General features: G+C 44.7%; 1 protein-coding gene across 1 annotated transcript; it reads right to left on the bottom strand.

The window, feature by feature from the left end:
• Positions 1 to 37,768: 37,768 nt before the first annotated feature.
• btbd3b (BTB (POZ) domain containing 3b) lies at positions 37,769 to 63,421 on the bottom strand. The gene is made up of 6 exons (XM_014157563.2): positions 62,280 to 63,421; positions 55,408 to 55,498; positions 45,199 to 45,317; positions 42,002 to 42,203; positions 40,889 to 41,083; positions 37,769 to 40,421 (listed from the first exon to the last, which is right to left on the bottom strand). The coding sequence occupies exons 1-6, from the start codon at positions 62,624 to 62,626 to the stop codon at positions 39,786 to 39,788; spliced, it is 1,590 nt and encodes a 529-aa protein (XP_014013038.1). The 5' UTR covers positions 62,627 to 63,421; the 3' UTR covers positions 37,769 to 39,785.
• Positions 63,422 to 71,168: the final 7,747 nt, after the last annotated feature.

Raw genomic sequence — 71,168 nt, 5'->3', positions numbered from 1 at the left:
AGGTGAATCTAAACCAGTTAGTGGACAGTAACTAGTCCCAGTAAGGTGAATGTGTAGTGGTTAGTGGACAGTAACCAGTCCCAGTAAGGTGAATCTGTAGGTGTTAGTGGACAGTAACCAGTCCCAGTAAGGTGAATCTAAAACAGTTAGTGGACAGTAACCAGTCCCAGTAAGGTGAATCTGTAGTGGTTAGTGGACAGTAACCAGTCCCAGTAAGGTGAATCTGTAGTGGTCGGTGGACAGCAACCAGTCCCAGATAGGTGAATCTGTAGTGGTTAGTGGACAGTAACCAGTCCAAGTAAGGTCAATCTGTAGTGGTTAGTGGACAGCAACCAGTCCCAGATGGGTGAATCTGTAGTGGTTAGTGGACAGTAACCAGTCCCAGTAAGGTGAATCTGTAGCAGTTACAGGACAGTAACCAGTCCCAGTAAGGTGAATCTAAACCAGTTAGTGGACAGTAACCAGTCCCAGTAAGGTGAATCTGTAGTGGTTAGTGGACAGTAACCAGTCCCAGTAAGGTGAATCTAAACCAGTTAGTGGACAGTAACCAGTCCCAGTAAGGTGAATCTGTAGTGGTTAGTGGACAGTAACCAGTCCCAGTAAGGTGAATCTAAACCAGTTAGTGGACAGTAACCAGTCCCAGTAAGGTGAATGTGTAGTGGTTAGTGGACAGTAACCAGTCCCAGTAAGGTGAATCTGTAGTGGTTAGTGGACAGTAACCAGTCCCAGTAAGGTACATGTAAAACAGTTAGTGGACAGTAACCAGTCCCAGTAAGGTGAATCTGTAGTGGTTAGTGGACAGTAACCAGTCCCAGTAAGGTGAATCTGTATGGTCAGTGGACAGCAACCAGTCCCAGATAGGTGAATCTGTAGTGGTTAGTGGACAGTAACCAGTCCAAGTAAGGTCAATCTGTAGTGGTTAGTGGACAGCAACCAGTCCCAGATAGGTGAATCTGTAGGGGTTAGTGGACAGTAACCAGTCCCAGTAAGGTGAATCTGTAGTGGTCAGTGGACAGCAACCAGTCCCAGATAGGTGAATCTGTAGTGGTTAGTGGACAGTAACCAGTCCAAGTAAGGTCAATCTGTAGTGGTTAGTGGACAGCAACCAGTCCCAGATGGGTGAATCTGTAGTGGTTAGTGGACAGTAACCAGTCCCAGTAAGGTGAATCTGTAGCAGTTACAGGACAGTAACCAGTCCCAGTAAGGTGAATCTAAACATGTTTGTGGACAGTAACCAGTCCCAGTAAGGTGAATCTGTAGTGGTTAGTGGACAGTAACCAGTCCCAGTAAGGTGAATCTAAACCAGTTAGTGGACAGTAACCAGTCCCAGTAAGGTGAATCTGTAGTGGTTAGTGGACAGTAACCAGTCCCAGTAAGGTGAATCTAAACCAGTTAGTGGACAGTAACCAGTCCCAGTAAGGTGAATCTGTAGTGGTTAGTGGACAGTAACCAGTCCCAGTAAGGTGAATCTAAACCAGTTAGTGGACAGTAACCAGTCCCAGTAAGGTGAATGTGTAGTGGTTAGTGGACAGTAACCAGTCCCAGTAAGGTGAATCTGTAGTGGTTAGTGGACAGTAACCAGTCCCAGTAAGGTGAATCTGTAGTGGTTAGTGGACAGTAACCAGTCCCAGATAGGTGAATCTGTAGTGGTTAGTGGACAGTAACCAGTCCCAGTAAGGTGAATCTGTAGCTGTTACAGGACAGTAACCAGTCCAAGTAAGGTGAATCTAAACCAGTTAGTGGACAGTAACCAGTCCCAGTAAGGTGAATCTGTAGTGGTTAGTGGACAGTAACCAGTCCCAGTAAGGTGAATCTAAACCAGTTAGTGGACAGTAACCAGTCCCAGTAAGGTGAATCTGTAGTGGTTAGTGGACAGTAACCAGTCCCAGTAAGGTGAATCTAAACCAGTTAGTGGACAGTAACTAGTCCCAGTAAGGTGAATGTGTAGTGGTTAGTGGACAGTAACCAGTCCCAGTAAGGTGAATCTGTAGGTGTTAGTGGACAGTAACCAGTCCCAGTAAGGTGAATCTAAAACAGTTAGTGGACAGTAACCAGTCCCAGTAAGGTGAATCTGTAGTGGTTAGTGGACAGTAACCAGTCCCAGTAAGGTGAATCTGTAGTGGTCAGTGGACAGCAACCAGTCCCAGATAGGTGAATCTGTAGTGGTTAGTGGACAGTAACCAGTCCAAGTAAGGTCAATCTGTAGTGGTTAGTGGACAGCAACCAGTCCCAGATGGGTGAATCTGTAGTGGTTAGTGGACAGTAACCAGTCCCAGTAAGGTGAATCTGTAGCTGTTACAGGACAGTAACCAGTCCCAGTAAGGTGAATCTAAACCAGTTAGTGGACAGTAACCAGTCCCAGTAAGGTGAATCTGTAGTGGTTAGTGGACAGTAACCAGTCCCAGTAAGGTGAATCTAAACCAGTTAGTGGACAGTAACCAGTCCCAGTAAGGTGAATCTGTAGTGGTTAGTGGACAGTAACCAGTCCCAGTAAGGTGAATCTAAACCAGTTAGTGGACAGTAACCAGTCCCAGTAAGGTGAATGTGTAGTGGTTAGTGGACAGTAACCAGTCCCAGTAAGGTGAATCTGTAGTGGTTAGTGGACAGTAACCAGTCCCAGTAAGGTACATGTAAAACAGTTAGTGGACAGTAACCAGTCCCAGTAAGGTGAATCTGTAGTGGTTAGTGGACAGTAACCAGTCCCAGTAAGGTGAATCTGTATGGTCAGTGGACAGCAACCAGTCCCAGATAGGTGAATCTGTAGTGGTTAGTGGACAGTAACCAGTCCAAGTAAGGTCAATCTGTAGTGGTTAGTGGACAGCAACCAGTCCCAGATAGGTGAATCTGTAGGGGTTAGTGGACAGTAACCAGTCCAAGTAAGGTCAATCTGTAGTGGTTAGTGGACAGCAACCAGTCCCAGATAGGTGAATCTGTAGGGGTTAGTGGACAGTAACCAGTCCCAGTAAGGTGAATCTGTAGTGGTCAGTGGACAGCAACCAGTCCCAGATAGGTGAATCTGTAGTGGTTAGTGGACAGTAACCAGTCCAAGTAAGGTCAATCTGTAGTGGTTAGTGGACAGCAACCAGTCCCAGATGGGTGAATCTGTAGTGGTTAGTGGACAGTAACCAGTCCCAGTAAGGTGAATCTGTAGCAGTTACAGGACAGTAACCAGTCCCAGTAAGGTGAATCTAAACATGTTTGTGGACAGTAACCAGTCCCAGTAAGGTGAATCTGTAGTGGTTAGTGGACAGTAACCAGTCCCAGTAAGGTGAATCTAAACCAGTTAGTGGACAGTAACCAGTCCCAGTAAGGTGAATCTGTAGTGGTTAGTGGACAGTAACCAGTCCCAGTAAGGTGAATCTAAACCAGTTAGTGGACAGTAACCAGTCCCAGTAAGGTGAATCTGTAGTGGTTAGTGGACAGTAACCAGTCCCAGTAAGGTGAATATAAACCAGTTAGTGGACAGTAACCAGTCCCAGTAAGGTGAATCTGTAGTGGTTAGTGGACAGTAACCAGTCCCAGTAAGGTGAATCTGTAGGTGTTAGTGGACAGTAACCAGTCCCAGTAAGGTGAATCTGTAGTGGTTAGTGGACAGTAACCAGTCCCAGTTAGGTGAATCTGTAGTGGTTAGTGGACAGTAACCAGTCCCAGTAAGGTGAATCTGTAGCTGGTCAGTGGACAGTAACCAGTCCCAGTAAGGTGAATCTAAACCAGTTAGTGGACAGTAACCAGTCCCAGTAAGGTGAATCTGTAGTGGTTAGTGGACAGTAACCAGTCCCAGTAAGGTGAATCTAAACCAGTTAGTGGACAGTAACCAGTCCCAGTAAGGTGAATCTGTAGTGGTTAGTGGACAGTAACCAGTCCCAGTAAGGTGAATCTAAACCAGTTGGTGGACAGTAACCAGTCCCAGTAAGGTGAATGTGTAGTGGTTAGTGGACAGTAACCAGTCCCAGTAAGGTGAATCTGTAGGTGTTAGTGGACAGTAACCAGTCCCAGTAAGGTGAATCTAAAACAGTTAGTGGACAGTAACCAGTCCCAGTAAGGTGAATCTGTAGTGGTTAGTGGACAGTAACCAGTCCCAGTAAGGTGAATCTGTAGTGGTCAGTGGACAGCAACCAGTCCCAGATAGGTGAATCTGTAGTGGTTAGTGGACAGTAACCAGTCCAAGTAAGGTCAATCTGTAGTGGTTAGTGGACAGCAACCAGTCCCAGATGGGTGAATCTGTAGTGGTTAGTGGACAGTAACCAGTCCCAGTAAGGTGAATCTGTAGCTGTTACAGGACAGTAACCAGTCCCAGTAAGGTGAATCTAAACCAGTTAGTGGACAGTAACCAGTCCCAGTAAGGTGAATCTGTAGTGGTTAGTGGACAGTAACCAGTCCCAGTAAGGTGAATCTAAACCAGTTAGTGGACAGTAACCAGTCCCAGTAAGGTGAATCTGTAGTGGTTAGTGGACAGTAACCAGTCCCAGTAAGGTGAATCTAAACCAGTTAGTGGACAGTAACCAGTCCCAGTAAGGTGAATGTGTAGTGGTTAGTGGACAGTAACCAGTCCCAGTAAGGTGAATCTGTAGTGGTTAGTGGACAGTAACCTTCCCAGTAAGGTACATGTAAAACAGTTAGTGGACAGTAACCAGTCCCAGTAAGGTGAATCTGTAGTGGTTAGTGGACAGTAACCAGTCCCAGTAAGGTGAATCTGTATGGTCAGTGGACAGCAACCAGTCCCAGATAGGTGAATCTGTAGTGGTTAGTGGACAGTAACCAGTCCAAGTAAGGTCAATCTGTAGTGGTTAGTGGACAGCAACCAGTCCCAGATAGGTGAATCTGTAGGGGTTAGTGGACAGTAACCAGTCCCAGTAAGGTGAATCTGTAGTGGTCAGTGGACAGCAACCAGTCCCAGATAGGTGAATCTGTAGTGGTTAGTGGACAGTAACCAGTCCCAGTAAGGTCAATCTGTAGTGGTTAGTGGACAGCAACCAGTCCCAGATGGGTGAATCTGTAGTGGTTAGTGGACAGTAACCAGTCCCAGTAAGGTGAATCTGTAGCAGTTACAGGACAGTAACCAGTCCCAGTAAGGTGAATCTAAACATGTTTGTGGACAGTAACCAGTCCCAGTAAGGTGAATCTGTAGTGGTTAATGGACAGTAACCAGTCCCAGTAAGGTGAATCTAAACCAGTTAGTGGACAGTAACCAGTCCCAGTAAGGTGAATCTGTAGTGGTTAGTGGACAGTAACCAGTCCCAGTAAGGTGAATCTAAACCAGTTAGTGGACAGTAACCAGTCCCAGTAAGGTGAATGTGTAGTGGTTAGTGGACAGTAACCAGTCCCAGTAAGGTGAATCTGTAGTGGTTAGTGGACAGTAACCAGTCCCAGTAAGGTGAATCTGTATGGTCAGTGGACAGCAACCAGTCCCAGATAGGTGAATCTGTAGTGGTTAGTGGACAGTAACCAGTCCAAGTAAGGTCAATCTGTAGTGGTTAGTGGACAGCAACCAGTCCCAGATAGGTGAATCTGTAGGGGTTAGTGGACAGTAACCAGTCCCAGTAAGGTGAATCTGTAGCTGTTACAGGACAGTAACCAGTCCCAGTAAGGTGAATCTAAACCAGTTAGTGGACAGTAACCAGTCCCAGTAAGGTGAATCTGTAGTGGTTAGTGGACAGTAACCAGTCACAGATAGGTGAATCTGTAGTGGTTAGTGGACAGTAACCAGTCCCAGTAAGGTAAATCCAAACCAGTTAGTGGACAGTAACCAGTCCCAGTAAGGTGAATCTAAACATGTTTGTGGACAGTAACCAGTCCCAGTAAGGTGAATCTGTAGTGGTTAGTGTACAGTAACCAGTCCCAGTAAGGTGAATCTAAACCAGTTAGTGGACAGTAACCAGTCCCAGTAAGGTGAATCTGTAGTGGTTATTGGACAGTAACCAGTCCCAGTAAGGTGAATCTGTACTGGTTAGTGGACAGTAACCAGTCCCAGTAAGGTGAATCTGTAGTGGTTAGTGGACAGTAACCAGTCCCAGTAAGGTGAATCTGTAGTGGTTAGTGGACAGTAACCAGTCCCAGTAAGGTGAATCTGTAGTGGTTAGTGGACAGTAACCAGTCCCAGTAAGGTGAATCTGTAGTGGTTAGTGGACAGTAACCAGTCCCAGATAGGTGAATCTGTAGTGGTTAGTGGACAGTAACCAGTCCCAGTAAGGTGAATCTGTAGTGGTTAGTGGACAGTAACCAGTCCCAGTAAGGTGAATCCAAACCAGTTAGTGGCCAGTAACCAGTCCCAGTAAGGTGAATCTGTAGTGGTTAGTGGACAGTAACCAGTCCCAGTAAGGTGAATCTAAACCAGTTAGTGGACAGTAACCAGTCCTAGTAAGGTGAATCTGTAGTGGTTAGTGGACAGTAACCAGTCCAGTAAGGTGAATCTAAACCAGTTAGTGGACAGTAACCAGTCCCAGTAAGGTGAATCTGTAGTGGTTAGTGGACAGTAACCAGTCCCAGTAAGGTGAATCTGAACCAGTTAGTGGACAGTAACCAGTCCCAGTAAGGTGAATCTGTAGTGGTTAGTGGACAGTAACCAGTCCCAGTAAGGTGAATCTGTAGTGGTTAGTGGACAGTAACCAGTCCCAGATAGGTGAATCTGTAGTGGTTAGTGGACAGTAACCAGTCCCAGTAAGGTGAATCTGTAGCTGTTACAGGACAGTATCCAGTCCCAGTAAGGTGAATCTAAACCAGTTAGTGGACAGTAACCAGTCCCAGTAAGGTGAATCTGTAGTGGTTAGTGGACAGTAACCAGTCCCAGTAAGGTGAATCTAAACCAGTTAGTGGACAGTAACCAGTCCCAGTAAGGTGAATCTATAGTGGTTAGTGGACAGTAACCAGTCCCAGTAAGGTGAATCTAAACCAGTTAGTGGACAGTAACCAGTCCCAGTAAGGTGAATGTGTAGTGGTTAGTGGACAGTAACCAGTCCCAGTAAGGTGAATCTGTAGGTGTTAGTGGACAGTAACCAGTCCCAGTAAGGTGAATCTAAAACAGTTAGTGGACAGTAACCAGTCCCAGTAAGGTGAATCTGTAGTGGTTAGTGGACAGTAACCAGTCCCAGTAAGGTGAATCTGTAGTGGTCAGTGGACAGCAACCAGTCCCAGATAGGTGAATCTGTAGTGGTTAGTGGACAGTAACCAGTCCAAGTAAGGTCAATCTGTAGTGGTTAGTGGACAGCAACCAGTCCCAGATGGGTGAATCTGTAGTGGTTAGTGGACAGTAACCAGTCCCAGTAAGGTGAATCTGTAGCTGTTACAGGACAGTAACCAGTCCCAGTAAGGTGAATCTAAACCAGTTAGTGGACAGTAACCAGTCCCAGTAAGGTGAATCTGTAGTGGTTAGTGGACAGTAACCAGTCACAGATAGGTGAATCTGTAGTGGTTAGTGGACAGTAACCAGTCCCAGTAAGGTGAATCTGTAGTGGTTAGTGGACAGTAACCAGTCCCAGTAAGGTGAATCTGTACTGGTTAGTGGACAGTAACCAGTCCCAGTAAGGTGAATCTGTAGTGGTTAGTGGACAGTAACCAGTCCCAGTAAGGTGAATCTAAACCAGTTAGTGGACAGTAACCAGTCCCAGTAAGGTGAATCTGTAGTGGTTAGTGGACAGTAACCAGTCCCAGTAAGGTGAATCTAAACCAGTTAGTGGACAGTAACCAGTCCCAGTAAGGTGAATCTGTAGTGGTTAGTGGACAGTAACCAGTCCCAGTAAGGTGAATCTGTAGTGGTTAGTGGACAGTAACCAGTCCCAGATAGGTGAATCTGTAGTGGTTAGTGGACAGTAACCAGTCCCAGTAAGGTGAATCTGTAGCTGTTACAGGACAGTAATCCAGTCCCAGTAAGGTGAATCTAATCCAGTTAGTGGACAGTAACCAGTCCCAGTAAGGTGAATCTGTAGTGGTTAGTGGACAGTAACCAGTCCCAGTAAGGTGAATCTAAACCAGTTAGTGGACAGTAACCAGTCCCAGTAAGGTGAATCTATAGTGGTTAGTGGACAGTAACCAGTCCCAGTAAGGTGAATCTAAACCAGTTAGTGGACAGTAACCAGTCCCAGTAAGGTGAATGTGTAGTGGTTAGTGGACAGTAACCAGTCCCAGTAAGGTGAATCTGTAGGTGTTAGTGGACAGTAACCAGTCCCAGTAAGGTGAATCTGTAGTGGTTAGTGGACAGTAACCAGTCCCAGTAAGGTGAATCTAAACCAGTTAGTGGACAGTAACCAGTCCCAGTAAGGTGAATCTGTAGTGGTTAGTGGACAGTAACCAGTCCCAGTAAGGTGAATCTAAACCAGTTAGTGGACAGTAACCAGTCCCAGTAAGGTGAATGTGTAGTGGTTAGTGGACAGTAACCAGTCCCAGTAAGGTGAATCTGTAGTGGTTAGTGGACAGTAACCAGTCCCAGTAAGGTGAATCTGTATGGTCAGTGGACAGCAACCAGTCCCAGATAGGTGAATCTGTAGTGGTTAGTGGACAGTAACCAGTCCAAGTAAGGTCAATCTGTAGTGGTTAGTGGACAGCAACCAGTCCCAGATAGGTGAATCTGTAGGGGTTAGTGGACAGTAACCAGTCCCAGTAAGGTGAATCTGTAGCTGTTACAGGACAGTAACCAGTCCCAGTAAGGTGAATCTAAACCAGTTAGTGGACAGTAACCAGTCCCAGTAAGGTGAATCTGTAGTGGTTAGTGGACAGTAACCAGTCACAGATAGGTGAATCTGTAGTGGTTAGTGGACAGTAACCAGTCCCAGTAAGGTAAATCCAAACCAGTTAGTGGACAGTAACCAGTCCCAGTAAGGTGAATCTAAACATGTTTGTGGACAGTAACCAGTCCCAGTAAGGTGAATCTGTAGTGGTTAGTGTACAGTAACCAGTCCCAGTAAGGTGAATCTAAACCAGTTAGTGGACAGTAACCAGTCCCAGTAAGGTGAATCTGTAGTGGTTATTGGACAGTAACCAGTCCCAGTAAGGTGAATCTGTACTGGTTAGTGGACAGTAACCAGTCCCAGTAAGGTGAATCTGTAGTGGTTAGTGGACAGTAACCAGTCCCAGTAAGGTGAATCTGTAGTGGTTAGTGGACAGTAACCAGTCCCAGTAAGGTGAATCTGTAGTGGTTAGTGGACAGTAACCAGTCCCAGTAAGGTGAATCTGTAGTGGTTAGTGGACAGTAACCAGTCCCAGATAGGTGAATCTGTAGTGGTTAGTGGACAGTAACCAGTCCCAGTAAGGTGAATCTGTAGTGGTTAGTGGACAGTAACCAGTCCCAGTAAGGTGAATCCAAACCAGTTAGTGGCCAGTAACCAGTCCCAGTAAGGTGAATCTGTAGTGGTTAGTGGACAGTAACCAGTCCCAGTAAGGTGAATCTAAACCAGTTAGTGGACAGTAACCAGTCCCAGTAAGGTGAATCTGTAGTGGTTAGTGGACAGTAACCAGTCCCAGTAAGGTGAATCTAAACCAGTTAGTGGACAGTAACCAGTCCCAGTAAGGTGAATCTGTAGTGGTTAGTGGACAGTAACCAGTCCCAGTAAGGTGAATCTGAACCAGTTAGTGGACAGTAACCAGTCCCAGTAAGGTGAATCTGTAGTGGTTAGTGGACAGTAACCAGTCCCAGTAAGGTGAATCTGTAGTGGTTAGTGGACAGTAACCAGTCCCAGTAAGGTGAATCTGTAGTGGTTAGTGGACAGTAACCAGTCCCAGTAAGGTGAATCTGTAGCTGTTACAGGACAGTATCCAGTCCCAGTAAGGTGAATCTAAACCAGTTAGTGGACAGTAACCAGTCCCAGTAAGGTGAATCTGTAGTGGTTAGTGGACAGTAACCAGTCCCAGTAAGGTGAATCTAAACCAGTTAGTGGACAGTAACCAGTCCCAGTAAGGTGAATCTATAGTGGTTAGTGGACAGTAACCAGTCCCAGTAAGGTGAATCTGTAGTGGTTAGTGGACAGTAACCAGTCCCAGATAGGTGAATCTGTAGTGGTTAGTGGACAGTAACCAGTCCCAGTAAGGTGAATCTGTAGCTGTTACAGGACAGTATCCAGTCCCAGTAAGGTGAATCTAAACCAGTTAGTGGACAGTAACCAGTCCCAGTAAGGTGAATCTGTAGTGGTTAGTGGACAGTAACCAGTCCCAGTAAGGTGAATCTAAACCAGTTAGTGGACAGTAACCAGTCCCAGTAAGGTGAATCTATAGTGGTTAGTGGACAGTAACCAGTCCCAGTAAGGTGAATCTAAACCAGTTAGTGGACAGTAACCAGTCCCAGTAAGGTGAATGTGTAGTGGTTAGTGGACAGTAACCAGTCCCAGTAAGGTGAATCTGTAGGTGTTAGTGGACAGTAACCAGTCCCAGTAAGGTGAATCTAAAACAGTTAGTGGACAGTAACCAGTCCCAGTAAGGTGAATCTGTAGTGGTTAGTGGACAGTAACCAGTCCCAGTAAGGTGAATCTGTAGTGGTCAGTGGACAGCAACCAGTCCCAGATAGGTGAATCTGTAGTGGTTAGTGGACAGTAACCAGTCCAAGTAAGGTCAATCTGTAGTGGTTAGTGGACAGCAACCAGTCCCAGATGGGTGAATCTGTAGTGGTTAGTGGACAGTAACCAGTCCCAGTAAGGTGAATCTGTAGCTGTTACAGGACAGTAACCAGTCCCAGTAAGGTGAATCTAAACCAGTTAGTGGACTGTAACCAGTCCCAGTAAGGTGAATCTGTAGTGGTTAGTGGACAGTAACCAGTCACAGATAGGTGAATCTGTAGTGGTTAGTGGACAGTAACCAGTCCCAGTAAGGTGAATCTGTAGTGGTTAGTGGACAGTAACCAGTCCCAGTAAGGTGAATCTGTACTGGTTAGTGGACAGTAACCAGTCCCAGTAAGGTGAATCTGTAGTGGTTAGTGGACAGTAACCAGTCCCAGTAAGGTGAATCTAAACCAGTTAGTGGACAGTAACCAGTCCCAGTAAGGTGAATCTGTAGTGGTTAGTGGACAGTAACCAGTCCCAGTAAGGTGAATCTAAACCAGTTAGTGGACAGTAACCAGTCCCAGTAAGGTGAATCTGTAGTGGTTAGTGGACAGTAACCAGTCCCAGTAAGGTGAATCTGTAGTGGTTAGTGGACAGTAACCAGTCCCAGATAGGTGAATCTGTAGTGGTTAGTGGACAGTAACCAGTCCCAGTAAGGTGAATCTGTAGCTGTTACAGGACAGTATCCAGTCCCAGTAAGGTGAATCTAAACCAGTTAGTGGACAGTAACCAGTCCCAGTAAGGTGAATCTGTAGTGGTTAGTGGACAGTAACCAGTCCCAGTAAGGTGAATCTAAACCAGTTAGTGGACAGTAACCAGTCCCAGTAAGGTGAATCTGTAGTGGTTAGTGGACAGTAACCAGTCCCAGTAAGGTGAATCTAAACCAGTTAGTGGACAGTAACCAGTCCCAGTAAGGTGAATGTGTAGTGGTTAGTGGACAGTAACCAGTCCCAGTAAGGTGAATCTGTAGGTGTTAGTGGACAGTAACCAGTCCAAGTAAGGTCAATCTGTAGTGGTTAGTGGACAGCAACCAGTCCCAGTAAGGTGAATCTAAACCAGTTAGTGGACAGTAACCAGTCCCAGTAAGGTGAATCTGTAGTGGTTAGTGGACAGTAACCAGTCCCAGTAAGGTGAATCTAAACCAGTTAGTGGACAGTAACCAGTCCCAGTAAGGTGAATGTGTAGTGGTTAGTGGACAGTAACCAGTCCCAGTAAGGTGAATCTGTAGTGGTTAGTGGACAGTAACCAGTCCCAGTAAGGTGAATCTGTAGTGGTCAGTGGACAGCAACCAGTCCCAGATAGGTGAATCTGTAGTGGTTAGTGGACAGTAACCAGTCCAAGTAAGGTCAATCTGTAGTGGTTAGTGGACAGCAACCAGTCCCAGATAGGTGAATCTGTAGGGGTTAGTGGACAGTAACCAGTCCCAGTAAGGTGAATCTGTAGCTGTTACAGGACAGTAACCAGTCCCAGTAAGGTGAATCTAAACCAGTTAGTGGACAGTAACCAGTCCCAGTAAGGTGAATCTGTAGTGGTTAGTGGACAGTAACCAGTCACAGATAGGTGAATCTGTAGTGGTTAGTGGACAGTAACCAGTCCCAGTAAGGTAAATCCAAACCAGTTAGTGGACAGTAACCAGTCCCAGTAAGGTGAATCTAAACATGTTACAGGACAGTAACCAGTCCCAGTAAGGTGAATCTGTAGTGGTTAGTGTACAGTAACCAGTCCCAGTAAGGTGAATCTAAACCAGTTTGTGGACAGTAACCAGTCCCAGTAAGGTGAATCTGTAGTGGTTATTGGACAGTAACCAGTCCCAGTAAGGTGAATCTGAACCGGTTAGTGGACAGTAACCAGTCCCAGTAAGGTGAATCTGTAGTGGTTAGTGGACAGTAACCAGTCCCAGTAAGGTGAATCTGTAGCGGTTAGTGGACAGTAACCAGTCCCAGTAAGGTGAATCTGTAGTGGTTAGTGGACAGTAACCAGTCCCAGTAAGGTGAATCTGTAGTGGTTAGTGGACAGTAACCAGTCCCAGATAGGTGAATCTGTAGTGGTTAGTGGACAGTAACCAGTCCCAGTAAGGTGAATCTGTAGTGGTTAGTGGACAGTAACCAGTCCCAGTAAGGTGAATCCAAACCAGTTAGTGGCCAGTAACCAGTCCCAGTAAGGTGAATCTGTAGTGGTTAGTGGACAGTAACCAGTCCCAGTAAGGTGAATCTAAACCAGTTAGTGGACAGTAACCAGTCCCAGTAAGGTGAATCTGTAGTGGTTAGTGGACAGTAACCAGTCCCAGTAAGGTGAATCTAAACCAGTTAGTGGACAGTAACCAGTCCCAGTAAGGTGAATCTGTAGTGGTTAGTGGACAGTAACCAGTCCCAGTAAGGTGAATCTGAACCAGTTAGTGGACAGTAACCAGTCCCAGTAAGGTGAATCTGTAGTGGTTAGTGGACAGTAACCAGTCCCAGTAAGGTGAATCTGTAGTGGTTAGTGGACAGTAACCAGTCCCAGATAGGTGAATCTGTAGTGGTTAGTGGACAGTAACCAGTCCCAGTAAGGTGAATCTGTAGCTGTTACAGGACAGTAACCAGTCCCAGTAAGGTGAATCTAAACCAGTTAGTGGACAGTAACCAGTCCCAGTAAGGTGAATCTGTAGTGGTTAGTGGACAGTAACCAGTCCCAGTAAGGTGAATCTAAACCAGTTAGTGGACAGTAACCAGTCCCAGTAAGGTGAATCTGTAGTGGTTAGTGGACAGTAACCAGTCCCAGTAAGGTGAATCTAAACCAGTTAGTGGACAGTAACCAGTCCCAGTAAGGTGAATGTGTAGTGGTTAGTGGACAGTAACCAGTCCCAGTAAGGTGAATCTGTAGGTGTTAGTGGACAGTAACCAGTCCCAGTAAGGTGAATCTAAAACAGTTAGTGGACAGTAACCAGTCCCAGTAAGGTGAATCTGTAGTGGTTAGTGGACAGTAACCAGTCCCAGTAAGGTGAATCTGTAGTGGTCAGTGGACAGCAACCAGTCCCAGATAGGTGAATCTGTAGTGGTTAGTGGACAGTAACCAGTCCAAGTAAGGTCAATCTGTAGTGGTTAGTGGACAGCAACCAGTCCCAGATGGGTGAATCTGTAGTGGTTAGTGGACAGTAACCAGTCCCAGTAAGGTGAATCTGTAGCTGTTAGCAGGACAGTAACCGGTCCCAGTAAGGTGAATCTAAACCAGTTAGTGGACAGTAACCAGTCCCAGTAAGGTGAATCTGTAGTGGTTAGTGGACAGTAACCAGTCACAGATAGGTGAATCTGTAGTGGTTAGTGGACAGTAACCAGTCCCAGTAAGGTGAATCTGTAGTGGTTAGTGGACAGTAACCAGTCCCAGTAAGGTGAATCTGTACTGGTTAGTGGACAGTAACCAGTCCCAGTAAGGTGAATCTGTAGTGGTTAGTGGACAGTAACCAGTCCCAGTAAGGTGAATCTAAACCAGTTAGTGGACAGTAACCAGTCCCAGTAAGGTGAATCTGTAGTGGTTAGTGGACAGTAACCAGTCCCAGTAAGGTGAATCTAAACCAGTTAGTGGACAGTAACCAGTCCCAGTAAGGTGAATCTGTACTGGTTAGTGGACAGTAACCAGTCCCAGTAAGGTGAATCTGTAGTGGTTAGTGGACAGTAACCAGTCCCAGATAGGTGAATCTGTAGTGGTTAGTGGACAGTAACCAGTCCCAGTAAGGTGAATCTGTAGGTGTTAGTGGACAGTAACCAGTCCAAGTAAGGTCAATCTGTAGTGGTTAGTGGACAGCAACCAGTCCCAGATGGGTGAATCTGTAGTGGTTAGTGGACAGTAACCAGTCCCAGTAAGGTGAATCTGTAGCAGTTACAGGACAGTAACCAGTCCCAGTAAGGTGAATCTAAACATGTTTGTGGACAGTAACCAGTCCCAGTAAGGTGAATCTGTAGTGGTTAGTGGACAGTAACCAGTCCCAGTAAGGTGAATCTAAACCAGTTAGTGGACAGTAACCAGTCCCAGTAAGGTGAATCTGTAGTGGTTAGTGGACAGTAACCAGTCCCAGTAAGGTGAATCTAAACCAGTTAGTGGACAGTAACCAGTCCCAGTAAGGTGAATCTGTAGTGGTTAGTGGACAGTAACCAGTCCCAGTAAGGTGAATCTAAACCAGTTAGTGGACAGTAACCAGTCCCAGTAAGGTGAATGTGTAGTGGTTAGTGGACAGTAACCAGTCCCAGTAAGGTGAATCTGTAGTGGTTAGTGGACAGTAACCAGTCCCAGTAAGGTGAATCTGTATGGTCAGTGGACAGCAACCAGTCCCAGATAGGTGAATCTGTAGTGGTTAGTGGACAGTAACCAGTCCCAGTAAGGTCAATCTGTAGTGGTTAGTGGACAGCAACCAGTCCCAGTTAGGTGAATCTGTAGTGGTTAGTGGACAGTAACCAGTCCCAGTAAGGTGAATCTGTAGCTGTTACAGGACAGTAACCAGTCCCAGTAAGGTGAATCTAAACCAGTTAGTGGACAGTAACCAGTCCCAGTAAGGTGAATCTGTAGTGGTTAGTGGACAGTAACCAGTCACAGATAGGTGAATCTGTAGTGGTTAGTGGACAGTAACCAGTCCCAGTAAGGTAAATCCAAACCAGTTAGTGGACAGTAACCAGTCCCAGTAAGGTGAATCTAAACTAGTTTGTGGACAGTAACCAGTCCCAGTAAGGTGAATCTGTAGTGGTTAGTGGACAGTAACCAGTCCCAGTAAGGTGAATCTAAACCAGTTTGTGGACAGTAACCAGTCCCAGTAAGGTGAATCTGTAGTGGTTAGTGGACAGTAACCAGTCCCAGTAAGGTGAATCTGTAGCGGTTAGTGGACAGTAACCAGTCCCAGTAAGGTGAATCTGTAGTGGTTAGTGGACAGTAACCAGTCCCAGTAAGGTGAATCTGTAGTGGTTAGTGGACAGTAACCAGTCCCAGTAAGGTGAATCTGTAGTGGTTAGTGGACAGTAACCAGTCCCAGTAAGGTGAATCTGTAGTGGTTAGTGGACAGTAACCAGTCCCAGATAGGTGAATCTGTAGTGGTTAGTGGACAGTAACCAGTCCCAGTAAGGTGAATCTGTAGTGGTTAGTGGACAGTAACCAGTCCCAGTAAGGTGAATCCAAACCAGTTAGTGGCCAGTAACCAGTCCCAGTAAGGTGAATCTGTAGTGGTTAGTGGACAGTAACCAGTCCCAGTAAGGTGAATCTAAACCGGTTAGTGGACAGTAACCAGTCCCAGTAAGGTGAATCTGTAGTGGTTAGTGGACAGTAACCAGTCCCAGTAAGGTGAATCTAAACCAGTTAGTGGACAGTAACCAGTCCCAGTAAGGTGAATCTGTAGTGGTTAGTGGACAGTAACCAGTCCCAGTAAGGTGAATCTGAACCAGTTAGTGGACAGTAACCAGTCCCAGTAAGGTGAATCTGTAGTGGTTAGTGGACAGTAACCAGTCCCAGTAAGGTGAATCTGTAGTGGTTAGTGGACAGTAACCAGTCCCAGTTAGGTGAATCTGTAGTGGTTAGTGGACAGTAACCAGTCCCAGTAAGGTGAATCTGTAGTTGTTAGCAGGACAGTAACCAGTCCCAGTAAGGTGAATCTAAACCAGTTAGTGGACAGTAACCAGTCCCAGTAAGGTGAATCTGTAGTGGTTAGTGGACAGTAACCAGTCCCAGTAAGGTGAATCTAAACCAGTTAGTGGACAGTAACCAGTCCCAGTAAGGTGAATCTGTAGTGGTTAGTGGACAGTAACCAGTCCCAGTAAGGTGAATCTAAACCAGTTAGTGGACAGTAACCAGTCCCAGTAAGGTGAATGTGTAGTGGTTAGTGGACAGTAACCAGTCCCAGTAAGGTGAATCTGTAGGTGTTAGTGGACAGTAACCAGTCCCAGTAAGGTGAATCTAAAACAGTTAGTGGACAGTAACCAGTCCCAGTAAGGTGAATCTGTAGTGGTTAGTGGACAGTAACCAGTCCCAGTAAGGTGAATCTGTAGTGGTCAGTGGACAGCAACCAGTCCCAGATAGGTGAATCTGTAGTGGTTAGTGGACAGTAACCAGTCCAAGTAAGGTCAATCTGTAGTGGTTAGTGGACAGCAACCAGTCCCAGATGGGTGAATCTGTAGTGGTTAGTGGACAGTAACCAGTCCCAGTAAGGTGAATCTGTAGCTGTTACAGGACAGTAACCAGTCCCAGTAAGGTGAATCTAAACCAGTTAGTGGACAGTAACCAGTCCCAGTAAGGTGAATCTGTAGTGGTTAGTGGACAGTAACCAGTCACAGATAGGTGAATCTGTAGTGGTTAGTGGACAGTAACCAGTCCCAGTAAGGTGAATCTGTAGTGGTTAGTGGACAGTAACCAGTCCCAGTAAGGTGAATCTGTACTGGTTAGTGGACAGTAACCAGTCCCAGTAAGGTGAATCTGTAGTGGTTAGTGGACAGTAACCAGTCCCAGTAAGGTGAATCTAAACCAGTTAGTGGACAGTAACCAGTCCCAGTAAGGTGAATCTGTAGTGGTTAGTGGACAGTAACCAGTCCCAGTAAGGTGAATCTAAACCAGTTAGTGGACAGTAACCAGTCCCAGTAAGGTGAATCTGTAGTGGTTAGTGGACAGTAACCAGTCCCAGTAAGGTGAATCTGTAGTGGTTAGTGGACAGTAACCAGTCCCAGTTAGGTGAATCTGTAGTGGTTAGTGGACAGTAACCAGTCCCAGTAAGGTGAATCTGTAGCTGTTAGTGGACAGTAACCAGTCCCAGTAAGGTGAATCTAAACCAGTTAGTGGACAGTAACCAGTCCCAGTAAGGTGAATCTGTAGTGGTTAGTGGACAGTAACCAGTCCCAGTAAGGTGAATCTAAACCAGTTAGTGGACAGTAACCAGTCCCAGTAAGGTGAATCTGTAGTGGTTAGTGGACAGTAACCAGTCCCAGTAAGGTGAATCTAAACCAGTTAGTGGACAGTAACCAGTCCCAGTAAGGTGAATCTGTAGTGGTTAGTGGACAGTAACCAGTCCCAGTAAGGTGAATCTGTAGGTGTTAGTGGACAGTAACCAGTCCCAGTAAGGTGAATCTAAAACAGTTAGTGGACAGTAACCAGTCCCAGTAAGGTGAATCTGTAGTGGTTAGTGGACAGTAACCAGTCCCAGTAAGGTGAATCTGTAGTGGTTGGTGGACAGCAACCAGTCCCAGATAGGTGAATCTGTAGTGGTTAGTGGACAGTAACCAGTCCCAGTAAGGTCAATCTGTAGTGGTTAGTGGACAGCAACCAGTCCCAGTTAGGTGAATCTGTAGTGGTTAGTGGACAGTAACCAGTCCCAGTAAGGTGAATCTGTAGCTGTTAGTGGACAGTAACCAGTCCCAGTAAGGTGAATCTAAACATGTTTGTGGACAGTAACCAGTCCCAGTAAGGTGAATCTGTAGTGGTTAGTGGACAGTAACCAGTCCCAGTAAGGTGAATCTGTAGTGGTTAGTGGACAGTAACCAGTCCCAGTAAGGTGAATCTGTAGCGGTTAGTGGACAGTAACCAGTCCCAGTAAGGTGAATCTGTAGTGGTTAGTGGACAGTAACCAGTCCCAGTAAGGTGAATCTGTACTGGTTAGTGGACAGTAACCAGTCCCAGTAAGGTGAATCTGTAGTGGTTAGTGGACAGTAACCAGTCCCAGTAAGGTGAATCTGTAGTGGTTAGTGGACAGTAACCAGTCCCAGTAAGGTGAATCTGTAGTGGTTAGTGGACAGTAACCAGTCCCAGTAAGGTGAATCTGTAGTGGTTAGTGGACAGTAACCAGTCCCAGTAAGGTGAATCTGTAGTGGTTAGTGGACAGTAACCAGTCCCAGTAAGGTGAATCTGTAGTGGTTAGTGGACAGTAACCAGTCCCAGTAAGGTGAATCTAAACCAGTTAGTGGACAGTAACCAGTCCCAGTAAGGTGAATCTGTAGTGGTTAGTGGACAGTAACCAGTCCCAGTAAGGTGAATCTAAACCAGTTAGTGGACAGTAACCAGTCCCAGTAAGGTGAATCTGTAGTGGTTAGTGGACAGTAACCAGTCCCAGTAAGGTGAATCTAAACCAGTTAGTGGACAGTAACCAGTCCCAGTAAGGTGAATCTGTAGTGGTTAGTGGACAGTAACCAGTCCCAGTAAGGTGAATCTAAACCAGTTAGTGGACAGTAACCAGTCCCAGTAAGGTGAATGTGTAGTGGTTAGTGGACAGTAACCAGTCCCAGTAAGGTGAATCTGTAGGTGTTAGTGGACAGTAACCAGTCCCAGTAAGGTGAATCTAAAACAGTTAGTGGACAGTAACCAGTCCCAGTAAGGTGAATCTGTAGTGGTTAGTGGACAGTAACCAGTCCCAGTAAGGTGAATCTGTAGTGGTCAGTGGACAGCAACCAGTCCCAGATAGGTGAATCTGTAGTGGTTAGTGGACAGTAACCAGTCCAAGTAAGGTCAATCTGTAGTGGTTAGTGGACAGCAACCAGTCCCAGATGGGTGAATCTGTAGTGGTTAGTGGACAGTAACCAGTCCCAGTAAGGTGAATCTGTAGCTGTTACAGGACAGTAACCAGTCCCAGTAAGGTGAATCTAAACCAGTTAGTGGACAGTAACCAGTCCCAGTAAGGTGAATCTGTAGTGGTTAGTGGACAGTAACCAGTCACAGATAGGTGAATCTGTAGTGGTTAGTGGACAGTAACCAGTCCCAGTAAGGTGAATCTGTAGTGGTTAGTGGACAGTAACCAGTCCCAGTAAGGTGAATCTGTACTGGTTAGTGGACAGTAACCAGTCCCAGTAAGGTGAATCTGTAGTGGTTAGTGGACAGTAACCAGTCCCAGTAAGGTGAATCTGTAGTGGTTAGTGGACAGTAACCAGTCCCAGTAAGGTGAATCTGTAGTAGTTAGTGGACAGTAACCAGTCCCAGTAAGGTGAATCTGTAGTGGTTAGTGGACAGTAACCAGTCCCAGATAGGTGAATCTGTAGTGGTTAGTGGACAGTAACCAGTCCCAGTAAGGTGAATCTAAACCAGTTAGTGGACAGTAACCAGTCCCAGTAAGGTGAATCTGTAGTGGTTAGTGGACAGTAACCAGTCCCAGTAAGGTGAATCCAAACCAGTTAGTGGACAGTAACCAGTCCCAGTAAGGTGAATCTAAACTAGTTAGTGGACAGTAACCAGTCCCAGTAAGGTGAATCTGTATTGCTTAGTGGACAGTAACCAGTCCCAGTAAGGTGAATCTAAACATGTTTGTGGACAGTAACCAGTCCCAGTAAGGTGAATCTGTAGTGGTTAGTGGACAGTAACCAGTCCCAGTAAGGTGAATCTAAACCAGTTAGTGGACAGTAACCAGTCCCAGTAAGGTGAATCTGTAGTGGTTAGTGGACAGTAACCAGTCCCAGTAAGGTGAATCTAAACCAGTTAGTGGACAGTAACCAGTCCCAGTAAGGTGAATCTGTAGTGGTTAGTGGACAGTAACCAGTCCCAGTAAGGTGAATCTAAACCAGTTAGTGGACAGTAACCAGTCCCAGTAAGGTGAATCTGTAGTGGTTAGTGGACAGTAACCAGTCCCAGATAGGTGAATCTGTAGTGGTTAGTGGACAGTAACCAGTCCCAGTAAGGTGAATCTGTAGTGGTTAGTGGACAGTAACCAGTCCCAGTAAGGTGAATCCAAACCAGTTAGTGGACAGTAACCAGTCCCAGTAAGGTGAATCTGTAGTGGTTAGTGGACAGTAACCAGTCCCAGTAAGGTGAATCTAAACCAGTTAGTGGACAGTAACCAGTCCCAGTAAGGTGAATCTGTAGTGGTTAGTGGACAGTAACCAGTCCCAGTAAGGTGAATCTAAACCAGTTAGTGGACAGTAACCAGTCCCAGTAAGGTGAATCTGTAGTGGTTAGTGGACAGTAACCAGTCCCAGTAAGGTGAATCTGTAGTGGTCAGTGGACAGCAACCAGTCCCAGATAGGTGAATCTGTAGTGGTTAGTGGACAGTAACCAGTCCAAGTAAGGTCAATCTGTAGTGGTTAGTGGACAGCAACCAGTCCCAGATGGGTGAATCTGTAGTGGTTAGTGGACAGTAACCAGTCCCAGTAAGGTGAATCTGTAGCTGTTACAGGACAGTAACCAGTCCCAGTAAGGTGAATCTAAACCAGTTAGTGGACAGTAACCAGTCCCAGTAAGGTGAATCTGTAGTGGTTAGTGGACAGTAACCAGTCACAGATAGGTGAATCTGTAGTGGTTAGTGGACAGTAACCAGTCCCAGTAAGGTGAATCTGTAGTGGTTAGTGGACAGTAACCAGTCCCAGTAAGGTGAATCTGTACTGGTTAGTGGACAGTAACCAGTCCCAGTAAGGTGAATCTGTAGTGGTTAGTGGACAGTAACCAGTCCCAGTAAGGTGAATCTGTAGTGGTTAGTGGACAGTAACCAGTCCCAGTAAGGTGAATCTGTAGTGGTTAGTGGACAGTAACCAGTCCCAGTAAGGTGAATCTGTAGTGGTTAGTGGACAGTAACCAGTCCCAGTTAGGTGAATCTGTAGTGGTTAGTGGACAGTAACCAGTCCCAGTAAGGTGAATCTAAACCAGTTAGTGGACAGTAACCAGTCCCAGTAAGGTGAATCTGTAGTTGTTAGTGGACAGTAACCAGTCCCAGTAAGGTGAATCCAAACCAGTTAGTGGACAGTAACCAGTCCCAGTAAGGTGAATCTAAACTAGTTAGTGGACAGTAACCAGTCCCAGTAAGGTGAATCTGTATTGCTTAGTGGACAGTAACCAGTCCCAGTAAGGTGAATCTAAACATGTTTGTGGACAGTAACCAGTCCCAGTAAGGTGAATCTGTAGTGGTTAGTGGACAGTAACCAGTCCCAGTAAGGTGAATCTAAACCAGTTAGTGGACAGTAACCAGTCCCAGTAAGGTGAATCTGTAGTGGTTAGTGGACAGTAACCAGTCCCAGTAAGGTGAATCTAAACCAGTTAGTGGACAGTAACCAGTCCCAGTAAGGTGAATCTGTAGTGGTTAGTGGACAGTAACCAGTCCCAGTAAGGTGAATCTAAACCAGTTAGTGGACAGTAACCAGTCCCAGTAAGGTGAATCTGTAGTGGTTAGTGGACAGTAACCAGTCCCAGTAAGGTGAATCTGTAGTGGTTAGTGGACAGTAACCAGTCCCAGTAAGGTGAATCTAAACCAGTTAGTGGACAGTAACCAGTCCCAGTAAGGTGAATCTGTAGTGGTTAGTGGACAGTAACCAGTCCCAGTAAGGTGAATCTAATCCAGTTAGTGGACAGTAACCAGTCCCAGTAAGGTGAATCTGTAGTGGTTAGTGGACAGTAACCAGTCCCAGTAAGGTGAATCTAAACCAGTTAGTGGACAGTAACCAGTCCCAGTAAGGTGAATGTGTAGTGGTTAGTGGACAGTAACCAGTCCCAGTAAGGTGAATCTGTAGGTGTTAGTGGACAGTAACCAGTCCCAGTAAGGTGAATCTAAAACAGTTAGTGGACAGTAACCAGTCCCAGTAAGGTGAATCTGTAGTGGTTAGTGGACAGTAACCAGTCCCAGTAAGGTGAATCTGTAGTGATCAGTGGACAGCAACCAGTCCCAGATAGGTGAATCTGTAGTGGTTAGTGGACAGTAACCAGTCCAAGTAAGGTGAATCTGTAGTGGTTAGTGGACAGTAACCAGTCCCAGTAAGGTGAATCTGTAGTGGTTAGTGGACAGTAACCAGTCCCAGATAGGTGAATCTGTAGTGGTTAGTGGACAGTAACCAGTCCCAGTAAGGTGAATCTGTAGCTGTTACAGGACAGTAACCAGTCCCAGTAAGGTGAATCTAAACCAGTTAGTGGACAGTAACCAGTCCCAGTAAGGTGAATCTGTAGTGGTTAGTGGACAGTAACCAGTCCCAGTAAGGTGAATCTGTAGTGGTTAGTGGACAGTAACCAGTCCCAGATAGGTGAATCTGTAGTGGTTAGTGGACAGTAACCAGTCCCAGTAAGGTGAATCTGTAGCTGTTACAGGACAGTAACCAGTCCCAGTAAGGTGAATCTAAACCAGTTAGTGGACAGTAACCAGTCCCAGTAAGGTGAATCTGTAGTGGTTAGTGGACAGTAACCAGTCCCAGTAAGGTGAATCTAAACCAGTTAGTGGACAGTAACCAGTCCCAGTAAGGTGAATCTATAGTGGTTAGTGGACAGTAACCAGTCCCAGTAAGGTGAATCTAAACCAGTTAGTGGACAGTAACCAGTCCCAGTAAGGTGAATGTGTAGTGGTTAGTGGACAGTAACCAGTCCCAGTAAGGTGAATCTGTAGGTGTTAGTGGACAGTAACCAGTCCCAGTAAGGTGAATCTAAACATGTTTGTGGACAGTAACCAGTCCCAGTAAGGTGAATCTGTAGTGGTTAGTGGACAGTAACCAGTCCCAGTAAGGTGAATCTAAACCAGTTAGTGGACAGTAACCAGTCCCAGTAAGGTGAATCTGTAGTGGTTAGTGGACAGTAACCAGTCCCAGTAAGGTGAATCTAAACCAGTTAGTGGACAGTAACCAGTCCCAGTAAGGTGAATCTGTAGTGGTTAGTGGACAGTAACCAGTCCCAGTAAGGTGAATCTAAACCAGTTAGTGGACAGTAACCAGTCCCAGTAAGGTGAATGTGTAGTGGTTAGTGGACAGTAACCAGTCCCAGTAAGGTGAATCTGTAGTGGTTAGTGGACAGTAACCAGTCCCATTAAGGTGAATCTAATCCAGTTAGTGGACAGTAACCAGTCCCAGTAAGGTGAATCTGTAGTGGTTAGTGGACAGTAACCAGTCCCAGTAAGGTGAATCTAAACCAGTTAGTGGACAGTAACCAGTCCCAGTAAGGTGAATGTGTAGTGGTTAGTGGACAGTAACCAGTCCCAGTAAGGTGAATCTGTAGGTGTTAGTGGACAGTAACCAGTCCCAGTAAGGTGAATCTAAAACAGTTAGTGGACAGTAACCAGTCCCAGTAAGGTGAATCTGTAGTGGTTAGTGGACAGTAACCAGTCCCAGTAAGGTGAATCTGTAGTGATCAGTGGACAGCAACCAGTCCCAGATAGGTGAATCTGTAGTGGTTAGTGGACAGTAACCAGTCCAAGTAAGGTCAATCTGTAGTGGTTAGTGGACAGCAACCAGTCCCAGATAGGTGAATCTGTAGGGGTTAGTGGACAGTAACCAGTCCCAGTAAGGTGAATCTGTAGCTGTTACAGGACAGTAACCAGTCCCAGTAAGGTGAATCTAAACCAGTTAGTGGACAGTAACCAGTCCCAGTAAGGTGAATCTGTAGTGGTTAGTGGACAGTAACCAGTCACAGATAGGTGAATCTGTAGTGGTTAGTGGACAGTAACCAGTCCCAGTAAGGTAAATCCAAACCAGTTAGTGGACAGTAACCAGTCCCAGTAAGGTGAATCTAAACTAGTTTGTGGACAGTAACCAGTCCCAGTAAGGTGAATCTGTATTGCTTAGTGGACAGTAACCAGTCCCAGTAAGGTGAATCTAAACATGTTTGTGGACAGTAACCAGTCCCAGTAAGGTGAATCTGTAGTGGTTAGTGTACAGTAACCAGTCCCAGTAAGGTGAATCTAAACCAGTTAGTGGACAGTAACCAGTCCCAGTAAGGTGAATCTGTAGTGGTTATTGGACAGTAACCAGTCCCAGTAAGGTGAATCTGTACTGGTTAGTGGACAGTAACCAGTCCCAGTAAGGTGAATCTGTAGTGGTTAGTGGACAGTAACCAGTCCCAGTAAGGTGAATCTGTAGTGGTTAGTGGACAGTAACCAGTCCCAGTAAGGTGAATCTGTAGTGGTTAGTGGACAGTAACCAGTCCCAGTAAGGTGAATCTGTAGCGGTTAGTGGACAGTAACCAGTCCCAGATAGGTGAATCTGTAGTGGTTAGTGGACAGTAACCAGTCCCAGTAAGGTGAATCTGTAGTGGTTAGTGGACAGTAACCAGTCCCAGTAAGGTGAATCCAAACCAGTTAGTGGCCAGTAACCAGTCCCAGTAAGGTGAATCTGTAGTGGTTAGTGGACAGTAACCAGTCCCAGTAAGGTGAATCTAAACCAGTTAGTGGACAGTAACCAGTCCTAGTAAGGTGAATCTGTAGTGGTTAGTGGACAGTAACCAGTCCAGTAAGGTGAATCTAAACCAGTTAGTGGACAGTAACCAGTCCCAGTAAGGTGAATCTGTAGTGGTTAGTGGACAGTAACCAGTCCCAGTAAGGTGAATCTAAACCAGTTAGTGGACAGTAACCAGTCCCAGTAAGGTGAATCTGTAGTGGTTAGTGGACAGTAACCAGTCCCAGTAAGGTGAATCTGTAGTGGTTAGTGGACAGTAACCAGTCCCAGATAGGTGAATCTGTAGTGGTTAGTGGACGGTAACCAGTCCCAGTAAGGTGAATCTGTAGCTGTTACAGGACAGTAACCAGTCCCAGTAAGGTGAATCTAAACCAGTTAGTGGACAGTAACCAGTCCCAGTAAGGTGAATCTGTAGTGGTTAGTGGACAGTAACCAGTCCCAGTAAGGTGAATCTAAACCAGTTAGTGGACAGTAACCAGTCCCAGTAAGGTGAATCTGTAGTGGTTAGTGGACAGTAACCAGTCCCAGTAAGGTGAATCTGTAGTGGTTAGTGGACAGTAACCAGTCCCAGATAGGTGAATCTGTAGTGGTTAGTGGACAGTAACCAGTCCCAGTAAGGTGAATCTGTAGCTGTTACAGGACAGTAACCAGTCCCAGTAAGGTGAATCTAAACCAGTTAGTGGACAGTAACCAGTCCCAGTAAGGTGAATCTGTAGTGGTTAGTGGACAGTAACCAGTCCCAGTAAGGTGAATCTAAACCAGTTAGTGGACAGTAACCAGTCCCAGTAAGGTGAATCTGTAGTGGTTAGTGGACAGTAACCAGTCCCAGTAAGGTGAATCTAAACCAGTTAGTGGACAGTAACCAGTCCCAGTAAGGTGAATGTGTAGTGGTTAGTGGACAGTAACCAGTCCCAGTAAGGTGAATCTGTAGGTGTTAGTGGACAGTAACCAGTCCCAGTAAGGTGAATCTAAAACAGTTAGTGGACAGTAACCAGTCCCAGTAAGGTGAATCTGTAGTGGTTAGTGGACAGTAACCAGTCCCAGTAAGGTGAATCTGTAGTGGTCAGTGGACAGCAACCAGTCCCAGATAGGTGAATCTGTAGTGGTTAGTGGACAGTAACCAGTCCAAGTAAGGTCAATCTGTAGTGGTTAGTGGACAGCAACCAGTCCCAGATGGGTGAATTTGTAGTGGTTAGTGGACAGTAACCAGTCCCAGTAAGGTGAATCTGTAGCTGTTACAGGACAGTAACCAGTCCCAGTAAGGTGAATCTAAACCAGTTAGTGGACAGTAACCAGTCCCAGTAAGGTGAATCTGTAGTGGTTAGTGGACAGTAACCAGTCACAGATAGGTGAATCTGTAGTGGTTAGTGGACAGTAACCAGTCCCAGTAAGGTGAATCTGTAGTGGTTAGTGGACAGTAACCAGTCCCAGTAAGGTGAATCTGTACTGGTTAGTGGACAGTAACCAGTCCCAGTAAGGTGAATCTGTAGTGGTTAGTGGACAGTAACCAGTCCCAGTAAGGTGAATCTGTAGTGGTTAGTGGACAGTAACCAGTCCCAGTAAGGTGAATCTGTAGTGGTTAGTGGACAGTAACCAGTCCCAGTAAGGTGAATCTGTAGTGGTTAGTGGACAGTAACCAGTCCCAGATAGGTGAATCTGTAGTGGTTAGTGGACAGTAACCAGTCCCAGTAAGGTGAATCCAAACCAGTTAGTGGACAGTAACCAGTCCCAGTAAGGTGAATCTAAACTAGTTAGTGGACAGTAACCAGTCCCAGTAAGGTGAATCTGTATTGCTTAGTGGACAGTAACCAGTCCCAGTAAGGTGAATCTAAACATGTTTGTGGACAGTAACCAGTCCCAGTAAGGTGAATCTGTAGTGGTTAGTGGACAGTAACCAGTCCCAGTAAGGTGAATCTAAACCAGTTAGTGGACAGTAACCAGTCCCAGTAAGGTGAATCTGTAGTGGTTAGTGGACAGTAACCAGTCCCAGTAAGGTGAATCTAAACCAGTTAGTGGACAGTAACCAGTCCCAGTAAGGTGAATCTGTAGTGGTTAGTGGACAGTAACCAGTCCCAGTAAGGTGAATCTAAACCAGTTAGTGGACAGTAACCAGTCCCAGTAAGGTGAATGTGTAGTGGTTAGTGGACAGTAACCAGTCCCAGTAAGGTGAATCTGTAGTGGTTAGTGGACAGTAACCAGTCCCAGTAAGGTGAATCTAAACCAGTTAGTGGACAGTAACCAGTCCCAGTAAGGTGAATCTGTAGTGGTTAGTGGACAGTAACCAGTCCCAGTAAGGTGAATCTAATCCAGTTAGTGGACAGTAACCAGTCCCAGTAAGGTGAATCTGTAGTGGTTAGTGGACAGTAACCAGTCCCAGTAAGGTGAATCTAAACCAGTTAGTGGACAGTAACCAGTCCCAGTAAGGTGAATGTGTAGTGGTTAGTGGACAGTAACCAGTCCCAGTAAGGTGAATCTGTAGGTGTTAGTGGACAGTAACCAGTCCCAGTAAGGTGAATCTAAAACAGTTAGTGGACAGTAACCAGTCCCAGTAAGGTAAATCTGTAGTGGTTAGTGGACAGTAACCAGTCCCAGTAAGGTGAATCTGTAGTGATCAGTGGACAGCAACCAGTCCCAGATAGGTGAATCTGTAGTGGTTAGTGGACAGTAACCAGTCCAAGTAAGGTCAATCTGTAGTGGTTAGTGGACAGCAACCAGTCCCAGATAGGTGAATCCAAACCAGTTAGTGGACAGTAACCAGTCCCAGTAAGGTGAATCTAAACCAGTTAGTGGACAGTAACCAGTCCCAGTAAGGTGAATCTGTGGTGGTTAGTGGACAGTAACCAGTCCCAGTAAGGTGAATCTAAACATGTTTGTGGACAGTAACCAGTCCCAGTAAGGTGAATCTGTAGTGGTTAGTGGACAGTAACCAGTCCCAGTAATGTGAATCTAAACCAGTTAGTGGACAGTAACCAGTCCCAGTAAGGTGAATCTGTAGTGGTTAGTGGACTGTAACCAGTCCCAGTAAGGTGAATCTAAACCAGTTAGTGGACAGTAACCAGTCCCAGTAAGGTGGATCTGTAGTGGTTAGTGGACAGTAATCAGTCCCAGTAAGGTGAATCTAAACCAGTTAGTGGACAGTAACCAGTCCCAGTAAGGTGAATCTATAGTGGTTAGTGGACAGTAACCAGTCACAGATAGGTGAATCTGTAGTGGTTAGTAGACAGTAACCAGTCCCAGTAAGGTGAATCCAAACCCGGTAGTGGACAGTAACCAGTCCCAGTAAGGTGAATCTAAACTAGTTAGTGGACAGTAACCAGTCCCAGTAAGGTTAATCTGTAGTGCCTAGTGGACAGTAACCAGTCCCAGTAAGGTGAATCTAAACATGTTTGTGGACAGTAACCAGTCCCAGTAAGGTGAATCTGTAGTGGTTAGTGGACAGTAACCAGTCCCAGTAAGGTGAATCTAAACCAGTTAGTGGACAGTAACCAGTCCCAGTAAGGTGAATCTGTAGTGGTTAGTGGACAGTAACCAGTCCCAGTAAGGTGAATCTAAACCAGTTAGTGGACAGTAACCAGTCCCAGTAAGGTGAATCTGTAGTGGTTAGTGGACAGTAACCAGTCCCAGTAAGGTGAATCTGTAGTGGTTAGTGGACAGTAACCAGTCCCAGTAAGGTGAATCTGTAGTGGTTAGTGGACAGTAACCAGTCCCAGTAAGGTGAATCCAAACCACTTAGTGGACAGTAACCAGTCCCAGTAAGGTGAATCTGTAGTGGTTAGTGGACAGTAACCAGTCCCAGTAAGGTGAATCTGTAGTGGTTAGTGGACAGTAACCAGTCCCAGTAAGGTGAATCTAAACCAGTTAGTGGACAGTAACCAGTCCCAGTAAGGTGAATCTGTAGTGGTTAGTGGACAGTAACCAGTCCCAGTAAGGTGAATCTGTAGTGGTTAGTGGACAGTAACCAGTCCCAGTAAGGTGAATCTGTAGTGGTTAGTGGACAGTAACCAGTCCCAGTAAGGTGAATCTGTAGTGGTTAGTGGACAGTAACCAGTCCCAGTAAGGTGAATCTGTAGTGGTTAGTGGACAGTAACCAGTCCCAGTAAGGTGAATCTGTAGTGGTTAGTGGACAGTAACCAGTCCCAGTAAGGTGAATCTGTAGTGGTTAGTGGACAGTAACCAGTCCCAGTAAGGTGAATCTGTAGTGGTTAGTGGACAGTAACTAGTCCCAGTAAGGTGAATCTAAACCAGTTAGTGGACAGTTACCAGTCCCAGTAAGGTGAATCTGTAGTGGTTGGTGGACAGTAACCAGTCCCAGTAAGGTGAATCTAAACCAGTTAGTGGACAGTAACCAGTCCCAGTAAGGTGAATCTGTAGTGGTTAGTGGACAGTAACTAGTCCCAGGAAGGTGAATCTAAACCAGTTAGTGGACAGGAACCAGTCCCAGTAAGGTGAATCTGTAGTGGTTAGTGGACAGTAACCAGTCCCAGATAGGTGAATCTGTAGTGGTTAGTGGACAGTAACCAGTCCCAGTAAGGTGAATCCAAACCAGTTAGTGGACAGTAACCAGTCCCAGTAAGGTGAATCTGTAGTGGTTAGTGGACAGTAACCAGTCCCAGTAAGGTGAATCTAAACCAGTTAGTGGACAGTAACCAGTCCCAGTAAGGTGAATCTGTAGTGGTTAGTGGACAGTAACTAGTCCCAGGAAGGTGAATCTAAACCAGTTAGTGGACAGTAACCAGTCCCAGTAAGGTGAATCTGTAGTGGTTAGTGGACAGTAATCAGTCCCAGTAAGGTGAATCTAAACCAGTTAGTGGACAGTAACCAGTCCCAGTAAGGTGAATCTATAGTGGTTAGTGGACAGTAACCAGTCACAGATAGGTGAATCTGTAGTGGTTAGTAGACAGTAACCAGTCCCAGTAAGGTGAATCTGTAGTGGTTAGTGGACAGTAACCAGTCCCAGTAAGGTGAATCTGTAGTGGTTAGTGGACAGTAACCAGTCCCAGTAAGGTGAATCCAAACCACTTAGTGGACAGTAACCAGTCCCAGTAAGGTGAATCTGTAGTGGTTAGTGGACAGTAACCAGTCCCAGTAAGGTGAATCTGTAGTGGTTAGTGGACAGTAACCAGTCCCAGTAAGGTGAATCTAAACCAGTTAGTGGACAGTAACCAGTCCCAGTAAGGTGAATCTGTAGTGGTTAGTGGACAGTAACCAGTCCCAGTAAGGTGAATCTGTAGTGGTTAGTGGACAGTAACCAGTCCCAGTAAGGTGAATCTGTAGTGGTTAGTGGACAGTAACCAGTCCCAGTAAGGTGAATCTGTAGTGGTTAGTGGACAGTAACCAGTCCTAGTAAGGTGAATCTGTAGTGGTTAGTGGACAGTAACCAGTCCCAGTAAGGTGAATCTGTAGTGGTTAGTGGACAGTAACCAGTCCCAGTAAGGTGAATCTGTAGTGGTTAGTGGACAGTAACCAGTCCCAGTAAGGTGAATCTGTAGTGGTTAGTGGACAGTAACCAGTCTCAGTAAGGTGAATCTAAACCAGTTAGTGGACAGTTACCAGTCCCAGTAAGGTGAATCTGTAGTGGTTGGTGGACAGTAACCAGTCCCAGTAAGGTGAATCTAAACCAGTTAGTGGACAGTAACCAGTCCCAGTAAGGTGAATCTGTAGTGGTTAGTGGACAGTAACTAGTCCCAGGAAGGTGAATCTAAACCAGTTAGTGGACAGGAACCAGTCCCAGTAAGGTGAATCTGTAGTGGTTAGTGGACAGTAACCAGTCCCAGATAGGTGAATCTGTAGTGGTTAGTGGACAGTAACCAGTCCCAGTAAGGTGAATCCAAACCAGTTAGTGGACAGTAACCAGTCCCAGTAAGGTGAATCTGTAGTGGTTAGTGGACAGTAACCAGTCCCAGTAAGGTGAATCTAAACCAGTTAGTGGACAGTAACCAGTCCCAGTAAGGTGAATCTGTAGTGGTTAGTGGACAGTAACTAGTCCCAGGAAGGTGAATCTAAACCAGTTAGTGGACAGTAACCAGTCCCAGTAAGGTGAATCTGTAGTGGTTAGTGGACAGTAACCAGTCCCAGATAGGTGAATCTGTAGTGGTTAGTGGACAGTAACCAGTCCCAGTAAGGTGAATCCAAACCAGTTAGTGGACAGTAACCAGTCCCAGATAGGTGAATCTGTAGTGGTTAGTGGACAGTAACCAGTCCCAGTAAGGTGAATCCAAACCAGTTAGTGGACAGTAACCAGTCCCAGTAAGGTGAATCTGTAGTGGTTAGTGGACAGTAATCAGTCCCAGTAAGGTGAATCTAAACCAGTTAGTGGACAGTAACCAGTCCCAGTAAGGTGAATCTATAGTGGTTAGTGGACAGTAACCAGTCACAGATAGGTGAATCTGTAGTGGTTAGTAGACAGTAACCAGTCCCAGTAAGGTGAATCCAAACCAGTTAGTGGACAGTAACCAGTCCCAGTAAGGTGAATCTAAACTAGTTAGTGGACAGTAACCAGTCCCAGTAAGGTTAATCTGTAGTGCTTAGTGGACAGTAACCAGTCCCAGTAAGGTGAATCTAAACATGTTTGTGGACAGTAACCAGTCCCAGTAAGGTGAATCTGTAGTGGTTAGTGGACAGTAACCAGTCCCAGTAAGGTGAATCTAAACCAGTTAGTGGACAGTAACCAGTCCCAGTAAGGTGAATCTGTAGTGGTTAGTGGACAGTAACCAGTCCCAGTAAGGTGAATCTAAACCAGTTAGTGGACAGTAACCAGTCCCAGTAAGGTGAATCTGTAGTGGTTAGTGGACAGTAACCAGTCCCAGTAAGGTGAATCTGTAGTGGTTAGTGGACAGTAACCAGTCCCAGTAAGGTGAATCTGTAGTGGTTAGTGGACAGTAACCAGTCCCAGTAAGGTGAATCCAAACCAGTTAGTGGACAGTAACCAGTCCCAGTAAGGTGAATCTGTAGTGGTTAGTGGACAGTAACCAGTCCCAGTAAGGTGAATCTGTAGTGGTTAGTGGACAGTAACCAGTCCCAGTAAGGTGAATCTAAACCAGTTAGTGGACAGTAACCAGTCCCAGTAAGGTGAATCTGTAGTGGTTAGTGGACAGTAACCAGTCCCAGTAAGGTGAATCTGTAGTGGTTAGTGGACAGTAACCAGTCCCAGTAAGGTGAATCTGTAGTGGTTAGTGGACAGTAACCAGTCCCAGTAAGGTGAATCTGTAGTGGTTAGTGGACAGTAACCAGTCCCAGTAAGGTGAATCTGTAGTGGTTAGTGGACAGTAACCAGTCCCAGTAAGGTGAATCTGTAGTGATTAGTGGACAGTAACCAGTCCCAGTAAGGTGAATCTAAACCAGTTAGTGGACAGTAACCAGTCCCAGTAAGGTGAATGTGTAGTGGTTAGTGGACAGTAACCAGTCCCAGTAAGGTGAATCTGTAGTGATTAGTGGACAGTAACCAGTCCCAGTAAGGTGAATCTAAACCAGTTAGTGGACAGTAACCAGTCCCAGTAAGGTGAATGTGTAGTGGTTAGTGGACAGTAACCAGTCCCAGTAAGGTGAATCTGTAGGTGTTAGTGGACAGTAACCAGTCCCAGTAAGGTGAATCTAAAACAGTTAGTGGACAGTAACCAGTCCCAGTAAGGTGAATCTGTAGTGGTTAGTGGACAGTAACCAGTCCCAGTAAGGTGAATCTGTAGTGATCAGTGGACAGCAACCAGTCCCAGATAGGTGAATCTGTAGTGGTTAGTGGACAGTAACCAGTCCAAGTAAGGTCAATCTGTAGTGGTTAGTGGACAGCAACCAGTCCCAGATAGGTGAATCCAAACCAGTTAGTGGACAGTAACCAGTCCCAGTAAGGTGAATCTAAACCAGTTAGTGGACAGTAACCAGTCCCAGTAAGGTGAATCTGTGGTGGTTAGTGGACAGTAACCAGTCCCAGTAAGGTGAATCTAAACATGTTTGTGGACAGTAACCAGTCCCAGTAAGGTGAATCTGTAGTGGTTAGTGGACAGTAACCAGTCCCAGTAATGTGAATCTAAACCAGTTAGTGGACAGTAACCAGTCCCAGTAAGGTGAATCTGTAGTGGTTAGTGGACTGTAACCAGTCCCAGTAAGGTGAATCTAAACCAGTTAGTGGACAGTAACCAGTCCCAGTAAGGTGAATCTGTAGTGGTTAGTGGACAGTAATCAGTCCCAGTAAGGTGAATCTAAACCAGTTAGTGGACAGTAACCAGTCCCAGTAAGGTGAATCTATAGTGGTTAGTGGACAGTAACCAGTCACAGATAGGTGAATCTGTAGTGGTTAGTAGACAGTAACCAGTCCCAGTAAGGTGAATCCAAACCAGTTAGTGGACAGTAACCAGTCCCAGTAAGGTGAATCTAAACTAGTTAGTGGACAGTAACCAGTCCCAGTAAGGTTAATCTGTAGTGCCTAGTGGACAGTAACCAGTCCCAGTAAGGTGAATCTAAACATGTTTGTGGACAGTAACCAGTCCCAGTAAGGTGAATCTGTAGTGGTTAGTGGACAGTAACCAGTCCCAGTAAGGTGAATCTAAACCAGTTAGTGGACAGTAACCAGTCCCAGTAAGGTGAATCTGTAGTGGTTAGTGGACAGTAACCAGTCCCAGTAAGGTGAATCTAAACCAGTTAGTGGACAGTAACCAGTCCCAGTAAGGTGAATCTGTAGTGGTTAGTGGACAGTAACCAGTCCCAGTAAGGTGAATCTGTAGTGGTTAGTGGACAGTAACCAGTCCCAGTAAGGTGAATCTGTAGTGGTTAGTGGACAGTAACCAGTCCCAGTAAGGTGAATCCAAACCACTTAGTGGACAGTAACCAGTCCCAGTAAGGTGAATCTGTAGTGGTTAGTGGACAGTAACCAGTCCCAGTAAGGTGAATCTGTAGTGGTTAGTGGACAGTAACCAGTCCCAGTAAGGTGAATCTAAACCAGTTAGTGGACAGTAACCAGTCCCAGTAAGGTGAATCTGTAGTGGTTAGTGGACAGTAACCAGTCCTAGTAAGGTGAATCTGTAGTGGTTAGTGGACAGTAACCAGTCCCAGTAAGGTGAATCTGTAGTGGTTAGTGGACAGTAACCAGTCCCAGTAAGGTGAATCTGTAGTGGTTAGTGGACAGTAACCAGTCCTAGTAAGGTGAATCTGTAGTGGTTAGTGGACAGTAACCAGTCCCAGTAAGGTGAATCTGTAGTGGTTAGTGGACAGTAACCAGTCCCAGTAAGGTGAATCTGTAGTGGTTAGTGGACAGTAACCAGTCCCAGTAAGGTGAATCTGTAGTGGTTAGTGGACAGTAACTAGTCTCAGTAAGGTGAATCTAAACCAGTTAGTGGACAGTTACCAGTCCCAGTAAGGTGAATCTGTAGTGGTTGGTGGACAGTAACCAGTCCCAGTAAGGTGAATCTAAACCAGTTAGTGGACAGTAACCAGTCCCAGTAAGGTGAATCTGTAGTGGTTAGTGGACAGTAACTAGTCCCAGGAAGGTGAATCTAAACCAGTTAGTGGACAGGAACCAGTCCCAGTAAGGTGAATCTGTAGTGGTTAGTGGACAGTAACCAGTCCCAGATAGGTGAATCTGTAGTGGTTAGTGGACAGTAACCAGTCCCAGTAAGGTGAATCCAAACCAGTTAGTGGACAGTAACCAGTCCCAGTAAGGTGAATCTGTAGTGGTTAGTGGACAGTAACCAGTCCCAGTAAGGTGAATCTAAACCAGTTAGTGGACAGTAACCAGTCCCAGTAAGGTGAATCTGTAGTGGTTAGTGGACAGTAACTAGTCCCAGGAAGGTGAATCTAAACCAGTTAGTGGACAGTAACCAGTCCCAGTAAGGTGAATCTGTAGTGGTTAGTGGACAGTAATCAGTCCCAGTAAGGTGAATCTAAACCAGTTAGTGGACAGTAACCAGTCCCAGTAAGGTGAATCTATAGTGGTTAGTGGACAGTAACCAGTCACAGATAGGTGAATCTGTAGTGGTTAGTAGACAGTAACCAGTCCCAGTAAGGTGAATCCAAACCAGTTAGTGGACAGTAACCAGTCCCAGTAAGGTGAATCTGTAGTGGTTAGTGGACAGTAACCAGTCCTAGTAAGGTGAATCTGTAGTGGTTAGTGGACAGTAACCAGTCCCAGTAAGGTGAATCTGTAGTGGTTAGTGGACAGTAACCAGTCCCAGTAAGGTGAATCTGTAGTGGTTAGTGGACAGTAACCAGTCCTAGTAAGGTGAATCTGTAGTGGTTAGTGGACAGTAACCAGTCCCAGTAAGGTGAATCTGTAGTGGTTAGTGGACAGTAACCAGTCCCAGTAAGGTGAATCTGTAGTGGTTAGTGGACAGTAACCAGTCCCAGTAAGGTGAATCTGTAGTGGTTAGTGGACAGTAACTAGTCTCAGTAAGGTGAATCTAAACCAGTTAGTGGACAGTTACCAGTCCCAGTAAGGTGAATCTATAGTGGTTAGTGGACAGTAACCAGTCACAGATAGGTGAATCTGTAGTGGTTAGTAGACAGTAACCAGTCCCAGTAAGGTGAATCCAAACCAGTTAGTGGACAGTAACCAGTCCCAGTAAGGTGAATCTAAACTAGTTAGTGGACAGTAACCAGTCCCAGTAAGGTTAATCTGTAGTGCTTAGTGGACAGTAACCAGTCCCAGTAAGGTGAATCTAAACATGTTTGTGGACAGTAACCAGTCCCAGTAAGGTGAATCTGTAGTGGTTAGTGGACAGTAACCAGTCCCAGTAAGGTGAATCTAAACCAGTTAGTGGACAGTAACCAGTCCCAGTAAGGTGAATCTGTAGTGGTTAGTGGACAGTAACCAGTCCCAGTAAGGTGAATCTAAACCAGTTAGTGGACAGTAACCAGTCCCAGTAAGGTGAATCTGTAGTTGTTAGTGGACAGTAACCAGTCCCAGTAAGGTGAATCTGTAGTGGTTAGTGGACAGTAACCAGTCCCAGTAAGGTGAATCTGTAGTGGTTAGTGGACAGTAACCAGTCCCAGTAAGGTGAATCCAAACCACTTAGTGGACAGTAACCAGTCCCAGTAAGGTGAATCTGTAGTGGTTAGTGGACAGTAACCAGTCCCAGTAAGGTGAATCTGTAGTGGTTAGTGGACAGTAACCAGTCCCAGTAAGGTGAATCTAAACCAGTTAGTGGACAGTAACCAGTCCCAGTAAGGTGAATCTGTAGTGGTTAGTGGACAGTAACCAGTCCTAGTAAGGTGAATCTGTAGTGGTTAGTGGACAGTAACCAGTCCCAGTAAGGTGAATCTGTAGTGGTTAGTGGACAGTAACCAGTCCCAGTAAGGTGAATCTGTAGTGGTTAGTGGACAGTAACCAGTCCCAGTAAGGTGAATCTGTAGTGGTTAGTGGACAGTAACCAGTCCCAGTAAGGTGAATCTGTAGTGATTAGTGGACAGTAACCAGTCCCAGTAAGGTGAATCCAAACCAGTTAGTGGACAGTAACCAGTCCCAGTAAGGTGAATCTAAACCAGTTAGTGGACAGTAACCAGTCCCAGTAATGTGAATCTGTAGTGGTTAGTAGACAGCAACCAGTCCCAGTAAGGTGAATCTAAACCAGTTAGTGGACAGTAACCAGTCCCAGTAAGGTGAATCTGTAGTGGTTAGTGGACAGTAACCAGTCCCAATAAGGTGAATCAAAACCAGTTAGTGGACAGTAACCAATCCCAGTAAGGTGAATCTGTAGTGGTTAGTGGACAGTAACCAGTCCCAGTAAGGTGAATCTAAACCAGTTAGTGGACAGTAACCAGTCCCAGTAAGGTGAATCTGTAGTGGTTAGTGGACAGTAACCAGTCCCAGTAAGGTGAATCTAAACCACTTAGTGGACAGTAACCAGTCCCAGTAAGGTGAATCTGTAGTGGTTAGTGGACAGTAACCAGTCCCAGTAAGGTGAATCTGTAGTGGTTAGTGGACAGTAACCAGTCACAGATAGGTGAATCTGTAGTGGTTAGTGGACAGTAACCAGTCCCAGTAAGGTGAATCTGTAGTGGTTAGTGGACAGTAACCAGTCCCAGTAAGGTGAATCTGTAGTGGTTAGTGGACAGTAACTAGTCTCAGTAAGGTGAATCTAAACCAGTTAGTGGACAGTTACCAGTCCCAGTAAGGTGAATCTGTAGTGGTTGGTGGACAGTAACCAGTCCCAGTAAGGTGAATCTAAACCAGTTAGTGGACAGTAACCAGTCCCAGTAAGGTGAATCTGTAGTGGTTAGTGGACAGTAACTAGTCCCAGAAAGGTGAATCTAAACCAGTTAGTTGACAGCAACCAGTCCCAGTAAGGTGAATCTGTAGTGGTTAGTGGACAGTAACCAGTCCCAGATAGGTGAATCTGTAGTGGTTAGTGGACAGTAACCAGTCCCAGTAAGGTGAATCCAAACCAGTTAGTGGACAGTAACCAGTCCCAGTAAGGTGAATCTGTAGTGGTTAGTGGACAGTAACCAGTCCCAGTAAGGTGAATCTAAACCAGTTAGTGGACAGTAACCAGTCCCAGTAAGGTGAATCTGTAGTGGTTAGTGGACAGTAACTAGTCCCAGGAAGGTGAATCTAAACCAGTTAGTGGACAGTAACCAGTCCCAGTAAGGTGAATCTGTAGTGGTTAGTGGACAGTAACCAGTCCCAGATAGGTGAATCTGTAGTGGTTAGTGGACAGTAACCAGTCCCAGTAAGGTGAATCCAAACCAGTTAGTGGACGGTAACCAGTCCCAGATAGGTGAATCTGTAGTGGTTAGTGGACAGTAACCAGTCCCAGAAAAGTGAATCCAAACCAGTTAGTGGACAGTAACCAGTCCCAGTAAGGTGAATCTGTAGTGGTTAGTGGACAGTAATCAGTCCCAGTAAGGTGAATCTAAACCAGTTAGTGGACAGTAACCAGTCAAAGTAGCAGAAGAAAAGGCTGCCTCATATCAATGTAAACAAGATAACATAATCATTAAAAAAACAACAGTTCTTACAGTAGTAACTCTTTTCCTTGTTTTTACTGATATTTTTAATATAGCACATTGAGAATATGTCAAAAATTGTGACATTGAACCATTGTAGTTATGCTGTATTTCTCTTGTTGCGACATTTCTTTTTTTTTACAAATACATTGTTTTTGTCACATACGAGTAACCGTGGGGCTACACAAGTAAGTGTTAGGTGTTAAATGTCAACATTGTCTCTTGTCACCCATTCTAAAATATAAATATTGATGGGGGGGGGGGTGCTTTGTGAAGCGCAAGTCATTGGCTAAAGCAGAGAGTGATGAATCAATCAATCAATCAATCAGTTCATAGAATATATTAGGTAGTGAAGTATTGCTGTTCTGTATATATTATGTGTATCCTGTGCAAGCATCAAAATAAGAAACATAGAGTATATTAGTCATAAGTTACCCTCTGAGGTATATATTACACTATATACAGTGCATACACATATTAGGCCTGGGAGTTGATTTTTAAAAAAAATGATCGATTCCCGATTCCTAACAGTGATGAGAAATTGGAAATAAACTCCTTCACACGGAATCAATTCATTTTTTAATCGGAATTAATGTTATATAATCCAATGATGATCCGTTCCAGTGAAAATGTCTGTTGTTGAGTTATTTGAGGTTAAGGAGTCTGTTTGAGGTGAAGAACTCATGGCATAAAGTGCTGACCATCCACAGTACCAAAAGTAAACCTGGCAAACAAAATTAAGCTCTTAGGACGTCCTCAGGACGTCTTGAAATGGTCCCCGTAAAGTGGTCAGGACTTTGTGTCATGGTCCCCTGGAGGTTTTGTCTTGTTCCCGGGTTGTTCATGATGGTCAGAAAGAAACAGTCCCCTCATTACCCATCAACCCTTGTTACTTTTGCCTATTCCTGATTGGTGATCAACTGATCCATTTACAACAACAACATTTTTTTGGCAATGTTTAGGGACACCCACACAAAAGGTACGTTTATACGTTGTTTCAACTTCCAAATGTGACACAGTTTGACGTAGATGTATTACGTTGTGTACGTTTATTCATACAGAAATTATTATTCAACACGTCCTCACCTGGGCTTTGAACTCACAACTTCTTTGTTCACCACATTCCAATCTTCCTGCTACGCCACCATGTCTGTCTCAATGACTGATTATACCTGTATTCCTACACTTTGCTCTTCAATGTAAATTTCAGAAAAAAGTATTATATTTATCATAGTGATTGAGGAGTAACAGAATAATACAGCATGCCTCACCAACATTAGACAACTATACTGAAAACCCTCAAAATGCTGAAATAAGTAAATGAAATCAAGGATAAGAGAATAATCGGATTAACTGCTAGCTAAAATAGCAGTGCAGTCGGCACTCTTTTTTTCTAAGTGCAGAGAAGATGTATTATAGGTAACGAATGTGTAAGGGACTTGACATTCTACAGACTTTTTGACACAGCCTACTGCAAATCCAGCGGTTGTGAGTTCAAATTCTAGGTGGGGTCATGTCGAAAAGTCAGTATGATTATGTCAATCCATCACGTGACAAAAACCCTCTAGAGGACCATGACACAACGTCCCAGGAATGTCCTTAAAATATCCTCGGGGACGTCCCCGTGACAATCGGGAAGTAGACAAAACCTCCAGAGGACCATGACACGACGTCCTAAAAACGTCCCCGGGACAAACTGGAAACTAGAAAAACGTTCCCCCAGTGAATGTTCCATTGGGACCATCATGTGATGTTCTTAGAATGTTCTCAGAGTGTCTGTGAAATAACGTTGCGCCGGAACCCTTAAAGGACCTAATGGAAATGTCCTCAGGATGTCCCCTGTTTGCTGGGAATCCTCAATCATGAATTGTCAAATTCCAAAATTCCACATATAAAGAAAGAGAGAAAACAAATCATATTTATAGAACGTAGAGGGAAACTATCCGTCAAAGTCAGCAATGGGATAATATCACATCACTATGATGACAGCCAGCACTTGCAATCCATTCTCAATCAGTCCTCGCAATGGACGTTTCACCCATCAAACCAAACTCAGTAATAAGTACTATAAAAACAAGCACATCTCCATGGGCATCAAAGTCACTCCGGGATAATGTTTCCTCTAGGTACAGATCTTGGATCAGTTTTCCCTACCCTAATCCTAACCTTAACTACTAGTGGGGCAAATGTAAAACTGACCCAACATCAGCGACTTGGGGCAACTTTTACCCTACTTCACTAAAGTCAGTAATGTTAAAATCCATTTCATTGTGTTCCTTTAGGCGTAGAAAATGAGTTCAGGTATCTGACCCCCCTGTACTCCTGTCCCATTGGTGCTGTCTGACGAACACTGGAACTGAAATGTCACCTTCCCACACTGCACCTCTGTCATTCCTTCCTGACCAAAGTAACTCAACTCGTTCCCATCCAAAACTACAGAAGCCGTGTAGAATGTATCAGGTTCTATCTGCACGGGGTACTCAAACCACACAGGGAACGTGTTACTAGAACCGTCAGAGAAGTATTTACTCAGGTTATGTCCAAGGAGAATGCCTTGGCGCTTGAGCTCGATCTTAGCTGAGTACTCTGCAGAGCCGCAGCTGGAGCCGTAGAGTCCGAACCCGGCGATGAAGACGCGTTTGTCCACAGCGAACTGGATGCTGTCGCATCGCCCTCGGTAACGCCATTGGTTGCTGCGGTAGGCGCAGGATTGGAACCGGTGGCAGCGTTGCGGAGATAACCCCTTCCGTGGCTGGCTGGCGAACTGGAGGTCCGGTTTCTTGGCAGCGGTGTACCACAGGAAGATGTCGTTGGTCTCATTCAGGGTCAGGACGCCCGACTGGGCGGCACCATTGGCGAAGTCGTCCAATGCCATGGTGGGGATGCGGATCAGGAACACGGCCTTGCCGAGAACCTTGAATAGAAAACAGTATACAAATGAACCATATAAATGTTGCTTTGCTACAAGAGCATTTCCAATGTAACAAGTATGTTAGTGTGTCAGGGGAAATGCAAGGGAATATATTACTTTATGTTGTATATTTTTCTACTGTATTATTGACTGTATGTTTGTTTATTCCATGTGTAACTCTGTGTTGTTGTATGTGTCGAATTTCTACGCTTTATCTTGGCCAGGTCGCAGTTGCAAATGAGAACTTGTTCTCAACTAGCCTATCTGGTTAAATAAAGGTGAAATAAAATAAATAAAAATAAAAAATAAAGTATTTCTTCAAGGAATATAGTGAACTATAGGTAAATATTTACAAAAAAATATCAATACTTGAGTAAAGTACAGATACACTCAAAAGTACTTAAGGACAGTACAAGTATTTGTACTTTAATCCACCGATACATTTGATCAAAAGCAACCATCAGAAATACCTTTCTCTTGTTGTCTATGGAGGTGGTGAGGTCCTGTCTCTGACACTCTGCCTCGGCCCAGCTCAGAGCTGCCTCAAACACCACCTCCTCCTTGGCGTTGAGGGTCTCTCTCTGGAGGATACTCTCTAGTGTCTGGGAGTCGATGTCAGTGAAACCCTCCGACCGCAGGGCCAGCTCTGCCTGGGCGTCAATCACCTGGTGGGATGGAGGTGTACAGCAGAATGTAGCTAGTCTGGAATGATTCATTGAATTTTCTACACAGAGATCGTTTTGGCCATAAGTAAAGGGCCAAGTTTAATCTTTTAGCACTACCAAATGACTCGTCACTGAACTTGGACTCAAGTATAAAGGACTTAGACTTGGGCTTGGAATCGAATGCTATGGAGTTAACCCTAACCCTTATTCTAATCCTAAACCTAACCCTTATTCTAACCCTAACCCTAACTCTAACCCTAACCTAAACCCCTATCCTAACCCTGAAGTTAACCCATATTATAATCCTAAACCTAACCCTTATTCTAACCCTAACCCTAACCTAAACCCCTATCCTAACCCTAAACTTAACCCTTATTCTAACCCTAACCCTAACTCTAACCCTAACCTAAACCCCTATCCTAACCCTGAAGTTAACCCATATTCTAATCCTAAACCTAACCCTTATTCTAACCCTAACCCTAACTCTAACCCTAACCTAAACCCCTATCCTAACCCTAAACCTAACCCTTATTCTAACCCTAACCATAACTCTAACCCTAACCCTAACCTAAACCACTATCCTAACCCTAAACTTAACCCTTATTCTAATCCTAAACCTAACCCTTATTCTAACCCTAACCCTAACCTAAACCCCTATCCTAACCCTAAACTTAACCCTAACTCTAACCCTAACCTAAACCCTTATCCTAAACCTAAACGTAACACTTTTTTTAAACCTAACCCTTACCCTTATTCTAATCCTAAACTTAACACTTATTCTAAACATAACCCTAGCCCTTAATCTAACCCTAACCTAAACCCTTATCCTAACCTTAAACTTAACCCTTTTTCTAACCCTAACCTTAGTAACAGATCCGGAGTAACCAAATAAAGTTTGACCACGTATTCATCACTCACCTCCCAGCAGCGTTGTGTGAGTTCGGGCTCTTCGAACAGACAGCTCTGTGACAGCAGGACGCAGGCATTCTTAGCTGACAGGCTAGTCTCTAGGAAGTTAACACAGGCTCTGGCCAGATGAGGCACGATGTACTTCTTAGCAGCGTAGAGCGTGGCCAGCACTGTGTCAGCACTCAGGTCTATCTCATCACAGTAGATGTACCTAGGGACAGGTAGAGGAGTTGGATTAGTCGACAGGTATGTGGTTATCAACTAAACATATGACCAATAAGGACAGTATATACATATAAAGTGCATTCAGACCTCTTGACTTTTCCCCTATTTTGTTAACTTACAACCTTATTATAATACCCCATAATGACAAAGTGAATACAGGTTTTAAGAGATTTTGGCAAATGTATGAAAAACTAAACTAGAAATACCTTTATTTACATAAGTATTCAGACCCTTTGCAATGAGACTCAAAATTGTGCTCCGGTGCATCCTGTTTCCATTGATCATCCTTGAGATGTTTCCACAACTTGATTGGAGTCCACCTGTCATAAATTCAATGGATTGGACATCATTTGGAATGGCACACACCTGCCTATATAATGTACCACAGTTGACAGTGCATGTCAGAGCAAAACCAAGCCATGAGGTCGAAGGAATTGTCCGTAGAGCTCCGAGACAGAATTGTGTCGAGGCAGAGATCTGGGGAAGGGGACCCAAACATATATCTCCTGCATTGAAGGTCCCCAAGAACACAGTGGCCTCCATCATTCGTAAATAGAAGAAGTTTGGAACCACGAAGACTCTTCCTAGAGCTGGCTGCCCGGCCAAACTGAGCAATCGGGAGAGAAGGGCCTGTGTCAGAGAGGTGACCAAGAACCCGATGACCACTCTGACAGAACTCCAGAGTTCATCAGCGGAGATGGGAGAACCTTCCAAAAGGACAAACATCTCTGCAGCACTCCACCAATCAAGCCTTTATGGTAGAGTGGCCAGACTGAAGCCACTCCTCAGTAAAAGGCACATAACAGCCCGCTTGGAGTTTGCCAAAAGGCACCTAAAGACTCTGAAACCATGAGAAACAAGATTCTTTGGTCTGATGGAACCACGATTTAACTCTTTGGCCTGAATGCCAAGTGTCAAGTCTGAAGGAAACCTGGCACCATCTCTATGGTGAAGCATAGTGTTGGCAGCATCGTGCTGTGGGGATGTTTTTCAGCGGCAGAGACTGGGAGAATAGTCAGGATCAAGAGCAAGATCAACTGAGCAAAGAACAGAGAGATCCTGGATGAAAACCTGCTCCAGAGCGCTCAAGACTTCAGACTGGGGTGAAGGTTCACCTTCCAACAGGACAACGACTTTGAGCACTCAGCCAAGACAAGGCAGGGGTGGCTTTGGGACAAGTCTCTGAATACCCGGACTTGAACCCGATCTAACATCCCTTTAGAGACCTGAAAATAGCTGTGCAGCGACGTCCCCCATCCAACATGACAGAGCTTGAGAGGATCTGCAGAGAAGAATGGGAGAAACTCCCCAAATACAGGTGTGCCAAGCTTGTAGCGTCATACCCAAGAAGACTCAAGGCTGTAATCGCTGCCAAAGGTGCTTCAACAAAGTATTGAGTGAAGGGTCTGAATACTTTCTGTTTTAACAATTAACAAACTGTTTTTTCTTTGTTATTATGGGGTACTGTGTGTAGATTGATGAGAATATATATTTTTTTATCCATTTTAGAATAAGTTTGTAATGTAGCAACGTTTTGAATAAGTAAAGGGGTCTGAATATTTTCCAGAGGCAGTGTATAAAGAATGTGACCAACTGTTGACAGTATGTATTAGGTAGAGGTTGCTACAGTACAGATTAATTTACCTTTACCAAATTTATATTCATGAGAGGACAACACAGGCTGCGTTGAGGGTCAAACACATGACAACGTCCACAACCCAAATGGCACCCTATTCGCTGCATAGGACCCTGGTCAAAAGTAGTGCACTACATAGGGAATAGGGTGAAATGTGGGTAGAAAACAGCATTGGATGTGTTATTTAGGCAGCCTAGAGGACACCATTTGTTTTCACATTTCAGATGTATCTCGTAAGCACAACAATAATGTATTTTCTGACACTGGTGTGAGGACTGGGAATATGTGAAAGGTAAAAATAGATATTAACTACAGTGAAGAGATATAGTGCTGGAGGCAGGAACACAGAGTTTAATCCATTTTGCAGTAACACAGCAGCTGGTATACTCCTACACACTATGCCTCCCAAATGGCCCCCACTGTCTCCTACATAGTGAAATACCCTACATAGTGCACAACTTTCGACCGGAGCCCTATGAAGCCCCATGGACCCTGGTCTAAAGCAGTGCACTACATCGGGAATAGGGCACCATTTGGGAGTCAGACACTGAGCTTATATACCACTCAGTACCCACACAGGGGCAGGAACAACACGACTCACACAGGAGAGAGAGAAACAGCAGAGAGGGTGAGAGAGAGAGGGAACACTGTATATATACGCATTTCTACAGCACTGTATATAACCATAATATTACATTTGACATGTCTTTATAATCTATAACTACGGAACTTTTGCGAGTGTAATATTTACTGTTTATTTTTGATTGTCAAAGCAAGTGAAATAGATAATAAACAATGTTAACATATGTTTCCCATGTCAATAAAGCTATTTGAATTTAATAGAGAGAGCGAGAGAGCGAGAGAGCGAGAGAGAGAGAGAGAGAGAGAGAGAGAGAGAGAGAGAGAGACAGAGGCATGGGTGAGAGAGAGGGAGAGAGAGAGAGAGAGAGAGAGAGAGAGAGAGAGAGAGAGAGAGAGAGAGAGAGAGAGAGAGAGAGAGAGAGAGAGAGGGGCGTGGGTGACAGAGAGAGATTGACTGGGTGGCTGTGTGGAAATGTGACCATATTGCTTCAATGGTATCCGATTTTCTCATCTTCACAAGCGTCTATCTGTTAGTAGGGGGTATATAGTGCCTATGGGTTAGTAGGAGGTCTATTTGTGCTACAGAGCTACAGGGAGTTAAAAGAGGAGAGGAGAAGAGAGAAGGAGAGGAGAGGAGAGGAGAGGAGAGGAGAAGCGAGGGGAAGCGAGGGGAAGAGAGGTGAAAGAGGAGAGGAGTGAGGAAGAGAGAGGTGAAAGAGGAGAGGAGAGAGGAAGGTGAAAGAGGAGTAGAATCCTTCCTTACTTCAACATGGCCAGGAATGCTGCAGGCTCCACGTCCGGAATTCGGATTTCATCCCTGTTTTCCGCCAGCTCTCCATAAAACATGGCATGGAACACAGAACTGCCAACAGCCAGAACATACTGTTGGACAGAGAGAAAATAAGTTAAGGAGAGAGAGAGAGAGAGAGAGAGAGAGAGAGAGAGAGAGAGAGAGAGAGAGAGAGAGAGAGAGAGAGAGAGAGAGAGAGAGAGAGAGAGAGAGATGTAAAACACCAATTCTGCAGAGCAGAGCAGAATTAGGCCAATACCCACTAATGATCAACATATGAAAAAGTGCCCTTAAATTCTACAACCACCTAAAGGATGTGATTCCTAAACCTTCCATAACAAAGCCATCACCTACAGAGAGATGAACCTGGAGAAGAGTCCCCTAAGCAAGCTGGTCCTGGGGCTCTGTTCACAAACACACCCCACAGAGCCCCAGGACAGCAACACAGTTAGACCCAACCAAATCATGAGAAAACAAAAAGATAATTACTTGACACATTGGAAAGAATTAACAAAAAAACTGAGCAAACTAGAATGCTATTTGGCCCTAAACAGAGAGTACAGAGTGACAGAATACCTGACCACTGTGACTGACCCAAACTTAAGGTTTGGGTTTTTAAAGGAAAGCTTTGACTATGTAAATACTCAATGAGCATTGCCTTGCTATTGAGAAAGGCCACCATAGGTTCCTGGTTCTCAAGAGAAGACAGGCTATGTGCAACACTGCCCACAAAATGAGGTGTAAACTGGGTTGTATTTCCTAACCTCCTGCCAAATGTATGACCATATTAGAGACACATATTTCCCTCAGATTACACAGACCCACAAAGAATTAGAAAACCAATCCAATATTGATAAACTCCCTTATCTACTGGGTGAAATACTACAGTGTACCATCACAGCAGCAAGATTTTGTGACCTGTTGCCACAAGAAAAGGGCAACCAGTGAAGAACAAACACCATTGTAAATACAGCCCACATTTATGTTCATTTATTTTCCCTTTTGTACTTTAACTATTTGAACAAAATATCACATTTGAAATGTCTTTATTCTTTTGGAACATTTGTGAGTGTAATGTTTAATGTCAATTTTTTTATTGTTTATTTCACTTCTGTTTATCCATTTCACTTGCTTTGGCAATGTCAACATATGTTTCCCATTGAATTGAATTGAATTGAATTGAATTGAATTGAATTGAATTGAATTGAGAGAGAGAGATAGTTGAACTGTACTAATACATTTAGATAGAGAAAGAGATAGAGGCGGAATGTATGGTGATTCATGCAATCGTATTTCCAATCACTATTGTTGTTTTTGTGTATAGTGTATAGTCGAAACAGTCGATATAGTACATCCACATGGATGATTGTCTTGTACAGCTTCACCCCTCTCTCCTCACCCCCTCTCTACTCTCCCCTCTCTCCTCACCCCCTCTTTCCTCTCCCCTCCCTCCTCCCCCTCCCTCCTCTCCCTCTCTGCTCTCTCCTCAACCACTCTCTCCTCTCTCCTCACCCCCTCTCTCCTCTCTCTTCACCCCTCTCTCCTCACCCCCTCCCTCCTCTCCCCTCTCTCCTCACCCCCTCTCTCCTCTCTCTCCTCACCCCCTCTCTCCTCTCCCCTCCCTCCTCACATCCTCTCTCCTCTCTTCTCACCCCCTCTCTCCTCTCCCCTCTCTCCTCTCTCCTCACCTCTCTCTCCTCACCCCCTCTCTCCTCTCCCCTCTCTCCTCACCCCCTCTCTCCTCTCCCCTCCCTCCTCACCTCCTCTCTCCTCCCCCCTCTCTCCTCTCCCCTCTCCCCTCTCTCCTCACCCCCCTCTCTCCTCTCTCCCTTCACCCCTCTCATCTCTCTCCTCTCCCCTCCCTCCTCACCCCCTCTCTCCTCTCCCCTCTCTCCTCACGCCCTCTCTCCTCTCTCCTCACCCCCTCTCTCCTCTCCCCTCTCTCCACTCCCCTCTCTCCTCTCTCCTCACCCCTCTCTCCTCTCCCCTCTCTCCTCTCTCCTCACCTCCTCTCTCCTCTCCCTTCTCTCCTCTCTCCACTCTCCTGTCTCCTGTCTCCTCTCTCCTCTCTCCTCTCTCCACTCTCCTGTCTCCTGTCTTCACTCTCCTCTCCTGTCTTCACTCTCCTCTCTCCTGTCTCCTGTCTCCACTCTCCTCTCTCCTGTCTTCATTCTCCACTCTCCACTCTCCTCTCTCCTGTCTCCTGTCTCCACTCTCCACTCTCCACTCTCCTCTCTCCTGTCTCCTGTTTCCTCTCTCCTCTCTACTGTCTCCTCTCTCCTGTCTCCTGTCTCCACTCTCCACTCTCCTGTCTCCTGTCTCCTGTCTCCTCTCTCCTCTCTCCACTCTCCACTCTCCACTCTCTTGTCTCCACTCTCCTCTCTCCACTCTCCTGTCTCCTGTCTATTGTCTCCTCTCTCCTCTCCCCTGTCTCCTGTCTCCTCTCTCGTGTCTCCTGTCTCCTGTCTCCACTCTCCACTCTCCTGCCTCCTCTCTCCTCTCTCCACTCTCCTGTCTCCTGTCTCCTGTCTCCACTTTCCACTCTCGACTCTCCTCTCTCCTGTCTCCTCTCTCCTGTCTCCTGTCTCCTGTTTCCTGTCTCCTGTTTCCTGTGTCCTCTCTCCTCTCTCCTGTCTCTTGTCTCCACTCTCCCCTCTCCTCTCTCCTGTCTCCTGTCTCCTGTCTCCTCTCTGCACACTCCACTCTCCACTCTCCACTCTCCTCTCTCCCCTCCTTTTCTCCTGTCTCCTCTCTCCTGTCTCCTGTCTCCTCTCTCCACTCTCCTGTCTCCTCTCTCCACTCTCCTGTCTCCTCTCTCCACTCTCCTCTCTCCTGTCTCCTGTCTCCTATCTCCTCTCTCCTCTCTCCTGTCTCTTCTCTCCGCTCTCCACACTCCACACTCCACTCTCCTCTCCTCTCCCCTCTCCCCTGTCTCCTGTCTCCTGTCTCCTCTCTCCTGTCTCCTGTCTCCACTCTCCACTCTCCTGTTTCCTCTCTCCTCTCTACTGTCTCCTCTCTCCTGTCTCCTGTCTCCACTCTCCTGTCTCCTGTCTCCTGTCTCCTCTCTCCTCTCTCCACTCTCCACTCTCAACTCTCCTCACTCCTGTCTCCTGTCTCCTGTCTACTGTCTACTTTCTCCTCTCTCCTCTCTCCACTCTCCACTCTCCACTCTCCTGGCTCCACTCTCCTGTCTCCACTCTCCTGTCTCCTCTCTCCTCTCTCCTGTCTCCTGTCTCCTTTCTCCTCTCTCCTCTCTCGTGTCTCCTGTCTCCTCTCTCCTGTCTCCACTCTCCTGCCTCCTCTCTCCTCTCTCCTCTCTCCACTCTCCTCTCTCCTGTCTCCTGTCTCCTGTCTCCACTTTCCACTCTCCACTCTCCTGTCTCCTGTCTCCTGTTTCCTGTCTCCTGTTTCCTGTGTCCTCTCTCCTCTCTCCTCTCTCCTGTCTCTTGTCTCCACTCTCCACTCTCCTCTCTCCTGTCTCCTGTCTCCTGTCTCCTCTCTGCACTCTCCACTCTCCACTCTCCTCTCTCCCCTCCTTTTCTCCTGTCTCCTCTTTCCTGTCTCCTGTCTCCTCTCCCCTCTCTCCTGTCTCCTCTCTCCACTCTCCTGTCTCCTCTCTCCACTCTCCTCTCTCCTGTCTCCTATCTCCTCTCTCCTGTCTCCACACTCCACTCTCCACTCTCCACTCTCCACTCTCCTCTCCTGTCTCCTCTCTCCTGTCTCCTGTCTCCACTCTCCTGTCTCCTGTCTCCGCTCTCCGCTCTCCACTCTCCACTCTCCTCTCTCCTCTCTCCTCTCTCCCGTCTCCTGTCTCCACTCTCCTGTCTCCTGTCTCCCCTCTCCTCTCTACTGTCTCCTCTCTCCTCTCTCCTGTCTCCTCTCTCCTGTCTCCTGTCTCTTGTCTCCACTCTCCACTCTCCTGTCTCCTCTCTCCTCTCTACTGTCTCCTCTCTCCTGCCTCCTGTCTCCTGTCTCCACTCTCCAGTCTCCCGTCTCCTGTCTCCACTTTCCACTCTCCAGTCTCCTGTCTCCTTTCTCCTCTCTCTTGTCTCCTCTATCCTCTCTCCTCTCTCCTGTCTCCTGCTTCCTCTCTCCTCTCTACTCTCTCCTCTCTCCTCTCTCCTCTCTCCTGTCTCCTCTCTCCTCTCTCCCCTCTTTTTCTCCTGTCTCCTCTCTCCTGTCTCCTCTCTCCTGTCTCCACTCTCCTGTCTGCTCTCTCCTGTCTCCTGTCTCCTGTCTCCTGTCTACTGTCTCCTCTCTCCACTCTCCTGTCTCCTGTCTCCTGTCTCCACTCTCCACTCTCCACTCTCCACTTTCACTCTCCACTCTCCTCTCTCCTGTCTCCTCTCTCCTGTCTCCTGTCTCCACGTTCCACTCTCCACTCTCATCTCGAGTTTATTTGACCATGCAATATGCTGAAGCACACACAAAGATTCCCCACAATCAGCAGCAATGCCTAACTACAGTTGTAAGAATCATAATTGCCCCCTGGGGGCCAGAAAGACACCCAGGGTCAGTCCCAAATAGCACCTTATTCCCTTTATAGTGCACACAGGGTCCCGTGTGTGTCTGGTCAAAAGTAGTGCAGTATATAGGGAATAGGGCTCTAGTCTAAAGTAGTGCACTATACAGAGAATAGGGCTCTGGTCTAAAGTAGTGCACTATATAGGGCACAGTGTGTAATTTGGGACGAACCCCCAGTTCTATTAATAATATACCTGCCTCTTCTCTCACTTCAGAGAAGAACAAGAGTGATACCCTATTCCCTTTAGATTGAAATATGTCTTTCACATTTAAGCCAACCCCTCTGAATCAGAGAGGTGCGGAGGGCTACCTTAATCGACATCAATGGCACACAGTAGGACAGATTTATATGGTCAGCTTGGGGATTTGATCCAGCTACCTTTTGGTTACTGGTCAAACACTCTACCCACTAGGCTACTTCTGCCACCCCAAGAGGAGAGACATTGGGGAGAAGAGAGGGAGAAGAGAGGGAGAGGAAAGGGAGAGACGTTAAGGAGAAGAGAGGGAGAAGAGAGGGAGAGGATAGGGAGAGACGTTAAGGAGAAGAGAGGAAGAGGAAAGAGAGAGAGACGTTAGGGAGAAGAGAGGAAGAGGAGAGGAGAGACATTAGGGAGAAGAGAGAAAGAGGAGAGAGAGAATAATTAGGGAGAAGAGAGAGAGAGGAGAGGAAGAGGCGAAAGAGAGACGTGAGGGAGAGGAGAGAGGGAGACTTTAGGGAGAAGAGAGGGACATTAGGGAGAGGAGAGGAAGAGGAGAGAGACAGATGTGAGGGAGAGGAGAGAGACAGACGTGAGGGAGAGGAGAGGAAGAGGACAGAGAGAGACATTAGGGAGAGGAGAGGAAGATGAGAGAGAGAGACATTCGGGAGAGAGAGGAAGAGGAGAGAGAGAGGTTAGGGAGAGAGAGGAAGAGGAGAGAGACAGACATGAGGGAGAAGAGAGGAAGAGGAGAAAGAGAGACATTAGGGAGAAGAGATGAAGAGGAGAGAAAGAGGAGAGGAGAATAAAAATGTATGACTCAAGTGGAATCAATTTTAAGTAGGGGACTGTTGCTGGGTTAAAAAAAAAAACATCTCAAATATGACTAATAGGTCAGCAAATATCAGTAATGTGACGTCTAACTGATGAGACCATGTTAACTATGACCCAGTGTCTACAGTAATATGACCCAATGTCTACATTAATATGACCCAGTGTCTACAGTAATATGACCCAGTGTCTACAGTAATATGGCCCAGTAATATGACCCAGTGTCTACAGTAATATGGCCCAGTGTCTACAGTAATATGGCCCAATGTCTACAGTAATATGACCCAGTAATATGACCCAGTGTCTACAGTAATTTGACCCAGCGTCTACAGTAAACAATTATCAAAAAATACTTTTGAGTAAAATCTTATTTTGATAATAGTGGACATCTATCAGGGTTGGTCAAGCTGGAATAGGTAGAGATGGTTATTATTGTTGTGTTCTTTAGGGAGAGGCCAATTGAAATTCAGCCGGGACACAGATGTGATTTCAGAGTAAAGTATAGTATCATGTAAATCATTAACCATGGCGATAGAGTTACTGCTGCTCTCCCCATCATGTCTTGGTCAATGAAATCATGATGAATATCTGAACGCCTGCAAAATGGATATCAGACACACACACACACACACACACACACACACACACACACACACACACACACACACACACACACACATCATAAAGTCCTGCTCGACAGATCGTCATAATTGCATGCCCCATTGGCAGACTGTACTGGCTCTGAATGGGTCTGTAATGGTATCCTATTCTCTATGTAGTGCACTACATTTAACCAGGGCCTTATGGGCTCCACTCAAAGAATAGTGCACTACTTTTAACCAGGGCTTTATGGGCTCCAATCAAAAATAGTGCACTACTTTTAACCAGGGCCTTATGGGCTCCAATCAAAAATAGTGCATTACTTTTAACCAGGGCCTTATGGGCTCCAATCAAAAGTAGGGCACTATGTAGTGTTATAGGATGCTATTTGAGATGCAGACTCAACCAATCATCCACAATGCCTTTCCGTAACTGCATTCCATAAAATGAGCAAAGTGCATCCCTGCCAACCAATCATAGGCCAATATATTTCACCCTTAAATGAACAGAACGATGACTCATGCTTGGCTCAGCTCTTGGATGTATTCTGGGAATGAATATGGGCAGAAGGCTGCAGTCAGAGTCAATTTTAAAGGCACAACCCTTAATTCAGGAGTCAATTGGTAAAACCGTATATCCTTCAGACTCAACTCTGGACCTCGAAGCCAGTTCCAATGCATTTAAAAAATATATATAATTCCCGTCTAATCAGGGACTTATGCCTGGGACACCAGGTGTGTGAAATTCATTATCAGGTAAAATAGAAAACCTGCAGGCTCCGGACCTCGTAGGATAAAAGTTGAATATATATAGTATATTTGTTTAACCTTTATTTAACTAGGCAAGTCAGTTAAGAACAAATTCTTATTTACAATGACGGCCAAACCCGGACGATGCTGGGGCAATTGTGCGCCACCCTGTGGACTCCCAATCACGGCCGATTGTGATACAGTCTGGAATAACCTTGCCCTATATCATAAGTCATATGAACATTGAACAGCTAGTAAATACTGCAGCACATTGCAACCCACATCTCCTCTATGGGCCGTTTTCCCTGACCCCCATGAAGCCTAGTTTCTGGACTAACAAACCACCCAACTAGCACATTTGGTTCCTTGGAATTTGTGGGAACGTACGTTTTCCATTTCCCATTTGGAACGAAGCCATAAGTTTCCTGACTGGTAAAAATGAATGTTTTTTAAACATGGTGAGAATGGAACTAGAAATGTTGCATATACTGGGAACTTACATTTGTGGTTGCAGAGATGTTCTAAGATTATTTTACTATGGTTCCCTGAAAGTTTTCCTGGGAGATTTGATTAACATTTAGAGAACGTAAATTATAGGTTATTTGAAGGTTGTATTAATGTTCTGATAACATGTTTCAATCAGACTTTTAGTAACAGTGCAACCTTAGGTTAACTGTTTTGAACTTGAAGTACAATTAAGACACATGGGAATTAATTTGCTTAGGCATTAATCATTTACTGTGGCACGACATCAGTGAGATCCCAACATATGATCTTCTGTTCTCTATCCATGGGTTTAGTCCACTGCACCACCAGGATGGAGATAGCATGCCATGTTTTTTTACTCATACAAAGCTGTTCATTTTTTGTCTATTTAAACAGACCCCATTTCAAATGAAACAAGGACACATTAAGATCAGCTGTGGACAATTAGTGGGTGAGGCCAACACACCTGAACACACTTAACAAGATAGAGGATAGAGAGAGTTTTGTTGATGATGAGAACGGAATGTATATGTTTTTAATTAACATTCTTAGAACGTTCTTTGAACGTTTACTAAAATTGTCTTGTGGTTTTTATGGAACGTTTTCTTAATGTTCTGAGAACAGTGATGAGAATGTTCTTAAATAGAACCATGAGGAAACACATGCAGAAAATGTTATGCTCAAGTACTAAAATTCCCACAGAAGAACGTTGTTTCTGAATGTTCTCTGAACATTTCTGAGAACATGGCTTTAAATAGAACCACGAGGAAACCCGATGGAAACATTATGCTGAAGTAATGATATTTCCACCAAAGAAACACATGGTTCTGAGAACGTTATGTGCTTGCTGTGTATACACAATTGATCAATCTCCATTGATAATGTTTTTTTGATTCCAGCACTATAGGCGTAATATGTCTCTGGGAAACTGGCCATGTATGGAGATTCTCCATTGAGCATAATTTAAATCCAGGACCAGGCATAATCTGGGTCAGGGAAAGCTGGCCTTATGTGTTTTAGCAGAGTATGTTGTAGCTAGCTAGTCATATCCATGTAGTGATAGTAATGCTCAGTTCATGGTGAAGCATGGGTCCATGAAAATGTTATGAACGGGGAGTAATAATTAACTCAAACATCTGGTAAATACAATGATGTCAGGCAGAGAAGGTATGGGGTAAAAACAGACATTGAAATATAATTACTATAATGGTAATAGCCCTTCAGTATAGATATGACCTTTCTAGTTAATCTACTTCTATGATCCGCAGAAATAAGACAGTCTAACAAAATCACAGAGATCCTTTTATATGTAATTCTATGCTCACAGGGCCGGACTACCGCATTTGGATCCCTGGGGGAGACAGCAATATATGTCACAATGTCCTAAAATAGTAAAACATAGTCTGTTCCCAGATCTGTCTGTGCAGCTATACACTAATGCGTGTAAATGTAAGGTAATTCCCTTTTTTATGCACTTTTCTCTCTATGCGTATTCTGACCTTGAATTTAAGCATGGGAATAGCATGCTATTCATCCGCTATTTGTTTTGGGTGTAGATCAAAGAGAAGAAGGTGTGGTGGAGGTGTGTCTACAGACATGCTGTATTCCAGTCTCTCCATCCTCCTCCTCCACTACACTCCCTCCCTTCATCTCTCCATCCTCCTCCCCCACCTCCTCCTCCACTACACTCCCTCCCTTCATCTCTCCATCCTCCTCGTCCACTACACTCCAACCCTTCATCTCTCCATCCTCCTCCTCCACCTCCTCCTCCACTACACTCCCTGCCTTCATCTCTCCATCCTCCTCCTCCACCCCACTCCTCCTCCTCCACTACACTCCCTCCCTTCATCTCTCTATCCTCCTCCTCCACCTTCTCCTCCACTACACTCCCTCCCTTCATCTCTCCATCCTCCTCCTCCACCTCCTCCTCCACCCCACTCCTCCTCCTCCACTACACTCCCTCCCTTCATATCTCCATCCTCCTCCTCCACCTCCTCCTCCACCCCACTCCTCCTCCTCCACTACACTCCCTCCCTTCATCTCTCCATCCTCCTCCTCCACCTTCTCCTCCACTACACTCCCTCCCTTCATCTCTCCATCCTCCTCCTCCACCTCCTCCTCCAACCCACTCCTCCTCCTCCACTACACTCCCTCCCTTCATATCTCTATCCTCCTCCTCCACCTCCTCCTCCACCCCACTCCTCCTCCTCCACTACACTCCCTCTCTTTATCTCTCCATACTCCTCCTCCCCCTCCTCCTTCACTTAAGCTGTGTGTCTCAGTCTCTCCATCCTTCCTCTACCCCTCCTCCTCCTCCTCCTCCTCCTTGACTCCTGTCTCCATCCCTTCATCCTTTAGCCTCATGTAGTTAAATAATTGAGTGGCGTCTGAAAGACACATGGTGAAGGAAGTGAGAGAGGAACACAAAGGATTCCTGCTTCTAAACCTACAGTGTTGTCTGCTATGAAGCGATGAAGCAGAGTCTATGTGATGATAGTAACGGTACCAATACTGATAGATGATGATGTAATGATACTAACAGTAATGATACTAACAGTAATGATGCTAACAGTAATGGCACTAACAGTAATGATGCTAACAGTAATGATACCAACAGTAATGATGCTAACAGTAATGATGCTAACAGTAATGATGCTAACAGTAATGATGCTAACAGTAATGGTACTAACAGTAATGATACTAACAGTAATGATGCTAACTGTAATGATGCTAACAGTAATGATGTTAACAGTAATGACACTAACAATAATGATTCTAAGGATACTGGCCCTTACCCTGTGTCCTGGTAGTCTCTGTGTCCCTCCTGTTTGTCCAACCACAAAGTGAACGTCGGCCATCAACTCATTGTTGAACATCACAGAGTTCCTGAAAAACAGATCAGAGAATGATTGAAGGACTTCATTGGACAGAGCAGTAACCTGTTTGGTATTTTGTCAACCCCTAATATATTACTGGTCGACAGAGAGAAAGGTTGTGTCGGGGGTCTTTGATCGTACTGTCACTGTTTTGATCGAATCTGTCTCGTAGAGTACTATCAAGATTGAGAGAGAGAGGGAAAGAGAAAGGGAGAGAGAGCGATAGAGAGAGACAGAGAGAGAGAGAGAGTGAGAAAAAGAGAGAGAGAGAGAGAGAGGGAAAGAGAGAAGTGAGAGTGAGAAAGAGAAAGAGAGAGAAAGAGAGAGAGAGAGAAAGAGAGAGAGAGAGAAAGAGAGAGAGAGAGAGTGTGTGAGAGAGAGAGAGAGAGAGGTAGAGAGATATCAAGAGAGGGATGGACAAGGACAATTAAAAATGGAATTAAATAAATCAAGGAAAATCAATATGAAAAAGGAAACTCCTACTACTACATGGATTTATAGCCACAGGCAATCACATTCAATCTCACACAATTTCATTTCAGAACTGAATTGACTACATGGCCTCTACTTTGTTCTGTTGCTCAGGAGAAAACAGAAGTCCTCTGGATGCAGCAGTTAAATGGTCTACTAGCTTTTTGGCAAGAATTCAATACTCGGTTAATTACAACTCTTTATCTTACACAGGTGGGAATCATTCCTCACATTAACACCCCTTCAGCGCATAGAAGGAATACAACAAATGTCATTACCCAATTGTTAACTTGAGTGTTCAAGAGAATGATCGCTGATCTAAGATCAGTTTTGCCTTTTAAATCATAATGAATGAGAGAGCAGATCTGATCCTAGATCACCTACTCCGAGACTCTTTATGACCTGATCCTAGATCACCTACTATGAGACTCTTTGTGACCTGATCCTAGATAACCTACTCTGAGACTCTTTATGACCTGATCCTAGATTATGTACTCTGACACTCATTATGAACTGATTCTAGATCATGTACTCTGAGACACTTTATGACCTGATCCTAGATCACCTACTCTGAGACGCTTTATGACCTGATTCTAGATCACCTACTCTGAGACGCTTTATGACCTGATCCTAGATCACCACTCCTACTGAGACTCTTTATGATCTGATCCTAGATCAACACCTCTACTGAGACTCTTTATGACCTGATCCTAGATCATGTACTCTGAGACTATTTATGACCTGATCCTAGATCACCTACTCTGAGACTCTTTATGACCTGATCCTAGATCACCTACTCTGAGATGCTTTATGACCTGATCCTAGATCACCACCACTGAGACTCTTAGTAACCTGAGCCTAGATCACCACCACTGAGACTCTTTATGACCTGATCCTAGATCACTTACTCTGAGACTCTTTATGACCTGATCCTAGAACACCTACTCTGAGACTATTTATGACCTGATCCTAGATCAGCTACTCTGAGACTCTTTTTGACCTGATACTAGATCACCAACTCTGAGACTCTTTATGACCTGATCCTAGATCACCACTCCTATTGAGACTCTTTATGACCTAATCCTTGATCAAGACTCCTACTGAGACACTTTATGACCTGATCCTAGATAAACACCCCTACTGAGACGCTTTATGACCTGATCCTAGATCATGTACTCTGAGACTATTTATGACCTGATCCTAGATCACCTACTCTGAGACGATTTATGACCTGATTGTAGATCACCTACTCTGAGACTCTTTATGACCTGATCCTAGATCAGCTACTCTGAGACTATTTATTACCTGATCCTAGATCAGCTACTCTGAGACTCTTTTTGACCTGATCCTCTCTGATCCTAGTTCACCACTCCAATTGAGACTCTTTATGACCTGATCCTAGATCACCACTCCTACTGAGACTCTTTATGATCTGATCCTAGATCAACACCCCTACTGAGACTCTTTATGACCTGATCCTAGATCATGTACTCTGAGACTATTTATGACCTTATCCCAGATCACCTACTCTGAGACACTTTATGACCTGATCCTAGATCACCACCACTGAAACTCTTCATGACCTGATCCTAGATCACCACCACTGAGACGTTTCATGACCTGATCCTAGATCACCTACTCTGAGATGCTTTATGACCTGATCCTAGATCACCACCACTGAGACTCTTAGTGACCTGAGCCTAGATCACCACCACTGAGACTCTTTATGACCTGATCCTAGATCACTTACTCTGAGACTCTTTATGACCTGATCCTAGATCACGTACTCTGAGACACTTTATGACCTGATCCTAGATCACTTACTCTGAGTCATTTTATGACCTGATCCTAGATCACCACCATTGAGACTCTTTATGACCTGATCCTAGATCACCACCACTGAGACTCTTTACGACCTGATCCTAGATCACCTACTCTGAGACTCTTTATGACCTGATCCTAGATCACGTACTCTGAGACACTTTATAACCTGATCCTAGATCACTTACTCTGAGACACTTTATGACCTGATCCTAGATCACGTACTCTGAGACACTTCATGACCTGATCCTAGATCACCTACTCTGAGACGCTTTATGACCTGATCCTAGATCAGCTACTCTGAGACTATTTATGACCTGATCCTAGATCACCTACTCTGAGACTCTTTATGACCTGATCCTAGATCAGATACTCTGAGACACTTTATGACCTGATTCTAGATCATCGACTCTGAGACTATTTATGACTTGATCCTAGATCACCTACTCTGAGACGCTTTATGACCTGATCCTAGATCACCTACTCTGAGACGCTTTATGACCTGATCCTTTATCACCACCATTGAGACTCTTTATGACCTGATCCTAGATCATGTACTCTGAGACTATTTATGACCTGATCCTAGATATTACTACTCTGAGAGTCTTTTTGACCTGATCCTAGATCACGTACTCTGAGACACTTTATGACCTGATCCTAGATCAGCTACGCTGAGACTATTTATGACCTGATCCTAGATCAGCTATTCTGAGACTCTTTATGACCTGATCCTAGATCACCACTCTTACTGAGACTCTTTATGAGCTGATCCTAGATCACCACTCCTACTCTGAAACTCTTATGAATACAGGCCCTGGTCCACACTGTCCACATACAATAGTTGTATTCATTATGATGTAAAGGTTAAACTAATCCTAGATCAGCACTCCTACTCCTAGGGTTTCTGGAAAAAGTCCACTGTAATGTTTTAACCCTACTCAGTACCCAGGCTGGTCCTTGCTCTAGAGGAGAGTAGCCAGGCTGGTCCTGGCTCTAGAGGAGAGTACCCAGGCTAGTCCTGGCTCTAGAGGAGAGTACCCAGGCTGGTCCTGACTCTAGAGGAGAGTACCCAGGCTGGTCCTGACTCTAGAGGAGAGTACCCAGGCTGGTCCTGGCTCTAGAGGAGAGTATTCAGGCTGGTCCTGGCTCTAGAGGAGAGTACCCAGGCTGGTCCTGGCTCTAGAGGAGAGTAACCAGGCTGGTCCTGGCTCTAGAGGAGAGCCCCCAGGCTGGTCCTCGTTCTAGAGGAGAGTACCCAGGTTGGTCCTGGCTCTGGAGGGGAGTACTCAGGCTGGTCCTCGCAATATAGCAGATGCTTTCTCAGTGCTCAGGCCGAGTTACATTCTGATTCCCTGTGCGGGGGTCTAGAAGAGGATGATTCCTGTTCAGCTTGTGGTACACAGTTACTGTACCTATCTCGATCGTATAGTAGTGTACAGCCCTGTTCTGGGCTGAGAGCCCTTAAACTCAGCTCTGGACCTTGAAGTCAGATCCATTATGTTTTTCATTCTTCCTCTCATATCAGGGACTGATTAAGACCAGCAGTACTACAGACTTCATGGGGTAAGATATGAATACACCTGCTCTACAAAGTGCTGAGGTTAGATTACAGTATGATTCCCTGGTCTGTGTTCTAGAACATGCTGAGGTTACATTACAGTATGATTCCCTGGTCTCTGTTCTTGAAGATGCTGAGGTTACATTACAGTATGATTCCCTGGTCTCTGTTCTAGGACATGTTGAGGTTACATTACAGTATGATTCCCTGGTCTCTGCTCACTGCCCAGCCTGGGACCTGACCCAAAACAGCAAAGTGTAACAATCCAAATATCCAAAAGGAGCTAGTGAATATGAGTTAGTTAGTGTCACCTTGTAGTATATGAGTTAGTTAGTTAGTGTCACCTACCTGTCTAGTATATAAGTTAGTTAGTTAGTGTCACCTACCTCTCTAGTATAAGGGTTAGTTAGTTAGTTAGTTAGTTAGTTAGTTAGTTAGTTAGTTAGTTAGTTAGTTAGTTAGTTAGTTAGCGTCACCTACCTCTCTAGTATATGAGTTAGTTTGTTAGTGTCACCTACCTCTCTAGTATATGAGTTAGTTAGTTAGTGTCACCTACCTCTCTAGTATATGAGTTAGTTAGTTAGCGTCACCTACCTCTCTTGTATATTAGTTAGTTTGTTACTGTCACCTACCTCTCTAGTATAAGGTGTTAGTTAGTTAGTGTCACCTACCTCTAGTATATGAGTAATTAGTTAGTCACCTACCTCTAGAGTATATGAGTTAGTTAGTTAGTGTCACCAAGCTCTCTAGTATACGAATTAGTTAGTTTCACCTAAACTCGAGAATATGAGTTAGTTAGTTAGTTAGTTAGTGTCACCTACCTCTCGAGAATATGAGTTAGTTAGTTAGTTAGTTAGTTACACCAAGCTCTCTAGTATATGAGTTAGTTAGTTTCACCTACCTCTCGAGAATATGAGTTAGTTAGTTAGTGTCACCTACCTCTCTAGTAAAAGAGTTAGTAGGTTAACGTCACCTACCTCTCTAGTATATTAGTTAGTTTGTTAGTGTCACCTACCTCTTTAGTATATGAGTTAGTTAGCGTCACTTATCTCTCTTGTATATTAGTTAGTTAGTTAGTGTCACCTACCTCTAGAGTATATGAGTTAGTTAGTTAGTGTCACCAAGCTCTCTAGTGTACGAGTTAGTTAGTTAGTGTCACCTACCTCTTTGCTATATAAGTTAGTTAGTTAGTGTCACCTACCTCTCTAGTTAGTTAGTTAGTTAGTTAGTTAGTTAGTTAGTTAGTTAGTTAGTTAGTTAGTTAGTTAGTTAGTTAGTTAGTTAGTGTCACCTACCTCTCTAGTATATGAGTTAGTTTGTTAGTGTCACCTACCTCTCTAGTATATAGTTAGTTAGTTTCACCTTCCTCTCGAGAATATGAGTTAGTTCGTGTCACCAAGCTGTCTATTACACGAGTTAGTTAGTTAGTTTCACCTTCCTCTCGAGAATATGAGTTAGTTAGTTAGTGTCACCTACCACTCTAGTTTATGAGTTAGTTAGTTAGTCTCACCTCCCTCTCTAGTGTATGAGTTAGTTAATTAGTTAGTCTCACCTCCCTCTCTAGTGTATGAGTTAGTTAGTTAGTGTCACCTACCTCTCTAGTATATGAGTTAGTTAGTTAATGTCACATCCATCTCTAGTATATTAGTTAGCTAGTTAGTGTCACCTCCCTCTCTAGTATATGAGTTAGTTAATGTCACCTCCCTCTCTAGTATATGAGTTAGTTAGTGTCACCTAGCTCTCTATTATAAGAGCTAGTTAGTTAGTTTCACCTACCTCTCTAGTATATGAGTTAGTTAGTTGGCATCACCTACCTCTCTAGTATATTAGTTAGTTATATTAGTTAGTTATATTAGTTAGTTAGTTAGTTAGTGTCACATCCCTCTCTAGTATATTAGTTAGCTAGTTAGTGTCACCTACCTCTCTAGTATATGAGTTAGTAAGTTGGCGTCACCTACCTCTCTAGTATATTAGTTAGTTATATTAGTTAGTTAGTTAGTTAGTGTCACATCCCTCTTTAGTATATTAGTTAGCTAGTTAGTGTCACCTCCCTCTCTAGTATATGAGTTAGTTAGTGTCACCTAGCTCTCTAGTATATGAGTTAGTTAGTGTAACCTAACTCGCTAGCATATGGGTTAGTTAGTTCGTCTCACCTACTTCTCTAGTATATGGGTTAGTTAGTTAGTTAGTTAGTTAGTTAGTGTAACCTACCGCTCTAGTATATGGGTTAGTTAGTTAGTTAGTTAGTTAGTGTCACCTACCTCCTTAGTAACGCTAGCATGGTGTTTGCAACGCCAGGGTTGTGGGTTCGATTCCCACGGGGGGCCAGTACAAAAAAAAATGCACGAAATGAAATGTATGCATTCACTACTGTAAGTCGCTCTGGATAAGAGCGACTTACAGTAGTGTAAATATTAAATGAATATGAGTGAGTTAGTTAGTGTCACCTATCCCCTATAGTAAATGAGTTAGTTAGTTAGTGTCACCTACCTCTCTAGTATATGAGTTAGTTCGTTAGTGTCACCTACCTCCTTAGTATATGAGTTAGTTATTTGGTGTCAACTACCTCTCTAGTATATTAGTTAGTTAGTTAGTGTCACCAACCTCTCTAGTATATGAGTGAGTTAGTTAATGTCACCAACCTCTCTTGTATATGAGTTAGTGTCACCTACCTATCTAGTATATTACTTAGTTAGTTAGTTAGTTATTGTCACCTTCCTCTCTCATATATTAGGGTAGTTAGTTCGTTAGTTAGTTTGTGTCACCTATCTATCTAGTATATGAGTTAGTTAGTTAGTTAGTGTCACCTACCTCTAGTATATTTATTACTTAGTTTGTTTCACCTACCTATCTAGTATATGGGTTAGTTAGTTAGTTAGTTAGTTAGTTAGTTAGCTAGTTAGTTAGTTAGTTAGTTAGTTAGTTAGTTAGTGTCACATACCTCTCTCGTATAGTGGAGTACAGCCCCTGCCAGTTACAGTTCTGAATTGTATTGTTATTATTCAGGTTCTGTTGTTGGTACTCCTGCACTGTGGCGGACGACCCTCCACCCTGCTTCTTAGTACTGGGGAAAATATCTGCTGCCATCTTCTTCTTCTTCTTGTTCTTCAGGGTAATGATCTCGTAGCACACCGGCGGCAGCTTGGACCCGGTACTACCTCCGGAAGCGCCACCGACGTTAACTGTCTTTTTGGAGCTCTTAGAACTCGCCGACTTGCTCTTGACTGACTCTGGGAGCATCAAGAGGAAGGTCAGACATTTCATTTTCCGGCCCTTGGCATCGACCATGAGTGTGTTGTTCTGCAGAGCAGTGGGAGAGTGTGCAGAGAAAAGACATACACTGGCAGAGTAGAAGTGGAAGAGGAGGACAGGGTGCTGAGGAGGGGGAGAAGGAGGATGCTCAGACAGGACAGTGGTATCGGAGAGTTGTGCAGTGGCAGAAAAACAGCAGCAACAATGAGCAACGAGCTCAGTTCATCAGTCAGTAAAAAAATACTGAGTAGGAAATCAGTCAGTAAGACAGCGAGAAATCCTCTCCTACTCCAAATGTGTCTCCAGTAGCAGAGTGAGAGAGTAGTGCAGAGAAACCAGCTCAGAAACCCTCCTATAGTCCTACTGTATGATTGACTCAGCTTTTAGGGAGCAAACAGTCACAGTACGGGTTATCCCCCAGTACGGGTTATCCTCCTCTCTCCTTCACTTTTTCTGAGTATAGACAGAATCCAATGTTTTTTTCTGAAGAGAAACAGGAACAATCTGACAATCCAATGGATGATCCTAAGGGATGTTTCCTTTCACCTAGTTTTCCTTTTAAGTTTGATTTTGTGACAGACGATGTTTGTCCCAGATACCGTACCAATGAGGTCCTTATTGAAATCACTCTTCACTTCTCTCTCCTTCTCTCCTCTGCTGTGCACTGGTGTGACAGCCTAGAGATTTAGTGGAGATGCAGTGGTCCTGAGGCAGACAGCCTGTTTTCTCTCTCTCTCTCTCTCTCTCTCTCTCTCTCTCTCTCAGCTCCTGTCTCTCCGGTCTCTGGCTCCTCTACCCACCGCCTGTATTCTGCTGACTACAGCGGATGAATGGATGAGCACAGAAAAGAGGAGAGAAGAGAGAGAAAACTAGAGAAACCCCCCCATCAAATGGCACAAGGCATCCTCCGCAGCCTCGGCCAATAGACACACTCAGGCCTCCTGATTGGCTGCAGCTGAGTACGGTAACTACTAGGATATGCTAAGTGAACTCCTTCTATTAAAGTGACAGCCATGGCCCCTAATAATGATACAGTATATGGCTGCACCCTATTCCCTATTTAGAGCTCTGATCATATCTAAGGTAGTGTGTAGGGAATAGGGTGACATTTTGGACGAGAAGACAAACAACCTATTCATATACTGCTTTATTTAGATACTCTGTTTTAGCTCCCAATCTAAACTTCAAGCATTCTGTCTCTCCCACATATGTATTTGATATTTTTACATTCTATATTCATACAGTTTAATTCCATGCAGGATTCAGTCACACAAATGTTAATACAGTATATTTACATAGTTAGGGACATTTGAAGAAAGAACATTTAATTGTAGGATTGTTCGTTCATAGGATATAAAATTAGAGTATTAAAAAACGAATGAATATATCTGTATTTATAAGGGAGCCAATGTTACTGCAGGTAATACTTCTTACTTCCTTTATATCTGTCAGACGGTTGCTAGGAGTGGTGGTAGGAGTCAGGCGCAGAGAGCAGAGGTACGGAACTTTGTGTTTATTTAAATAAAAACACAACACGATCGACGCCAACACAAACAGGTGCACAGCATGCATACAATATTACAGTAGTAAATCGCCAGCACATCCAACTACAAAAACACAACCTGACGCTAAAATAATCCCACACAACACTGGGCGGGCTAACCAGGCTTAAATAACCAAAATCAAAAGACAAATGAGGAACAGGTGCAAACAATAAGACATACCAAACGAAAAGGAAAAAGGGATCAGCGGCGGCTAGTAGGTCGGTGACGACGACCGCCGAGCGCCGCCCGAGCAGGCAGGGGAGCCACCTTCGGTGGGATTCGTGACAATATCCCGTCCAGAACACGCTGCTGTGTTTGACCTGCCTTGGTCTCTACATCAGAGAACACTGGGCTACAAATCCAAGCCACTCTATGTGTAACGCATTGAAGCAACTATTTGTAAGTAACACTGTTCTCGTTCAGCAATTATCGTTCAAAGGGCATGGCGGTTTGGTATTGTATCAATTTTCTAATGTGAAGTTTAGTACGATTTTACACATGATGACAAAAATAGTTATTCTCATTAGATGAATCGTAGCACCTTAACACCAGCTACTAAAGGACAATGTGTACTTAATTTTGTCCGACACTGTAATATTTTAGTATCGTTTTATATCTAACTTTAGCACGGTGTAAATGGTCTACAGTTATGTGCTTCCTTATCACTGTGAAGAGGTATTTGAAAAGTAACTGAAAAAAATAGAAAAGCCAGAATCTTTGCTGTTTACTCTTACATATCAGCCTCTTGGCCTTCGTCAGAGCTTTATGGTTCAGGCTGACTAGTGTCAATATATAACTCCACTATAAGTTACCAGGCTGACTAGTGCCAACATATCACTCCACTATAAGATACCAGGCTGCCTAGTGCCAATATATCACTCCACTATAAGATACCAGGCTGCCTAGTGCCAATATATAACTCCACTATATACTAGAGGTCGACCGATTAATCGGAATGGCCGATTAATTAGGGCCGATTTCAAGTTTTCTTAACAATCGGTAATTGGTATTTTTGTCCACCGATTTGCAGATTTTTTTATTTTTTATTTTTTTAAACCTTTATTTAACTAGGCAAGTCAGTTAAAGAACACATTCTTATTTTCAATGACGGCCTAGGAATGGTGGGTTAACTGCCTTGTTCAGGGGCAGTACGACAGATTTTTACCTTGTCAGCTTGGGGATGCAACCTTAAGTTAACTAGCCCAATGCTCTAACCACCTGCTTTATGTTGCCAAGGTAAGTTGCTAGCTAGCATTAAACTTATCTTATAAAAAAATCTATCAATCATAAACACTAGTTAACTACACATGGTTGATGATATTACTAGTTTATCTAGCCTGTCCTGCTTTGCATATAATCGATGTGGTGCGCAATCGCGAAAAAGGACTGTCTTTGCTCCAATGTGTACCTAACCATAAACATCAATGTCTTTCTTAAAATCAATACACAAGTATATATTTTTAAACCTGCATATTTAGTTAATATTGCCTGCTAACATGAATTTTTTTTAACTAGGGAAAATGTGTCACTTCTCTTGCAGAGTCAGGGTATATGCAGCAGTTTGGCCGCCTGGCTTGTTGCGAACTGTGAAGACTATTTCTTCCTAACAAAGACAGCAGACTTTGCCAAACGGGGATGATTTAACAAAAGCACCTTTGCGAAAAAAAAGCACAATCGTTGCACGACTGTACCTAACCATAAACATCAATGCCTTTCTTAAAATCAATACACAGAAGTACATATTTTTAAACCTGCATATTTAGCTAAAAGAAATCCAGGTTATTGGCAATATTAACCAGGTGAAATTGTGTCAGTTCTCTTGCATTCATTGCACGCGGAATCAGGGTATACAGAATCTGGCTCATTGCGAACTAATTTGCCAGAATTTTACGGAAATATGAAATAACATTGTAGGTTGTGCGATGTAACAGGAATATTTAGACTTATGGATGCCACCCGTTAGATAAAATACGGAACGGTTCCGTATGTCACTGAAAGAATAATGTTTTCGAGATGATAGTTTACGGATTTGACCATATTAATGACCTAAGGTTTATTATATTATAGTTAAGTCTATGATTTGATATTTGATAGAGCAGTCTGACTGAGCGGTGGTAGGCAGCAGCAGGCTCGTAATAGTCAAAGGTATATGGTTTAGAGAGAAATAGTCGACGAGTCATAATTCCTGTAATAACTTGCGGCTGAACTTGAAAGGGGTTCCTTCGTTATTTTACCGTTCATGTTTTCCATAGAGAATGTATTGATCTACTTCAAATAAGGTCTGTGTTTTATGCTTAAACCGCCTCGGTGTTTTGATACCCGTGTAAATCTCACTAGGCAACGTTGTCAACATATTTTCATAAATCCACTCTACAAAAATAATTATCTTTGCTTATATTGATCAGAGTTATATCCTATGGATATCTACACAGTTATAAAATTGGCAAGGTGGTGTAAGCCTAAACCAAACACAGACCTTATTTTAAGTTAATCTAAAAATATCCTATGGAATAAATGAAGGAACCGCTTTTCAGATTTTGCTAGAAGGTGTCATGGGAATTATGACTCGCACTTTGGTAGTCAATTCTTACCATGCCCATTATTAAAATAGGATTTCCTGCATATAGAAATTACAGTTTTTGTTTTCAGCATTCATCACAGGTAACTTAAACTCTATTTTTATTATTCAAACAGTTGAGAGTATTTGTCTCCTAAGCAGACTCTTCAGTATTGTTGTCACTTCAGAGCTGTGTGTGTGTGTGTGTGTGTGTGTGTGTGTGTGTGTGTGTGTGTGTGTGTGTGTATATATAAAAAAAGCATAATAATAATCAGCCGATTAATCGGCATCAGCTTTTTTTTTGGCACTCCAATAATCGGTACCGGTATCGGCGCTGAAAAATCATAATCGGTCGACCTCTACTATATACCAGGCTGACTAGTGCCAATATATCACTCCACTATAAGATACCAGGCTGCCTAGTGCCAATATATAACTCCACTATATACCAGGCTTTCTAGTGCCAATACATCACTCCACTATAAGATACCAGGCTTTCTAGTGCCAATGTTTCACTCCACTATATACTAGGCTTTCTAGTGCCAATGTTTCACTCCACTATATACCAGGCTTTCTAGTGCCAATGTTTCACTCCACTCTATACCAGGCTTTCTAGTGCCAATGTATCACTCCTCCTTGCAGCAATGCTGTATAATACTGTACCCTGTGTGTGTGTGTGTTCTCCCATCATGCAACAACATTATAAACTACTGTAAGCCGAAAGCCACCGGAGACGTTACCTTGGTAACCATATCCACAGCAACATCAGGACCGGCAGAAAAAGGCGACGGTAGACATGGAGGGATGTGGACTTAATGATAAGGGGGAGGAATGGGGCCTAATGGTATAGGAACTTAATGACAGGGGGGGGACTTAATGGTATAGGAACTTAATGGTAAGGGAGAGGAACTTAATTGTAAAGGGTTAAATTTAAGACTTAAACTATGAAAAATGTATGTAGACACTACAGTAAGTCGCTCTGGATAATAATGTCTGCTAAATGACTAAATTGTAAATGTAAACTCCGAAATCTTGTGGATAGGTATTAAATGTGAATGCTTAAAGTAAGTGTTAAGGTTTGGGATAGGCTTCAAACAAAAACAACTATCTGCCATCTAGCTTCCCTGTGGCTCAGCTGGTAGAGCATGGTGTTTGCAACGCCAGTGTGAGTTCGATTCCCACGGGGGGCCAGTACAAATAAAAATGCATGAAATGAAATGTATGCATTCACTACTGTAAGTTGCTCTGGATAAGAGCATCTGCTAAATGACTAAAATGTAAATGTACAATGCTCTAGCAAAACCTACTTGAAGGTAACAGCACTCCTTGTTGCCCCTAGTGACCGGTTTCCACCTCATCTCCCGACGTTCTCAGACAAGGATAGACGTTGTATACGGACTTGTATCAAGTGTGACCTGGCTTAAATTTAATGAATCTCTTCCTTGTTTCACACCTGGTAGTTTAATGGATGGGAATACCAGGTCTCTGTAACCTATAGCGCAACCAGTCGGTCCATCTCCTCTATGCCATGTTTCTTGTAAGATGAACATTCCTGTATTTCACATTTTTATTTGATGAAGTCTGGGTTCCTGTTCTTTAGGCCAAAGGAAGATGACCTCAGACCTTGTATATTCTAGGATGAGACAGTAAAAGCTTTGTGTTCCATAGTGTCTAGTGTTGTTTTTCAGTAGGTGTGAGCAGAGCATGTTAAGCATTCGATACATGGAAGAGAAACAGAGAGCCGCACACTCTAGGTGCTCAGATGCAATAATTTAATAACAAACGTCAAACCCTGATGAAGACAGCTTGTCTGTCGAAACGTTGGTTATTAGGGTATTACATTATTGCATCTGAGCTCCTAGAGTGCGCGGCTCTCCTTTTCTCTTCCAGGTGTTCTACTCCGCTAGCCAGCACCTCTCCTAAACAGGTGTTCTACTCCGCTAGCCAGCACCTCTCCTAAACAGGTGTTCTACTCCGCTAGCCAGCACCTCTCCTAAACAGGTGTTCTACTCCGCTAGCCAGCACCTCTCCTAAACAGGTGTTCTACTCCTCTAGCCAGCACCTCTCCTAAACAGGTGTTCTACTCCTCTAGCCAGCACCTCTCCTAAACAGGTGTTCTACTCCTCTAGCCAGCACCTCTCCTAAACAGGTGTTCTACTCCTCTAGCCAGCACCTCTCCTAAACAGGTGTTCTACTCCTCTAGCCAGCACCTCTCCTAAACAGGTGTGCGTTTCTTTCGCCTCCAGAGCATCTGATACATACCTCTTAGGTCGCAGGATGAGGCTTGGGGGGGGGTGCATTAGTGGGGGTAGGGCCTGTTGCTCTGCTCACAACCTGGGCATACATGGGGCTGTCATGTTGTGGTCCTTGCTGAATGAGGGGGGGCAGAAGGGGCATAGGCCTGGTTGGGGGGGTCTATAAAGGATGTGGCGGAATTTGTTTTTGGGGGGGGTCTCAGCTGGTTTGGGTGGGGCTGGGGCTGTGACTTGTGATGCTGTGGTCTGGGTGTAGGTCCTCTTGGCATGGGTTCTCGGGAGTGAGTCTCTCTGTATCTCTTCTCCCACTTCCTTTCTTTCTGTCTCTGTGTCTTTCTCTCTTTCTCTCCCGCTCTCTCTCTCCCTCTACAGATTGATTGTTGATAGAGTATTTGTGCTGATCACTCTGCATACAGGATACAGGATGCTACCCTATCAGTCAGGGTGATGGATAGCAAGGTCAGTTCTCTGACAGTGTGTTATCTATAATCCACTGTAGCATGCATTAAACTGACTAGGTCTCAGCTGGACAGGCCTGGACTGAGGTTGGCTGGGGTGGTTTCAGTAGATGGTTCCTGGGTTGATTTTACATAACATTTTGACCTTGCTGTACAAAACAGTACAACTGGGTCCTGTTTATCTTAACCTTGCTACAATAATAAATCCTCCCTTATAAAAAATACAGTTATTATGATTTATTATTCAAAACGGCATATTAAAGCTTTTCTGATCTCTGGAAGCAAAACCGAAACCTACTTGAAGGTAACAGAGCTCACCGTTGCCCCTAGTGACCTGTTTCCACATCATCTCCCGACGTCCTCAGATATGGAAGGTCGTTGAATACTGACTTGTACCACGGCTGACCCGCATGCTCACACCCCCGTCCCTAATGCCTGCATTATTGTTTGCCGCTTGGCCTAAAAAATATGTACCATTTAGATTTTCCTCGGTTGCCCATGCTATTTCAATATTTAAATCATAAATCATTAGATTTTTTTTCATTGTCCTAGGGATGGTGGATTGATTGAGTTCCACGTTTTTAGTATAGGTTTTTTCAAGATGAGTGATGAGAAGAGAATCGTCCAGCTCATTGTGTATCTCACTACACCCCCATATGAAATATGCAGACAGAAGGATTAAAAGTAAGTTTATATTGTAATATTTCTGACAGCCAACTTTCTACCTCCGCCCACAACTTCCGGACTTTAATAGCCTTCCCAGAAAGCATGGATTATTTAAGACATATCAGTTTGATGCTTAAGACATGACTCTGCTGTCGTGCTGCAGAATTTGTGAATTTTGTCTCTTGTATAATAAATTATATACATTCGTAAATAATGGATTAATCATACATTTTCATTAAGTATAATTTTGTTAAGTTATGTTCCAACATTCCCTCCATCATGTGGAGGCTCTAACCAATAGTGCGAGAAAAAAACGCTATGTGTGTGCGTGTGTGTGTGTGTGTGTGTGTAGGTAAGGAAGTATGTACATGAATGCATAGTTAAAGTGACTATGCATATATGATACACAGAGAGTAGCAGCAGCGTAAAAGAGGGGTTGGGGGGGGCACACCATGCAAATAGTCCGGGTAGCCATTTGGTTACCTGTTCAGGGGTCTGGCTTGGGGGTAAAAACTGTTGAGAAGCCTTTTTGTCCTAGACTTGGCACTCCGGTACCGCTTGCCATGCGGTAGTAGAGAGAACAGTCTATGACTGGGGTGGCCATTTTTAGGGCCTTCCTCTGACACCGCCTGGTGTACAGGTCCTGGATGGCAGGAAGCTTGACCCCAGTGATGGACGGGGCCGTACGCACTACCCTCTGTAGTGCCTTGCGGTCGGAGGCCGAGCAATTGCTGTACCAGGCAGTGATGCAACCAGTCAGGATGCTCTCGATGTTGCAGCTGTAGAACCTTTTGAGGATCTCAGGACCCATGCCAAATCTTTTTGGTTTCCTGAGGGGGAATAGGTTTTGTCGTGCCCTTTTCACGACTGTCTTCGTGTGTTTGGACCATTCTAGTTTGTTGTTGATGTGGACACCAAGGAACTTGAAGCTCTCAACCTGCTCCACTACAGCCCCGTCGATGAGAATGGTGGCGTGCTCGGTGCTCCTTTTCCTGTAGTCCACAATCATCTCCTTAGTCTTGGTTATGTTGAGGGATAGGTTGCTATTCTGGCACCACTTGGCCAGGTCTCTGACCTCCTCCCTATAGGCTATCTCAT

The sequence above is a fragment of the Salmo salar genome, chromosome ssa19 (assembly GCF_905237065.1).
Source record: "Salmo salar chromosome ssa19, Ssal_v3.1, whole genome shotgun sequence".
Taxonomy (NCBI): Eukaryota; Metazoa; Chordata; class Actinopteri; order Salmoniformes; family Salmonidae; genus Salmo; species Salmo salar.
The sequence above is the reverse complement of the archived record's forward strand: the minus strand, read 5'-3'. Positions and strand labels throughout refer to the sequence as shown.

What these genes read in the sequence shown, in the direction of transcription:
- btbd3b (XM_014157563.2), bottom strand. Translation starts at nt 62,626, where the DNA reads ATGGTCGATGCCAAGGGCCGGAAAATGAAATGTCTGACCTTCCTCTTG. An exon ending in TACTCCACTATACGAGAGAG is followed by an intron (nt 55,499 to 62,279) that starts GTATGTGACACT and finishes TCTGTTTTTCAG; the next exon opens with GAACTCTGTGATGTTCAACA. An exon ending in AGAGACTACCAGGACACAGG is followed by an intron (nt 45,318 to 55,407) that starts GTAAGGGCCAGT and finishes TCTGTCCAACAG; the next exon opens with TATGTTCTGGCTGTTGGCAG.